Source organism: Parambassis ranga, chromosome 8 (assembly GCF_900634625.1).
Source record: "Parambassis ranga chromosome 8, fParRan2.1, whole genome shotgun sequence".
Lineage (NCBI taxonomy): Eukaryota > Metazoa > Chordata > Actinopteri > Ambassidae > Parambassis > Parambassis ranga.
In genome coordinates, this window is record NC_041029.1 from 3973294 (window position 1) to 4032091 (window position 58798).

General features: G+C 42.7%; 2 protein-coding genes and 4 pseudogenes across 2 annotated transcripts; 1 reads left to right on the forward strand and 5 right to left on the reverse strand.

The window, feature by feature from the left end:
• LOC114439900 (uncharacterized) overlaps positions 1-13095 on the reverse strand; it is a 19955-nt pseudogene extending 6860 nt beyond the window's left edge.
• A 16369-nt stretch (positions 13096-29464) lies between these two features.
• Positions 29465-31105, reverse strand: LOC114439901 (deleted in malignant brain tumors 1 protein-like). Its single transcript, XM_028412104.1, is given in 5 exon segments — positions 29465-29475; positions 29572-29922; positions 30054-30390; positions 30475-30487; positions 31089-31105. Coding segments are annotated over 5 exon segments (729 nt in total).
• Positions 31106-33054: 1949 nt separating this feature from the next.
• On the reverse strand, positions 33055-34794 carry LOC114439902 (deleted in malignant brain tumors 1 protein-like; annotated as a pseudogene).
• A 3184-nt stretch (positions 34795-37978) lies between these two features.
• LOC114439905 (deleted in malignant brain tumors 1 protein-like) lies at positions 37979-41782 on the reverse strand (annotated as a pseudogene).
• A 397-nt stretch (positions 41783-42179) lies between these two features.
• Positions 42180-46146, forward strand: LOC114439906 (uncharacterized; annotated as a pseudogene).
• A 7289-nt stretch (positions 46147-53435) lies between these two features.
• Positions 53436-58578, reverse strand: LOC114439907 (uncharacterized). The gene is made up of 7 exons (XM_028412107.1): positions 58541-58578; positions 55204-55247; positions 55007-55057; positions 54815-54914; positions 54203-54501; positions 53893-54036; positions 53436-53788 (listed from the first exon to the last, which is right to left on the reverse strand). The coding sequence occupies exons 5-7, from the start codon at positions 54495-54497 to the stop codon at positions 53436-53438; spliced, it is 792 nt and encodes a 263-aa protein (XP_028267908.1). The 5' UTR covers positions 54498-54501; positions 54815-54914; positions 55007-55057; positions 55204-55247; positions 58541-58578.
• Positions 58579-58798: the final 220 nt, after the last annotated feature.

The window sequence follows — 58798 nt, forward strand, 5'->3', positions numbered from 1 at the left end:
TGACTATTATACTCTGCTATTAGAAGCCAAAATGAAGGATAGGACATGTCCTCATGCTGTCCATATATGTCCACATCTTGTTTGTCTGAATAAGTTTACATTTTCATAGTCATTTAATCATCATTCCTCTACTGTGTTTATTTCTTGATTGGTTGTCAAGTTCTTAAAATCATATCACTGGCACCTTCCTCTTCCTCATCTACTCCACCTGCTTTCTCTTTGAGGTCATTCATGTCCACACAATCAACATTCACACTGTCCTCGTCATCGTCCTCATTGTCTTCATAAGGGTTTGTGACTCTGAAGGCCACTGAAACACAACAGAATAAAATTTAAAGAACAACTTGTTTAAAATTGCAAATTAAATGCTCTGATGTGTACAGACTTTGAGCTAGGACTCTGGCTACAGTCTCCGTGGCTCGCATTCTTCTCTTCCAGTTCAACAACAAGAATAGCAAGAACAGCAACAGGATTCCAGAAATGACTGAAGAGACCAGCGGCAACAGAGACACAGAAAGAGACAACATCTGATCAGTACATACTGCTAGTTTCAAGAACTGTCTCTTTACTAATAGTAATGTTTGCAAGAACATCACTTTCAGCAGAAGATTAATGTTTCCACCCAAAAGTTGAGTTGAAACTGAACAGTTGATTCTGATGTACTGACCCCAGGTAATCTTACTGGCAGGATTGATTGAGATGCTGGACAGTGGAAGACCTATTGTAAAAGCAGCACAACAATACTGGTTAGCTGTGTTGTTGATTTGCTGACTTTAATTACTTATGAAAGCCATGTTCACTCATGTTTTGCTTTCACTCCCAAGAAAAACACGATTTTCAGAACCCTCAAAAAATCATCATTAACACAAATTTGTAAATGTTGTATGTGTATCTTAATGTGTATGTACCTTAAATCGTACATGCATCGTGTCTTAATAATGAGGTTTTCCTACCTGAACAGATGACACCAGCGTCCTGATTGGTGTCCACAGTCGTGTTGTCCAAAACTTCTGTGTTGACATGCAGTTAGTGAATTTTCATTTCCTGAACAGTCCACATCATCAAGCCAGATTATTTCAGGTTCCTTGACCAAATAGGCTAAAGAAGGGGCACCGAGTGCTGTCCCCCACAGCCCAACTGTCTGCACACCACCTGAGCATCATTCAAGTCCCAGCCATCATCACAGACTGTTCCCCAGGAGCCACTGTGGAAGATTTCAACTCTTCCAGAGCACAGAGTAGATCCAGATCCAGCTAATCCGATTTCACCTTCCAGAACTACAAGGCATTCAACTACATTTTAATATTTTGCTTAAAACAAAAAAACTCATGTTTAACACATGAGAACACTCAAAAAGGACATGTTAGATTTAAAAAGCAGAAATATATTTGTATAAAATAAATGAATTGTGTTTACTATATGACAGATTTGTGTTCCTTGGACATGAATAAAAGCAAATTCAGGTTAATTAATGATGCTTATGTCCGTCCAATGAGAAGGAGATTTATTGATTCAATGACTTTTCCACCGTTTGTAACTGCGCCCACTGGATGCAGATAAGGTTTAGACTGACAATTATTTAATATTTAACATGAATTACATCAAGATTTGTGGGATTTACCTATATTTTGGCAAATAGCTTTTATCATTGGCAGGTCATTTATTTTGTCTTAATGTTTTTTTTCTCACCAGAAGGTACAAATTGCTACAGTTTGAAAAGGCTTAATTCATCTTTATATGTTAATTGTCCTTCTAGTGCTGATTATAGTACTGATTTCCTGTGAACTTTTAGTTGGATGGAACATCCTGGCTAAATTGGTGACTGTGAATATTATCAGAACGGGGTCTCTTCTTTCAGTTTGACAGACAACATACAAGACAAGCATGCATCCTGAAGTCTCTGAAAGAACACCTGGTCAGGTATTTGCATAAGGCGCCAGTTTTTACAAAGTTAATCAGTATTCCTTTCTTCCTGAAACTTTGTAGCATTGCCACTTCACCAGAAGGTTTTGAGGTTTTGAACCTGCTGGTGAGCTGGAGCCTTGCTATGTGGAGTTTCTCCCTGTGCCTGTGTGGGTTTTGGCTACTGGCCTCTTCCCTTACCTCTGATGTCCTAACACATCATTTATTGTATATTTTTACTCCAAAATACACAGACCCAGAGACCAAGACTGCCTTGGACCAAACAGCATGGAGTGCAACAGGGAGTGCATGTCAGACAGAAGGAGAGTGTAGAGCCCACAGATGACTGAGGTTGAAGGTGTGGTGGTACTTAATTTGTGGTGTACCCTGGTCACTTCTAGACGTTTATTTGGACTACACAGACTTACTGTTTGGACTGATATAGTCTTGAGTTTCCTACTACTTCTACTACTACTACTACTACTAATATGTGTATGTGTACCTTAACATGTGACTTCTCAAAGTTATACGTCTCTTTTCCATATTTATGATATCGTGTCCTCATAATGAAGTTTTTCATACCTGAACAGATGACCCGGTGTCCTCATTGTGTCCACAGTTTGTTTTCTCCAAACCTTTTGTGTTGACATGTAGTTAGTGAATTTTCATTTCCTGAACAGTCCACATCATCAAGCCAGATTATTCCAGTTCCTCGACCAAACACGGTTGAAGAAGGGGCACCGAGTGCTGTCCCACAGCCCAACTGTCTGCAGACCACCTGAGCATCATTCAAGTCCCAGCCATCATCACAGACTGTTCCCCAGGAGCCACTGTGGGAGATTTCAACTCTTCCAGAGCACCGAGTAGATCCAGATCCAGCTAATCTGATTTCACCTTCCAGACCTACAAGACATTCAACTATATTTTAATATTTGCTTGAAACAAAAAAACTCATGTTTAACAGATGAGAACACTCAATAAGGACACGTTAGATTTAAAAAGTAGAAATATATTTGTATAAAATAAATGAATTGTGTTTACTATATGACTGATTTGTGTTCCATTAATCAAAGTAAATTCAGCTTAATCAATGATGCTTATGTCCGTCCAATGAGAAGGAGATTTATTGATTCAACGACTTTTCCACTGTTTGTAACTGCGCCCACAGGATGCAGATAAGGTTTAGATGAACAATTATTTAATATTTAACATGAATTACATCAAGATTTGTGGGTTTTACCTATATTTTGGCCAATAGCTTTTATTATTGGCAGGTCATTTATTTTGTCTTTATTTTGTTTTTCTTACCAAATTGCTACAGTATGAAAAGGCTTAATTCATCTTTATATGTTAACTGTCCTTCTGGTGCTGATGATACTGATTTCCTGTGAACTTTGGTTGGATGGAACATCTTGGCTAAATTGGTGACTGTGAACATTATCAGAATGGGGTCTCTTCTTTCAGTTTGACAGACAACATACAAGACAAGCATGCATCCTGAAGTCTCTGAAAGAATACCTGGTCAGGTATTTGCATAAGGCGCCAGTTTTTACAAAGTTAATCAGTATTCCTTTCTTCCTGAAACTTTGTAGCATTGCCACTTCACCAGAAGGTTTTGAGGTTTTGAACCTGCTGGTGAGCTGGAGCCTTTCTGTGTGGAGTTTCTTCATGTGCCTGTGTGGTTTTTGGCTGCTGGCCTCTTCCCTTACCTCTGATCTCCTAACACATCATTTATTGTATATTTTTACTCCAAAATACACAGACCAAGAGACCAAGACTGCCCTGCCACAGATGACTGAGGTTGAAGGTGTGGTGGTACTTAATTTGTGGTGTACCCTGGTCACTTCTAGACTTTTATTTGGACTACACAGACTTACTGTTTGGACTGATATAGTCTTGAGTTTCCTACTACTTCTACTACTACTACTACTACTACTACTAAAATGTATATGTGTATCTTAACATGTGACTTCTCAAAGTTATACGTCACTTTGCCATATTTATGATATCGTTTTCTCATAATGAAGTTTTTCATACCTGAACAGATGACCCCAGCGTCCTCTTTGTGTCCACAGTCGTGTTCTCCAAAACTTTTGTGTTGACATGCAGTTAGTGAATTTTCATTTCCTGAACAGTCCACATCATCAAGCCAGATTATTCCAGTTCCTTGACCAAACACGGTTGAAGAAGGGGCACCGAGTGCTGTCCCACAGCCCAACTGTCTGCACACCACCTGAGCATCATTCAAGTCCCAGCCATCATCACAGACTGTTCCCCAGGAGCCACTGTGGAAGATTTCAAGTCTTCCAGAGCACTGAGTAGATCCAGATCCAGCTAATCTGATGTCACCTTCCAAACCTACAAAAATTCAAACTATATTTTAATATTTTCCTTAAAACAAAATACCATTTATGTTTAACCTGACTTACAGGAGTAATGAAATGTAAATGTTCCACAGGAATCTGTGGAACATGAGATATTGTATATTGTCATGAATGAAAATAATTGTATTTCAGATGACACTGTTCTTCTCTTTTGTTCAATGGCAGAAAATAGGGACTCAGGAACTCCACAGTCTTGCAAAGATCTTTTTGACACCTGCGGGGACTGTTCGGCTCTGTACCGAGAGGCGCAGAGTTTTCGCAGTTTTGTTTCGGTGACGAAGGCAGAGCTGTATGCAGCCGCTTCGCCATGCTTAAGCTGGATCCATACTCCACGAGAACAGAGAACCCGCTCCTCGCTGTCGATGTTCCCCCTACAAAATCACATCATTTTTCTCTCGGAGCGCCTGTTCTGCTGCTCTCTCGGACACATGGCCCAGGCAGAACTTTTTCTCTCAGTGGTGTGCGAGAACAATTGTGTGATTGGTCGGAATTTAGTGGGCGTGAAGAACATAGAGAAGTGCAAGAGCTTCTTCGGGTGCAGAACACACAGACAGAAGGAGGAAGTACAGAAAGGATGGACAGTTTAGATGAGCAGCTGGCAAACAGCTCCTGGAAGGAGAAACACGGCGCACAGAGGAGAGTGTCTGTCCAAAAGGTGGCGATAAAAATTAATCCCAGTATTGATCACGGCGTTACAGTGGCTCGACACGCACATTAAACATCAGGAGACGGGATGTATTATTGCAGACAGTCATCCACACGTTCACAGAATTACACTCACACAGACCAGAGGTCTGCTACAGTCAGCTACACTGATCTTCTATCTATTGTCATGCTATACGCCTTCTTCCCTGAGCACTATCAGCTCGTTAGGCCAGGTAACCACGACTGTGCGCACAATTTACAATACAATTGCATTGTCAAGCTTTTGTGTGTGATGTGTGCTGCGTGGGCGGGTCATATACACACACTTCTTGTGGAGTATGGTACCTCTGTGCCAAAACAAACTTTTTTTTAACTCTTGGAGCGAGGAGCATGGAACAAGCTTTACTGTGTTTTGAAAGGGGAGGGGCTCAGTCTGTCAAAGGGGCTTCTTGTGCCACCCGGATTAACTTCCCTCCATGCAGTTTTCCCTGGACATACTTTCCTCTTACACACGAAAACGGCGCTACAGTCAAATTATGTCATATTCCACATTAAAATGTAAATTCCGTTTTAATCAGCCAATTCTGTAATTCCGCAGGAAATCATAGGGCCCTACACCACTTCTTGATAACGTCTCACTCTTCTTAGATCAATGTGGCCATTCACCAACCATCCAGACCACCCAGTGTAGCATGGCATTCATCAGTAAACAGAACAGTTTGAAAATCAGTGTTCATGTACTTCTGAACCCACTCCAAACATGTCTGTTCAGTTCTGCTCAGTGGCTTATTAATATTTGCTCTTTTAATGCTACTAATTTGACAGACATTGCTCAATACACCTTTATAAGATTGAATTCCCCGCTCTGAATGACACACTAATTCTTTCACAGTATGATGATCTCTTCAGTTTCATATTAAATGGTTTTACACCTGGATCAAAAACATTTCACTATTTCATGTTATTTAGCCAGAAGGTCTTCCTTTCTCACACTTTGGCATTAGAAGTGTGACTTGCTTAATAATGTGGAACTACCTCCTCAAAGGTCGGGTAGGAGAATGTTAGTCAGTTATGTAAATTAAATTAGTAAATATGCACCATCAGTGAGAGGGCTTTTTTAGGTGTGTATATGTGTATGTGTTGACACCAAGACAATCAATAAATGGTCTACATGGTTGTGCTTCATTGCTAAAATAGGGGTGAGTTTCTTCGATTGAATGGAATCACTGGCACTTCCCATTTCAGTAACTAAAGGCGAAGAGTTCTGCGTTGCTGCAGAGGTATAATAGTTGACAATTCCATGTTCTTTTAACATGATGAGTTAAACTCAGCAGAAGGAAGTTTAAACAGCAAATACCAAATTGAGCTTACTTTAATTTTGAAGGCAGAAACTTAACTTAAATTTAAGTTAAACCACATGAACTACACTCAACAAAAATATAAACGCAACACTTTTGTTTTTTGCTCCCATGTTTCATGAGATGGACTTGAAGATCTAAACTTAAACCGAGATTCATCCGTGAAGAGAACACCTCTCCAACGTGCTAGACGCCATCGAATGTGAGCATTTGCCCACTCAAGTCTGTTACGGCGACGATCTGGAGTCAGGTTAAGACCCCGATGAGGACGACGAGCATGCAGTTGAGCGTCCCTGAGACGGTTTCTGACAGTTGTGCAGAATTGTTGGTTATGCAAACCAATTGTTTCAGCAGCTGTCTGAGTGGCTGGTCCTCAGACGATCTCGGAGGTGAACCTGCTGGATGTGGAGGTCCTGGGCTGGTGTGTGGTTACTCGTGGTCTGCGGTTGTGAGGCGGTTGGATGTACGGCCATATTCTCTGAAACGCCTTTGGAGACGGCTTATGGTGGAGAAATGAACATTCAATGCACGAGCAACAGATCTGGTTGACATTCCTGCTGTCAGCATGCCAATTGCACGCTCCCTCAATGCTTGTGGCATCTGTGGCATTTTGCTGTGAGACAAAACTGCACATTTCAGGGTGGCCTTTTTATTGTGGGCAGTTTGAGGTACACCTGTGCACTAATCATGATGTCAGATCAGCATCTTGATGTGGCACACCTGTGAGGTGGGATGGATTATCTCAGCAAAGCAGAAGTGCTCACTATCACACATTTAGACAGATTGTGATCATGTTTGAGAGGAATGGTAATATTGTGTATCTGGAATGAAGTTTAGATCTTCAAGTCCATCTCATGAAACATGGGAGCAAAAACAAAAGTGTTGCGTTTATATTTTTGTTGAGTGTATTTTTTACAGTGAGTTACCCTGCCAAAAAAAATGATTACCGCCCTTAAGTGTGGTCTCAACTTTACTGAAGTCATGCTTAACTGCAGTGGCAGCTGGTGGTAAAATTGATTGGGTGGTCTAAGTATTGGCCATAGAATGGCTAGTTAAACATTAAACATTCTCATTCACTGCTTCTCTCCCTTTGTCGCATGCACACGCTAACACACCCACACACACACACACTAACACACACACACCCCGTTTGACAAACTTTCCTGGTAGAGTGGAACTGAACTCTTATCATGCAGCTACACTGGACCCTCGAATTAAACAATGAACAACAGCACAACTGGCATTACAGAGGCCAGACAGGATGGCTGCTGTCCTTTAAACAGTTAATAAACTGGGGCCTACCTGTATTCAAAAGAAGCTCACTCCGGCAAAGATGTTAATGTCCGTGTCATTAAAGTCTGGTTGTTCTGATGAACTCCGGCTCGATAGAGAGCATACGTCACGGCGTTTAGTCCGCCCTGTCCCATTTTACTTCGTAGAACATGTAACTTTTCCTCATTCGTTTTAGCGCCCGCCATTTTTCCTCTCTTTCACCTTCCTTCAACCTTCTTCTTCTTGCGGTGTGGATTAATAAAAATCAGCCCGTGAAAGGACACCACTGTCAATCATTTGCCCCGGTGCCAGCCTGCTGCTGATTGGTCAGAACCAATCGGCCTATTGGCTAAATGAAGTTTGCACCAAACCGTCAGTAAATGGTGAGGGCGGGGGGATCATGACAACCCGTCATATCATTCACACCCGGAAAATAAGTAAGAGGAGATTTAATGTGCTCGAAATGCATTAATTAGCGAATCCTGTGTTATTCGTTAAACACTATTTGAGGCTGTTGCCACTTTAATGTTTAGTTTTAGTGAAACCTAAACTTATAACAATCTCTATATAATATTTAGGACAATGATTTTTTATCTTTAGCCCATTTACTCCAGCCGTCACTGCTTAACTGTTATATTTAAGACATTAAACTTCAACCAGTCTCTAGATACTTATCAAAACCCCTTTAAAGAACCAACGCACCTTAAAAATGTAATTTTTCAAATAGAATATATAGGTGGCATCATGAAATCAATGTTCATTAAAATAATTATTTTTAATAAATAAACTGACCTGCAGCAGGTGGAGATGAGGTCAAGAGAAGGCAGACTGCAGGAGATCAAACAGCGTTATTTAATAAGATTTTAAAAAACGTTTTCAAAAAAATATCTAATAATAGTTCAAAGACTTTTTATTCATGGTATGCTGACCTATTAACAACAGAGTAAAGAAAAAACAGTGAAATATCTCTCACCCAGAGTGAAAAACTGCAGGTTTCTCTCTTTTCTGCCAGCCATCACTGTCAGGACTGCTTTCATGAGAACAGACAGAAAAATGAACTAAAATCTTGAGGTTCAGAATCTCGCCCTCCTGAAACACTTCCTCTTTATGTGTCTGGTGGGTTCACCATGAACCAGCTCCTTAAACTGGGCAGGTCTGAGTGCAGATGCATCATGGGAGACAGACATCAGAAGAGACCATTTGGTCTATGATAAGTAGTATAAACTTCCGACCACAACTGCACATGCATTTTTTTTTACGTGAGACTTAAGCACCTAAAGCTTCACAGGACAATGAGATATATCAGCATCCAGCATGTGAACATACATCACAACAACATTACGCATTGTATGCATGACACAGGCAAGTGGACAGACCTGCAGCAAATGAGAAGAAGTCATGAAAGAGGTCAAAAAGGAGACAGTGGTGTCCTCCGAAAACATTTCATTTCTAGAATAGGCCAGATTTGTGCAGTTCCTTGACCAAAAGAGGCTCAATGAGAGGCACTGTCCCACAACACAACTGTCTGCAGACCACCTGAGCATCATTTATGTCCCGGTCATCATCACAGACCATTCCCAGGAGCCCCTGTGGAAGATTTCAACTCTTCCAGAGCGCCTTGTCAGATCCAACTAATCTGGTGTCACCTTCCAGACCTATTAGATAGACAAACTAATTTAATATTTTGCTTAAAACTAAATGGGAGGAGACACCGGGGAAAACCCAGGACGCGGTGGAGAGACTATGTCTCTCGGCTGGCCTGGGAACACCTCGGGATTCCAACGGAAGAGCTGGAAGAAGTGTCCAGCAAGAGGGAAGTCTGGGTGTCCCTGCTTAGACTGCTGCCCCCGCGACCCCGGATAAGCGGTGGAAGATGAACGGGATGGGCTTAAAACTAAATGAATTTATGTATCAAACATGGCAGTAAACTGACCTGCAGCAGGTGGAGATGAAGTCAACAGATAAAAGACTACAAGAGATGAAAACATGGCTGATTTAAGTTGAGTTTAAAAATGGTCATGTAATAGATACCTGTTCTTTCTATCTATGAATCCTGTACTATCCATATATAAAAACAACAACAAGATAAAAAATAAACAAAGAAAACATGTCATATCATGTAAATCCTCACACTGCTTCAATTTAACTGGTCAATCTGCTGTTAGATGTGAGGCTACATCCTGTGATGACATAAGGACTACCAACGTATCTGTGAGGTTACTGACAACCCCAACTACATTAAAACAGAACTGACTAATAAGAAAGAACAAGCCGTCTGAGCACCTTTCTTGATAAAGTTCTGCAGCTACATTCAACAACTACAGTCAGTCTGAAAAATGAGAAGTAGTTTCAGAAAGAAGTTCTGCACAAAAAGAAGCTCTGACATGATTTTTTTCAGAACACTGCTGCATCACTGTTGAGCACAACAAATGCAGAAATCATGTCTACGTCTGCTTATTTGTTTAGAGTAGAAATTCTGTGCATCATTTTATAACATCATTATTAGGCCTTTTTAGTGAGTTTAGAGTTAACATGTCAGTCTGAGGTAAACAGCAGGAAATGCAGAATACAACCACAAGCTCTCTGGTGAATTATGAATGCTCATCTTGAAACTCTTTCTCACCCTTATCACCCTAAAGCTGGGGACATGCTACACAATATTTCGACCAATTTACCCACGATTTCCTGTCAGACAAAGTCTGCACCAGTCTGCACTAGTTGAATGTAGCAATATATATATATATATATATATATATATATATATACAGCTATATATACACCTAAGCAGACGACACCAGCATCCTCGTCATGATTACAGTTGTGTTCTCCAAATCCTCTTTGCCCACACCTGGTTAAAGAACTCTCAGGTTCTAAGCAGGCCACATCATCAAACCAGATTGGGTCATGTCCTACACTAAAAGACGCTGAATGAGAGGCACCAAGAGCGTTGTTTAATTCCCAGTCATCATCACAGACTGTCTCTCAGGAGCCACTGGTTTGGATTTAAACTCTTCCAGAGCGCCTAGTAGACCCAAGTCCAGCTAATCTGATCTGACCTACTATGCACGTAAAAAGTATTTTAACATTACATATTGAGATTTCTATCACTGAAACGCGAAAATCTGACTTTTTATATTTTTTATTTATTTGATCTACAAACTTACAGAGTTTACAGTGCATCAGTATCCAACATGTTTCTTAACGAGGAGCTTTGATATACACATACACACAGTTTCTTTTGTTCACTGTCATTGCACAAGCTTTACCCATGAGTCTGTCTTGTGTAATCGGGATTTAACAGTACATAATATAGTACCTCTGCAGACAGAAAAGATCCATGCAGGTACAACTAAACCAATGTCATTAAAAAACAGCCATAAACAAAGCAGTTTAAGACATATTGCAAAATAAAATGACCAAACAAACATTATAGATGAAAAGTGTGCCGAGGAGGCGACCAACACTGAGAAGTATATGCTGCACGCAGGGCATTATGTGTCGCTCCGTTTAGGAGTTTACGATCATCTGGCCAGATTAGGATTGTTCGTTGACAAAATGGGAAAAATGGAGACACTTATTGAGTTAACTTTTGTTTTCTGTTTTCTTTTGTTTCTTTAGGTTTTGGTGAAACAAATCCATTTTGTAATTATCTGCTGTAATTAAGGTTCTAGCCTCATCTGCCTGATAGTATGTGTACACATTGATCTCATGACACTTAAAGACTTCCAACAAACTGATTGTGACCACCCTGCATGTCATTGGTAACACGTCCTCATGAAACCAACTCATGGAACATAACCATGTATTTCCATCATGTTATGTTGGTGCTGACCAATCGAGTGATCATGTTGGTGACTACAATGTGTGTTACATAATAAATTCTGTATGAGAGTTGAGAGACAAAAAAAAAAAATTAGAAAGGTCAACAAATTATAACCTAATCATTTTGATAAATATTCTCCTCTTCTCCATAGATATCCAGATCGTCGTCTGGATGCACTTCGGATGTATGTGCGTCAGTCTCCCTGAAACTACTGGTTGCTTCTTCTCTTGCAGCAGCGAGGTCAAACCTCCCTTCCTCTTCTGCTTCGATGTCCTCGACAGTAACATAAATGTGCTCGCTATTTTCTTCATTTCCCCCTTCTTCACAGCGCCGGTAATGATTCTCGTTTTCACACATTTCTTCTGTCAGACATTTTGACCGCTCTTGCCTCATCATGGTGCTCTTTCCGCTCAAAGTTTTCATACAGTTGCTACTCCTCCTCACTGTTGACTGCGTAAATGACATTCACTGCAACACAAAGACAATAATATCATGTATGAGCAATATGAAATACTTTCTTATACATCAATTGATTATTAAATTCATGTAGTCTCTGTCATTAAGCACAGACTTTAGTTTGGCCTTGGTTTTTGTTGAGAGCTTCAATCTCTTGGGCACGTCTTCTCCGGTGAACCAGACAGACCACAACCAAGGCTAGCAAAACCAGCAGCAGTAGAGGCGCAGTGATCAAAGAGATGAACCTCACCAGTGGAGCTAAAAGAAAGAAACAACTACTCAAGAAATATTCAACAAAAGGAGGACCTCAATGGGGAAATTGGAGAAGCTGAAATTTGAAGTAATTTAGGAAAAGCAGGCCTAATACAGCACTTCCATTAAAATATATGTATTTAATGTTATACTTGAAATTCTCTTCTTACCTTTAATGCTGAGACTCATCACTGCTGTCATATTAGAAGTGAATTTCCTTGAGGACAGGGTGACTTCATACACACAGCTGTAGCTGCCGTGGTGCTTATAATCAGCGACGGGGAAACTAAAGGAGGCCGAGTTGTTGACTGCTGGCTTGGTGTCTGAGATGTTGGAGTCAGAGTAGATGAGAGAGAAAACTCCTCCAGGATAATGGGAGGAAATGGAGCAGGTAAAGGTAAAGCTGTATCCCTCTGTGATATCTGCACCATCAGTACCCTGGACGAGCCCTTGGCTGGGAGTCATTTTCCTAGGTCATATTTGGGCAAAATATTTGGCAAACATAGTATAACAAGAAACATGTTCCTTTACCATCATAAAATATTGTAAATATTTACTATTTATTTAATTATTTTAGTATTTTAAGTAATGTATGGTAAAAAGAAAACCCACAGAAGATCAGAAGATTTCAAAGCAAAGATCTAGGCCCTGTGATGGACTGGCATCCTGTTCATTGATAGACTCCAGGAGATCTTCATCTGTGGTTGTATTTACCCATGAACACTCAGTATAACCAGATGATTCAGATGTTTTAAGATGGAGTTAAAAAAGGGAGGACTTACTTTTGAACAGGATTGTGTTGTTATTGTAGCTTCTCCTTGATTTCCTTGCAGCTTGTGCCCTTTGATGAACATGAATCCCTCTCCTCCATCTCTGCTGATGCTGTCATAGGACACAGAAAAACACACACACAAATAATTTATACCAAAAATGTAAAACACAGCTTGATACATTTAAATGAATTTGAATCTCACCTCATTCCTTGGTGTCACGTGGGGCCTGCAAGTGGTTTTTTAACTGTAATACCTGAAATGTAAGAGAGAAGACTCCTAAATATTAGCAATACCACGAGTTAATCTGGAAAAAACCTTAGTTAGTAGTATCTGAAGCTACTAAGGTTTAGTTAAGCTAGCTTCAGACAGTCACAGACAGTCGCATCTTGTTTTACTTACTCTCCACTTTTGGGCCCTTCTCTGGATTTATCAGGAAGAAGAACCTGTGTGGAAACAAGAATTCTTGTTCAACAATTGCAAATTGATTAGTTGTAAAGGAGAAGAAAGTGTTTGTTTACCTCTGAAGGAAAGGGGCACGTACAGCATTTCAGCTAACTAAGCTAAAAACAAAATGCCTCACAGGCGTCGCTACCATTATATCAGAGGGGGACATGCCCCCCCACATTTTAAAACGGCCCGTTTGGACCCCCCACATTTAGTGAGTAGTAAACTCCACCTAACGCTGTTTCGATTGCTCGTGAAAAACTCCGTTCCACTTGGTTCATAAGAGAATAACCTCACCGCTGAAATCCACTCCATGTTTTCCTGGTTACCACAGCGCTGCAATACCGTTACTATAGTAACAGACCTAACAAAGCCAGTGGTCTCTTCGAGCGAGCGTAAAACACCGTAAAGAGAACCGTCGGTGCTGGTTCGAAGCTGGTCGAAGCTGGAGGAGGTGACGTCAGTGTCATCCCACAAAGTCCAGCTCATGCTGAAGCCTGACTGTTTGTCACATGGCCCCAGGAGACGTTAGGTTGATGTTAAATCAACTTAGAAAACGTTGGGAGGAAGCTGCTGTTTACTGTCAGTTACAGTAGACGGTCTTATTTGTCTGACGACATGTTGTTGCTTTTCTGCTCCCTCCCCACACACAATGGACATGAGGAGATTCTAACAAAGACACGGAGAGTTAGAGTTGTTTTCAGCATTAACCCATGTTGTAATAAGGGCCAGGTTAGCTCCTGTTAGCCTGCTAGCTTCAGCCTCGCCGAGCCAGTGCACACAGCCACCTGCTCCTATTCTTATCAGCAAGAATAAAACACATGTGATGGACGTCAGGACACAGTGGAGCATTATATGAACAGGGACACACTGATGCAGCAGATGAGGCAGCGCATCATTATAAACACATCCACAACGGTTTGTTGTGAATTAAGTAGTTTATAAGCAAATAAAAATAAAGACATGCATTTATTTGTAAGTTAGTATTTTAGTGTTTCAGTATTATCTGCATTAAGCAGTTTGGTTCATTTTTCTATGGGATTTGCCAGTTTTTTGTCTCTGTAAATGAGAGAAGGCCTCAGATATGGAGGCTGTTAGTGTAGTAGCACCAGTATGTTTGACAAAACTGTTGTTTCACTTGGAATTAGTTTCTGTTTGTCACCGAGTTTTGTTGAATCTGTCTCTGAAATAGTCATGAAGTGTTTACTTCTGTAGGTAAAATAGTTTAACACCTGCTAAAATCCACAGGAAAACGCAACTACTTCATATTATTATATTATATTTCATAATATACTGATGTACTTTTTTTCACCACCCACCCACAGAAGGTGTCCCCCCCACATTTTTAATGCTTCCTACGCCACTGGCTAACGTGATGCTAACGTGATGCTAACGTGATGCTAACAGGCTCTTTCTGCATTTTGAAGCAGTTTTTCTTCCATTTACCGTTGATCTGATCTGACAAACTTGATGTGGATACAAAGACTTTGTTCTTGTCGATGGTCATTATCATTATGGGCGCTGCTAAACATGCTGCGTTGTCTCTCTGTTGTTGTAGCTGAGGACGAGCAGAGCAGCGTCGTCTGTCATAGACCTGCTGCTGTTGTCATTGTTCAGTTTACTGCTGCTCTCTTTATGTCTTGCTGTAATTACTGTACATTGTGTAATTGTGATATTCTCTCCACAGCTCTGTGATCTTATGACCAGACGCTGCACCAGACCAGTCTTCACCTGCCTGAGGACAGCACGTGATAATAATTGTTATCACTGTTTTTGTTCTATCCTGTATATGTAATGCATTTTATTCAAATCCAAATACAGTAAACTGTTGCCAGCATATCTGGGTTTCATTATTTGTGCAGCATTTTAAAATAACAAATGTAAGACATTGAATGTTTAATGCAACAGACCACACACACAGTTACAGTTTTTCAGTGAACAGATTATTCTCATGTATGATCAACAAAAACAAAAAAAGAACAGAAGCACCAAACATGTTAGAAGCTGAAGAAATAACAGGTCAGTTCCAGGTGTGGGACGCCTCCCTGCTACACAGGCAAAGCCAGTCTGGTTGGCCTGGTCCGCAGTGTCTAGCTGAAGAAGAGAAGTCAGCTCCTCATACGCCATGACGCCTCCTTCCGTTCTTTCTTTTCTTGCTTCTCTCTCTCCTTGCGATCCTTCTTTTCTTGCTTCTCTCTCTCCTTGCATCCTTCTTTTCTTGCTTCTCTCTCTCCTTGCAATCCTTCTTTTCTTGCTTCTCTCTCTCCTTGCAATCCTTCTTTTCCTTGCTTCTCTCTCTCCTTGCAATCCTTCTTTTCCTGCTTCTCTCTCTCCTCACGTTCTTTCTTTTCCTGCTTCTCTCTCTTCTTGCGATCCTTCTTTTCTTGTTTCTCTCCCTCTGCTCACGTTCTTTCTGCAGCTTCTTATCTGCCTTTTTTTGCTCCTTCTTGGAAATCTTAGGCTCGCTGAGTTCCTCTTCCAGGAGCCTCTTCTCCTCTCTAACCTCGTTAAGGAGCTGCTGCATGCTCTCAAGGCTTTCGTCTTTAACTGCGAGCACCTCTTCCAGGTGCAGCAGTCGTGTGTGCATCACCTCTGCGCTCTCCTTCAGTTGGCAGTCGAGAGCGTTTTTTTTACTGGTCATAGTGATGATGATGTCTTTATCCTCTTCTACGTGGGAGTGCAGAGTGCTAAGTTTACAGGTCATATCAACACACCTCCTGTCCAAAATTATAGACCATCTCATAGAAACAGCTTTGTAGACCTGCAGCTCTTCCACAGTGTGTCTGAGGCACCGATTTTTATCGTTGGCTTCTTTGAGCTGCACATCCATAAACTGTTGTTGTGAATACATGTCCTCATGCATGCCTGCCAATGCACGCTGTTTAATGGCCAGATCCTCCTTTAATGCTGCTGCCTGCTCCTCCCACTTTTGCTCCTTGTGGGCCATCTTCTTTTTTAGAGAAGCCAGGTCGGCACGCAGCTGATCGTTTTCTGCATGTAGCAGAGCAGCACTCTCGCTCCTGAACATATCTTTATCGTTGAAGAAATGATTGTGAATGCTGGAAATATTGTTCTGCTGTGTTCTAAGAAATAGTCCTCGCTCAATGGAAAATAATCCTGAATGCTTGAATCACTGTGTGCCAAAATGCTCTTGTTTGTGTACTAAGCTCCACGGCGACAACCTTTGATGATGTCATCAAAGGTTGTCGCCGTGGAGCTTAGTTCAGTGTTTTGTTTTGATTGTGGTGTGCCGTCTCCATGGTAACTTCACCCGGTTAGTACGGTAAAATAACACATGAGACGTTTCAGTATATTCACGGCATTCAGATTTGTGATTTTAACAACTAGCTAGCTAGTATGGTATCCAATGATACCAGATGTCGCCTTTCCCTTTAAGCCTCACCGCATGGGATGTCCTGTCCACCATCTGATTTGGTCCAGTCCACCTAGGCTCCGACCACTTCCTTTTTATCACCTTCAGGAGGGCCCACTCGGCTGTGTGTGGTGTGGCTCCGCCTGGACTCTCCGTCTCTCCTTTCACCTGTAATGCAAAAGCTGACACCAAAGCTTTAAATTCATTATATTATGGTTTCTATTAACACCATACTGCATACTCTTTCAGTCTCAGCGGGCCAGCTGGTCCGGGAAACTGTAGACCTGCAAGAAGCTCATAGGTTGTAAATCATATGGTTATTAACAGAACATCATACACACATCAAGTCAATAGAAAATATTTGAACCCATGTTAATTTGGTCTGTGCACAGATTTTAGCCCATTTTTTGTTTTAGGTTTTAGTTTCATCCTTTCCACTTTTCCCTGTGACTGTGGCTGATATACTGCACCATACCTATGTTTTAGGCCTAAAGCCTGCTCCACCTTGCAACCCCCCTGCAGAACCTGGGTCAAATACATTAATACCTGTCTCACCCTCTTTTTTTCTGGAACAGAACACCATTCACAACTCCACCTGTTTCAGAAACATCCAGATAAAATGGAGCTAAGTGATCTAGGTGAGCCAGATCGGTGGAAGTTGAGACAATGAAAGAGACAAGAGTACAGGAGGCACAAAACCTATATCAGTAAATGATGAAGACCGTATGCTGTGCGATAGTGTGGCTAACATCTCCTGAGCCTTATTATGCCTCTACTGTATGAATGGTAACCTAATAAGCTTTAAAGGATGAAGAATTCTAAACACCTATCCTCTGTGATGGCCTATTCATTAGAAATAGCTTTTCCTAACCATGGAGCCTAATTCTGTAATATTATGTGTGGAACAATGACTAAGCAAACAAGTGGCACACTATTATCTGCCATTTTGAGCCATTTAAACTATTCTGGTGTTAACTATACGTCAGCAGCTACTCCCTCCTCAGCCACAAACAAGACAGAAAACGAGTCCAGCAGATATCTTCACAAGACATCTGTATCGTAGTGGTTCTCATCAGCCACTGTCCAGTTACTCCAACACTCTGGGAGCATAAAAAGTCTGTCCAGTAACAAATGTCCCTATTAATCCATCTGGGGAGCACATAATGGAGGTTCCAGTCTCTGGGCATCAGATTCACTGGTGATGAGCTGGAGCGAATGAAACAATGACTGTGGTGCTGGCCTGCTGACACAGTTTTACAAGTTCTGTGAATGGCAGATGTTGCCAACCGACGGAATAATGTGAGATGCCACTTCCCTGGGGAGGATACCAGGGAGCTCCTTGTGGTCACTCACGGGGCTGCTTGTAGTGACAGTCTCTTTCCCAGTGGCCAGGTTTTCCACAGTAGAAGCAGTCACCCCCACTCATACCGCTGTATCCACCCCTTCCATGCCCCCCTCCCCCACGGCCACCCTCTTTTCCCCTCCAGTTACTTCCTCTATGATGTTGGCCCAAGGTGGCGTTAAATACATATCAGGATTACCCACAACTGGGGACTGTGGCTGGGGTGGGGGAGCAGGCTGAGGTACTCAGTTGTTTTCTATATGTAAATTCATATGGTGTACAACATGTCTCTCCCAATCAACAGAATCACTTCCTGGTAAATCAGGGTCATTTTTCAGGGCCTGCTGAAGCAACAGGGGAAGCCCCTCCTCTGTTTCCTGTCTATACCAGTGCTGCTGGGCACCAGGTTGACTAGAGTTCACTCCTGTCTGTCTGTCTGTTACTCGCCCCCTCCCATCAGGGACAGTCATGATGGGGTACATCCCAGCGGTGGGGTCTGAGGCGAGGCAGAAGCTACAGCAGAGGCGGGTGAATAGGGAGGCGGTATCTCAGCCCCCTGAGTTCTCTCGCTCTCTACTTCCTGTTTAATGTCAGTGGTACTACCGGACTCCTCACAATCATCATCTATGCAGCACAGATATGCCTGATATAGAATCTTACGTCTCTCCTCATCTGCCTTCACTGCCTTCTTCAACTCAGCTGTCTCTAACACTAATAATCTAATAATCTCCTCCTTTCTCTCGCTCTCTAGTCTAACTTTATTCTCCGCTGTTGCAATCACACTGGTTAGCGACTGTCCCCGTGACCGTGGGAATAAAACGCTCTATGAAAAGATTTATTCTCATGAATTTATCAGAGTTATCAGAAAAGGGTCCAGACAGAATCATCATTCCGTCTGGTTTCGGACCTCCATTTTGGTGATGTACAGAATCCACATTAGAGTTCTGTACAGGCTGTGTTAGTCAGAATAATCAGCAGTGTATGGTGTGCATGACTGAGGTGTGTGCATGCAGGACCCAAACAAACCAGGACCCTGAGACTTGGAGGAGGAAGAGTCTAGGTCCCAGCTAAACATGGGCCTAACAGCTACAGTAGTGTTGGAAAGCTTGTAAAGCTGTCTGTGTTTCTGCAGAAATATACAGTTTTGAAATAAATGGCCTCATCCATGGACCGGTCCAGGTCCAGGTCCAGGTCCAGGTCCAGCAGAGCGTGCAGTGTGATGCTGCTTTGTTCTTGAACACATGCAGATGTGTGAATAATGTGAGTGTGAGCTGTGACATGGAGAAGAGTCTTGGACAGTTAGAGACGTCCTCTTACCTCTGAGCTGTGGTCCGGCTCTCATGGTCCCCACACAGAGTCCTCTTAGAGGGAGGGACTCCCTCCTCTCTGTCCTCACACTGACTCATAGCACTCATAGCTCATCCACCTTCATGTGTGGAGCTTCATGTGTGAGCTTCGAGCGAGCGTAAAACACCGTAAAGAGAACCGTCGGTGCTGGTCGAAGCTGGTCGAAGCTGGAGGAGGTGACGTCAGTGTCATCCCACAAAGTCCAGCTCATGCTGAAGCCTGACTGTTTGTCACATGGCCCCAGGAGACGTTAGGTTGATGTTAAATCAACTTAGAAACGTTGGGAGGAAGCTGCTGTTTACTGTCAGTTACAGTAGACGGTCTTATTTGTCTGACGACATGTTGTTGCCTTTTCTGCTCCCTCCCCACACACAATGGACATGAGGAGATTCTAACAAAGACACGGAGAGTTAGAGTTGTTTTCAGCATTAACCCATGTTGTAATAAGGGCCAGGTTAGCTCCTGTTAGCCTGCTAGCTTCAGCCTCGCCGAGCCAGTGCACACAGCCACCTGCTCCTATTCTTATCAGCAAGAATAAAACACATGTGATGGACGTCAGGACACAGTGGAGCATTATATGAACAGGGACACACTGATGCAGCAGATGAGGCAGCGCATCATTATAAACACATCCACAACGTTTGTTGTGAATTAAGTAGTTTTATAAGCAAATAAAAATAAAGACATGCATTTATTTGTAAGTTAGTATTTTTAGTGTTTCAGTATTATCTGCATTAAGCAGTTTGGTTCATTTTTCTATGGGATTTGCCAGTTTTTTGTCTCTGTAAATGAGAGAAGGCCTCAGATATGGAGGCTGTTAGTGTAGTAGCACCAGTATGTTTGACAAAACTGTTGTTTCACTTGGAATTAGTTTCTGTTTGTCACCGAGTTTTTGTTGAATCTGTCTCTGAAATAGTCATGAAGTGTTTACTTCTGTAGGTAAAATAGTTTAACAACCTGCTAAAATCCACAGGAAAACGCAACTACTTCATATTATTATATTATATTTCATAATATACTGATGTACTTTTTTTCACCACCCACCCACAGAAGGTGTCCCCCCCACATTTTTAATGCTTCCTACGCCACTGGCTAACGTGATGCTAACGTGATGCTAACAGGCTCTTTCTGCATTTTGAAGCAGTTTTTCTTCCATTTACCGTTGATCTGATCTGACAAACTTGATGTGGATACAAAGACTTTGTTCTTGTCGATGGTCATTATCATTATGGGCGCTGCTAAACATGCTGCGTTGTCTCTCTGTTGTTGTAGCTGAGGACGAGCAGAGCAGCGTCGTCTGTCATAGACCTGCTGCTGTTGTCATTGTTCAGTTTACTGCTGCTCTCTTTATGTCTTGCTGTAATTACTGTACATTGTGTAATTGTGATATTCTCTCCACAGCTCTGTGATCTTATGACCAGACGCTGCACCAGACCAGTCTTCACCTGCCTGAGGACAGCACGTGATAATAATTGTTATCACTGTTTTTGTTCTATCCTGTATATGTAATGCATTTTATTCAAATCCAAATACAGTAAACTGTTGCCAGCATATCTGGGTTTCATTATTTGTGCAGCATTTTAAAATAACAAATGTAAGACATTGAATGTTTAATGCAACAGACCACACACACAGTTACAGTTTTTCAGTGAACAGATTATTCTCATGTATGATCAACAAAAACAAAAAAGAACAGAAGCACCAAACATGTTAGAAGCTGAAGAGATAACAGGTCAGTTCCAGGTGTGGGACGCCTCCCTGCTACACAGGCAAAGCCAGTCTGGTTGGCCTGGTCCGCAGTGTCTAGCTGAAGAAGAGAAGTCAGCTCCTCATACGCCATGACGCCTCCTTCCGTCTTCTTTCTTGCTTCTCTCTCTTCTTGCAATCCTTCTTTTCTTGCTTCTCTCTCTCCTTGCAATCCTTCTTTTCTTGCTTCTCTCTCTCCTTGCAATCCTTCTTTTCTTGCTTCTCTCTCTCCTTGCAATCCTTCTTTTCTTGCTTCTCTCTCTCCTTTCACTCCTTCTTTTCTTGCTTCTCTCTCTCCTTGCAATCCTTCTTTTCCTGCTTCTCTCTCCTCACGTTCTTTCTTTCCTGCTTCTCTCTCTTCTTGCGATCCTTCTTTTCTTGTTTCTCCCTCTGCTCACGTTCTTTCTGCAGCTTCTTATCTGCCTTTTTTTGCTCCTTCTTGGAAATCTTAGGCTCGCTGAGTTCCTCTTCCAGGAGCCTCTTCTCCTCTCTAACCTCGTTAAGGAGCTGCTGCATGCTCTCAAGGCTTTCGTCTTTAACTGCGAGCACCTCTTCCAGGTGCAGCAGTCGTGTGTGCATCACCTCTGCGCTCTCCTTCAGTTGGCAGTCGAGAGCGTTTTTTTTACTGGTCATAGTGATGATGATGTCTTTATCCTCTTCTACGTGGGAGTGCAGAGTGCTAAGTTTACAGGTCATATCAACACACCTCCTGTCCAAAATTATAGACCATCTCATAGAAACAGCTTTGTAGACCTGCAGCTCTTCCACAGTGTGTCTGAGGCACCGATTTTTATCGTTGGCTTCTTTGAGCTGCACATCCATAAACTGTTGTTGTGAATACATGTCCTCATGCATGCCTGCCAATGCACGCTGTTTAATGGCCAGATCCTCCTTTAATGCTGCTGCCTGCTCCTCCCACTTTTGCTCCTTGTGGGCCATCTTCTTTTTTAGAGAAGCCAGGTCGGCACGCAGCTGATCGTTTTCTGCACGTAGCAGAGCAGCACTCTCGCTCCTGAACATATCTTTAGTTGAAGAAATAGTCCTCGCTCAATGGAAAATAATCCTGAATGCTTGAATCCATGTGCCAAAATGCTCTTGTTTGTGTACTAAGCTCCACGGCGACAACCTTTGATGATGTCATCAAAGGTTGTCGCCGTGGAGCTTAGTTCAGTGTTTTGTTTTGATTGTGGTGTGCCGTCTCCATGGTAACTTCACCCGGTTAGTACGGTAAAATAACACATGAGACGTTTCAGTATATTCACGGCATTCAGATTTGTGATTTTAACAACTAGCTAGCTAGTATGGTATCCAATGATACCAGATGTCGCCTTTCCCTTTAAGCCTCACCGCATGGGATGTCCTGTCCACCATCTGATTTGGTCCAGTCCACCTAGGCTCCGACCACTTCCTTTTTATCACCTTCAGGAGGACCCACTCGGCTGTGTGTGGTGTGGCTCCGCCTGGACTCTCCGTCTCTCCTTTCACCTGTAATGCAAAAGCTGACACCAAAGCTTTAAATTCATTATATTATGGTTTCTATTAACACCATACTGCATACTCTTTCAGTCTCAGCGGGCCAGCTGGTCCGGGAAACTGTAGACCTGCAAGAAGCTCATAGGTTGTAAATCATATGGTTATTAACAGAACATCATACACACATCAAGTCAATAGAAAATATTTGAACCCATGTTAATTTGGTCTGTGCACAGATTTTAGCCCATTTTTTGTTTTAGGTTTTAGTTTCATCCTTTCCACTTTTCCCTGTGACTGTGGCTGATATACTGCACCATACCTATGTTTTAGGCCTAAAGCCTGCTCCACCTTGCAACCCCCCTGCAGAACCTGGGTCAAATACATTAATACCTGTCTCACCCTCTTTTTTTCTGGAACAGAACACCATTCACAACTCCACCTGTTTCAGAAACATCCAGATAAAATGGAGCTAAGTGATCTAGGTGAGCCAGATCGGTGGAAGTTGAGACAATGAAAGAGACAAGAGTACAGGAGGCACAAAACCTACATCAGTAAATGATGAAGACCGTATGCTGTGTGATAGTGTGGCTAACATCTCCTGAGCCTTATTATGCCTCTACTGTATGAATGGTAACCTAATAAGCTTTAAAGGATGAAGAATTCTAAACACCTATCCTCTGTGATGGCCTATTCATTAGAAATAGCTTTTCCTAACCATGGAGCCTAATTCTGTAATATTATGTGTGGAACAATGACTAAGCAAACAAGTGGCACACTATTATCTGCCATTTTGAGCCATTTAAACTATTCTGGTGTTAACTATACGTCAGCAGCTACTCCCTCCTCAGCCACAAACAAGACAGAAAACGAGGTCCAGCAGATATCTTCACAAGACATCTGTATCGTAGTGGTTCTCATCAGCCACTGTCCAGTTACTCCAACACTCTGGGAGCATAAAAAGTCTGTCCAGTAACAAATGTCCCTATTAATCCATCTGGGGAGCACATAATGGAGGTTCCAGTCTCTGGGCATCAGATTCACTGGTGATGAGCTGGAGCGAATGAAACAATGACTGTGGTGCTGGCCTGCTGACACAGTTTTACAAGTTCTGTGAATGGCAGATGTTGCCAACCGACGGAATAATGTGAGATGCCACTTCCCTGGGGAGGATACCAGGGAGCCCCTTGTGGTCACTCACGGGACTGCTTGTAGTGACAGTCTCTTTCCCAGTGGCCAGGTTTTCCACAGTAGAAGCAGTCACCCCCACTCATACCGCTGTATCCACCCCTTCCATGCCCCCTCCCCCACGGCCACCCTCTTTTCCCCTCCAGTTACTTCCTCTATGATGTTGGCCCAAGGTGGCGTTAAATACATATCAGGATTACCCACAACTGGGGACTGTGGCTGGGGTGGGGGAGCAGGCTGAGGTACTCAGTTGTTTTCTATATGTAAATTCATATGGTGTACAACATGTCTCTCCCAATCAACAGAATCACTTCCTGGTAAATCAGGGTCATTTTTCAGGGCCTGCTGAAGCAACCGGGGAAGCCCCTCCTCTGTTGCCTGTCTATACCAGTGCTGCTGGGCACCAGGTTGACTAGAGTTCACTCCTGTCTGTCTGTCTGTTACTCGCCCCCTCCCATCAGGGACAGTCATGATGGGGTACATCCCAGCGGTGGGGTCTGAGGCGAGGCAGAAGCTACAGCAGAGGCGGGTGAATAGGGAGGCGGTATCTCAGCCCCCTGAGTTCCCTCGCTCTCTACTTCCTGTTAATGTCAGTGGTACTACCGGACTCCTCACAATCATCATCTATGCAGCACAGATATGCCTGATATAGAATCTTACGTCTCTCCTCATCTGCCTTCACTGCCTTCTTCAACTCACTGTCTCTAACACTAATAATCTAATAATCTCCTCCTTTCTCTCGCTCTCTAGTCTAACTTTATTCTCCGCTGTTGCAATCACACTGGTTAGCGACTGTCCCCGTGACCGTGGGAATAAAACGCTCTATGAAAAGATTTATTCTCATGAATTTATCAGAGTTATCAGAAAAGGGTCCAGACAGAATCATCATTCCGTCTGGTTTCGGACCTCCATTTTGGTGATGTACAGAATCCACATTAGAGTTCTGTACAGGCTGTGTTAGTCAGAATAATCAGCAGTGTATGGTGTGCATGACTGAGGTGTGTGCATGCAGGACCCAAACAAACCAGGACCCTGAGACTTGGAGGAGGAAGAGTCTAGGTCCCAGCTAAACATGGGCCTAACAGCTACAGTAGTGTTGGAAAGCTTGTAAAGCTGTCTGTGTTTCTGCAGAAATATACAGTTTTGAAATAAATGGCCTCATCCATGGTCCAGGTCCAGGTCCAGGTCCAGGTCCAGCAGAGTGTGCAGTGTGCTGCTGCTTTGTTCTTGAACACATGCAGATGTGTGAATAATGTGAGTGTGAGCTGTGACATGGGAAGAGTCTTGGACAGTTAGAGACGTCCTCTTACCTCTGAGCTGTGGTCCGGCTCTCATGGTCCCCACACAGAGTCCTCTTAGAGGGAGGGACTCCCTCCTCTCTGTCCTCACACTGACTCATAGCACTCATAGCTCATCCACCTTCATGTGTGGAGCTGCTGGTTCTGCTGCAGTCTGTCTGACAGGAAATGAACAATGAACAGAAACCACGCCTTGAACACAGCACACCTGACACAACACTGACATGAAGGGGTTAACAGTGGATAGAACAGGTCTGAGTGCAGAGTCACCCAGCTGTCAGACCGGTTCAGTCGTCCTTTATATAGAAGCCCTTTATGCCTCTGGCTGTAAATCAGTCCACAGACACTCCCTCCTCAGCTCTTGTCAACAGCACCTCACCATCACAGAGAAAAACAACTGTTTGCTTTTGATGCAGGAAATTTCCAAACAGAGAGAAATCTGCATCTTGCTCACCTGTTTCATCTCCATGGTGACAGCTGATCCAAAAGAAGAGAGTAGATAAAATGACATCTTCAATAAAACAGTCACACATGAAAAGCTTTGTGGACTAACCTGCCCAGTAAGAAGAAGGGAACAGTGCAGGTCCATCAACAGACACACCGTGGAGAAGCTTGTGAATTCTGACCAGATATAGAGTCTTCATCCTCCCCATCCTCTTCCTCTTTGGACCAGGCTGCTTCAACACTGCAGTCAGACATGGAGGATGTGAAGTTGCTGCAGCTGAGTCTTTGTCTGAGGAGTGTTGTGTCACAGATGTAGCCTCTTTGTGGAGCTGACTGGCTGAGGAGAGATTTAGGAGACTTTACATTTGGAGTTTGACGATATGAAGGAGGAAATATGAAGAGAGTGGAGGTAAGATGGCTGACCCTGCATGTCTTCTAGCTGTTGGATGTATCTGGCTGCCTCTCTACTGTTGATGTGGAAGCGGTGACTGTCACTCAGGTGTCTTAGGACATGTTTAGAGTGGAAGGCTGAATGAGTGTAGTACACCATCGTAGGGAGGCACAGAGAGCCCACTGCAGGTAGGCTGGCAGCTTTCACCAAGCTAAGTGCTAACGTCATAGGCGTCGCTACCATTATATCAGAGGGGGACATGCCCCCCCACATTTTAAAACGGCCCGTTTGGACCCCCCCACATTTAGTGAGTAGTAAACTCCACCTAACGCTGTTTCGATTGCTCGTGAAAAACTCCGTTCCACTTGGTTCATAAGAGAATAACCTCACCGCTGAAATCCACTCCATGTTTTCCTGGTTACCACAGCGCTGCAATACCGTTACTATAGTAACAGACCTAACAAAGCCAGTGGTCTCTTCGAGCGAGCGTAAAACACCGTAAAGAGAACCGTCGGTGCTGGTCGAAGCTGGTCGAAGCTGGAGGAGGTGACGTCAGTGTCATCCCACAAAGTCCAGCTCATGCTGAAGCCTGACTGTTTGTCACATGGCCCCAGGAGACGTTAGGTTGATGTTAAATCAACTTAGAAAAGTTGGGAGGAAGCTGCTGTTTAGACGGTCTTATTTGTCTGACGACATGTTGTTGCCTTTTTCTGCTCCCTCCCCCACACACAATGGACATGAGGAGATTCTAACAAAGACACGGAGAGTTAGAGTTGTTTTCAGCATTAAACCCATGTTGTAATAAGGCCAGGTTAGCTCCTGTTAGCCTGCTAGCTTCAGCCTCGCCGAGCCAGTGCACACAGCCACCTGCTCCTATTCTTATCAGCAAGAATAAACACATGTGATGGACGTCAGGACACAGTGGAGCATTATATGAACAGGGACACACTGATGCAGCAGATGAGGCAGCGCATCATTATAAACACATCCACAACGTTTGTTGTGAATTAAGTAGTTTTAAAAGCAAATAAAATAAGACATGCATTTATTTGTAAGTTAGTATTTTTAGTGTTTCAGTATTATCTGCATTAAGCAGTTTGGTTCATTTTTCTATGGGATTTGCCAGTTTTTTGTCTCTGTAAATGAGAGAAGGCCTCAGATATGGAGGCTGTTAGTGTAGTAGCACCAGTATGTTTGACAAAAACTGTTGTTTCACTTGGAATTAGTTTAGTTTGTCACCGAGTTTTTTGTTGAATCTGTCTCTGAAATAGTCATGAAGTGTTTACTTCTGTAGGTAAAATAGTTTAACAACCTGCTAAAATCCACAGGAAAACGCAACTACTTCATATTATTATATTATATTTCATAATATACGGATGTACTTTTTTTCACCACCCACCCACAGAAGGTGCCCCCCCCACATTTTTAATGCTTCCTACGCCACTGGTTCACAGGGATGGGTACTCGCTGCGACCGCAGCCAGAAAGGATGACTGCATGACAGCAGCTGTTTTTTTATTTAAAAGGTGTTTAATGTTAATAAATGCTGGTAAAAACAAAATATCTCAGTCATATCAAAGGGGAGAAAATAAAAGATTGTGTGAATACCTAGCGTGTTATTAAACCACCTAGCTCAGTCTGGTTATTATACATGTAACTGGACAATACAAGGTATTAGGGACACACATGGTCCTTATGACCACATTTGACCATTTACCATCAAATTGTAATTCAAATTTATAAGTGAACATTTGTACCAAACTTGTGGAAATTTAATTGAGCTGATTTTAACATTCTATAGGAACTGAATCTATGTAATCTATGCTCGTCCTCGCTCACTGGCTACACATAATCATTGCCGCCTTCTACTCCCCATGCTTCCTCTTTGAGGTTCTTCATATTACATACAAACTTAACATTCACATATTCCTCGTAATCGTCCTCATCTTCTTCATAAGAGTTCATGACTCTGAAGCCCACTGAAAAACAACAGAATACATTTTAAATACATCTTGTTTTAAATTGCAAAATTCATGTTCTGATGTGTACAGACTTTGAACAGGGACAATGGTTCCACTCTGAATGGCTCGTCGCCTTCTCCAACAGACCAAACAGAGCAACAACAAGACCAGCAGGAGCAGCAACAGGATTCCAGCAACGACTGAAGAGACCAGCGGTAACAGTGACACTAAAAGAGACAACATTTGATCGAGTACAGTGCTGCCGGTCTGGTTTCAAGAACTGTTTCGTCACTGAAACCGATGCTTGCAAGAACCAGTTACCACTTCTCATCTTGGTAAACCTCTTGCTGCACTTTGACACTGTATACATTTTTCTTTTGACCTAATCTGAACTACTGGTATCTCTGATGCTTTTCTAGTCAGCAGTCAAACCTGGAAAAGAGACTAGGCAGTCAGTCACGGGGTACCACAGAGCTCTGTGTTTGGTCCCCTTCTCTTCTTCGCAAATGCCACAATCTCCTGAAGCCTTTGTAGATTACATACGTACCACCTCATCTTATTAGTCACAATAACTCCATTTGTTGTTGATCTGTCTGAATTTTTAAAATTGAAATTTGCAGACGATGTTTCCATATTGCAGACCTGAAAGGATTATGTTATCAGAACAGCATACAATTGCATAGCTGAGACTTCTTACTGGTCATCACTCATGCAACCACACTAAAATGCAAACCTCATCAGTTTCTGTTCCTGTGTCGTTTTATATTATTCTTATTACCTCTTGTCTGTCGTCTGCTTTTGGTTTTCTGTCTAGTCTCAATAACACACTAAAAATATTCTCTGTCTTTGCTGTTACTCATAAAAAAAATTAAATACTCACATTTAATGGCGACTATAAATTGGTGCTGTCTCAGCAGAAGTGAAGTTCCTTGAAGACACTGTGACTTCATACACACAGCTGTAGTTCCCCTGGTGTTCATACTCAGCTACAGGAAAGCTGAAGGAGGCTGAGTTATTGACTGCTGGTTTGGTGTTGATGGTGTTGGAGCCAGAGAAGAAGAGAGAGAAATGGCCACCAGAATATCTGGTGTTGATTGAGCAGGTGAAGACAAAGCTGTAACCTCTGGTGACCTCTGCACCATTAGGAGAAGCCAGGGTGACGCTGGGTTTTGGCAGTCTCACTGGGTATTTAACGGACAAAGAAATATAAGTGTTGTAAATTCTCAAACCTACTCAGAAATCAGTTTTATTTTCTTACCTGTAACAACCAGACTGACTGAGTCACTGGGGGAGGAGCTGAACGTCTGACGTGAAATATTCTATTTTAATATTTCTTATACTGACACTGGTACAATCCTTCATGTTCAAAGTCCACTTCAGTAATGTTGAAGATACCAGAACTGGATTGTGCCACAAATGAGTCTTTCTTTCTGAAGATGAATGTTCCACCCAAATGTTCAGCTGAAACTAAACAGTTGATACTGACGACCTGACCCCAGGCGACCTCACCGGCAGGACTGATTGAGATGCTGGGCTTTGGGAGACTTGCTGAAAAAGCAGCACAATTGTATCAGTTAGTCGTGTTGTTAATGACCTTTAGAAAAAACCTAAATACACAAATGTATACATATTGTATGTGTGTCACAGTTATCATGAGTCAGTTTGAGATATTTATGAAATTGTGTCCTTTAGGTTTTTCTTACCTGCACAGACGACACCAGCATCCTCAGTATGATCGCAGTCGTGTTTTCCGAACCCATTGTGTCGACACCCAGTTAAAGAATTTTCACTTCCTGAACAGGCCACACCATCAAGCCAGATTTGTCCAATTCCTTCACCAAAAGAGGCTGAACGAGGGGCACCGAGTGCTGTCCCACAGCCCAGCTGTCTGCAGACCACCTCAGCATCATTCAAGTCCCAGTTATCATCACAGACTGTTCCCCACCTTGTGCTGTAGAAGACCTCAACTCTTCCAGAGCATCGAGTCGACCCAGCTAATCGGATCTGAGACCCTACAGTCACACACATAAGCTGTTAGTAAATAGAGCAGATTTCTTCAGTGTGGTTTATTTATTTTGTCATTTTTTTTCATTACAGAAATAATTAAAAAAGACAAATCTGGCAAACGTTGTGACTAACATGAAATGAAAACCATTATAATGCTCAATTAAAAATGTTTTCCTACCTGAACAGAAGACAACAGCATCCTCCCTGTGTCCACAGTTGTGTTTTCCAAACCCACTGTGTCGACACCCAAGTAAAGAACGTTCATTTCCTGAACAGTCCACATCATCAAGCCAGATTTGTCCGATTCCTTCACCAAAGACAGATGAATCAGGGGCATCTAATGCTGTCCCACAGCCCAACTGTCTGCAGACCACCTGAGCATCATTCAAGTCCCAGTTATCATCACAGACTGTTCCCCAGGAGCCACTGTGGAAGATTTCAACTCTTCCAGAGCAGCGAGTAGATCCAGATCCAGCTAATCTGATGTCACCTTCCAGAGATACAAGGCAGACAAACTAGTATTATTATTATTTTATTATTATTATTATTATTATTTTGCTTAAAATTAAATTATGCATAAAACATGAAAATAAACTGACCTGCAGCAGGGGGCTGTGAGGCAAAGAAAAAAGAGACTGCAGAAAATGAAAACAAGACATAAAATAAAAAAAAAGAATAACAATGTAAAAGATACATAGACTTTCTATTTATAGATGTTGTTTTATATATATAAGTAGCAAAGGAAAAAATACAGAAATATGTCTTACCCAGGGTGAGAAGCTGTAGGGTTATCTCCTTTCTGCCAGCCATGGCTGTCAAATGCTCTAATAAGACACACAACTGAACTAAAAGCTTCAGGTTCAGAAAACGCTTAACACAGCAGTTCCTCTTCATGTTTCTGGTTTTTTTTTATATGAATCAGTACCTTAAACCGGGAAGTTCTGGGCAGACAGTGAAACCTGTGCTTGCTGCAATTAAAACACAGAATCATGTAGTCGTTTCCTGTCGAAGCCTCTGTTGATGCTACCTGTGTGTTTGTGAAGTTACTGATAATCTCAACTAAATTAAAGCTGTTTTTTGTTACAGATGCATCTTGTGCTGTCACCCAAGATTCATCTGTAACAAAACAGCCACAGTGTGAGGCTTCAACAGGAAACGACTACCGGTAAATGATTCTGTGTTTTAACTGCAGCAAGCACAGGTTTTATGTCACCAGACATTGTTGTCCATGATATAAACTTTCTGACCACAGCTACACATTCATCTTCTTTATCTAGGTATTTAGATATTTATTATATATTTCTATTTCATATTTTTAATTATCTTTGATTTCAATTTGTCTGTAACAAAAAAGAATTTCCCCTCAGGGATACATAAAGTAATTCTGATTCTGATTACTTTATGACCAAAAACAGGCGACAGATATTGAAATGTTGAAAATGATTACCTTAAACATTTTTTTAACAGTTAACTGTTTGCAAACAAATTGTGAAGTAATATTCATTTTTAAAATTTGCCTCCAGCTTTTTATTTATATGAGCAAGAAGCTCAAAGCTATTTTTCAGAACACTCCTTGCACCAGCCACTAGAGGGCACCACAAATACAAAAATATTTCTTATGTCAGTGCCGATTTATTTACTATAGATACGTTGGCAAAAAATCAAAATCTTAATAATTATGAAATGCAGAAAAACAAACCCTACCTGCTAAATTATTTAACTGAGGATCTTGGACACTTGAGGGTGACTCCAAGTACACATCTCTACATCTATCTATACATTATTAAAATTCTTATATAGGAAAGCATTTAGGTTATGCCCAAAAACAGACAGCAAATTGGGTATATGTATAGTACATACATCAAATATGTGGTTAAACCCTCCTTTAAACATCCACTGCAGAGATATGTGTGGTCTGAGGAGACTTTGATGTTCTTCAAAGTAACACATAAAACACACATTTGGACCATATATATATATATATATATATATATATATATATATATATATATATATATATAATATATTGTTTGCACCAATTTTATTTTCTTGGGGTGTTTTTAACAAACTACTGCCACCAAATTGTTTTTAAATGTGGGTAAGAAATATTGTTACATTACAGTAACTGTAACACTGCTATGCCCCCTCAAACACAACAATATCCAGGTTATACTAAACCTTCTGAATATCCTCCGATGTGACTGACTTCTGCCCTCTTGAGTCTCAAGTAAGAAATGAAAGCTCACAAAACCAAGTTACATGGAAACAAATATGTCTACATTTGGTACATGGCAAAAACAGAAAAGAAGACATGGGGCATGCACACCAATCTTGTGCAATGTAAACGGATAACATAGATCTAAAGCATGAGGCTTATCCTGTTCTCCATATATATCCCCCTGCTCACTGTGTTCGTAGAGGAGCAGAAGATTTTGCTGTAAAAGCAATAACAAGTTGTTGTTGTCAGAGTGAGCGTATACAGGTTAAGGAGAGAGGTGGCACTTTGGCATCATCGTTTCAGAAAAGTTGTGTATTGGGCATAACCATGGAAACATGGATACGGCATGTTGACATCTATCCACTCTGGGACCCAGTTTCAAATGTTAATCTGGCTCCCAAATGGGTGGATGCAGATGAAACGCCAATACGATAAAACCTTAGCAGATACGCCTGCGCTGGTCTCCGTGTAGACAGGAAGTTACCCCTTGTGTTTTTGATGAAGACTGTCACAATGGAGTTGACCTTCAGGTCTGTTAGACATTTGTCCTATAAGACACTGCATGACACTTTTTGTCATGATTCTTATGACCCCCTTGACCTTTGACCTTAGAAAGCTTCACTTCAAGTGAACATTTATACCAAACTTGGAAGTAATGTCACTGAGATGGTCTTAACATTCTACAGGAACTAAATATATGTACAAAAAGTCACCAAGTGAAACAGATCCATAGACACTGGTTATCAGATCAGATCTGCTAGAAGCCAAAATGAAGGATAGGACATCCTCATGCTGTCCATAAATGTCCACAACTTGTTGTCTGAATAAGTTTACATTTTCATAGTCATTTTAATCATCATTCCTCTACTGTGTTATTTCTTGATTTGTATGTCAGATTCTTAAATCATAATCACCGGCACCTTCCTCTTCCTCATCTACTCCACCTGTTTTCTCTTTGAGGTCATTCATGTCCACCAATCACATTCACACAGTCCTCGTCATCGTCCTCATTGTCTTCATAAGGGTTTGTGACTCTGAAGGCCACTGAAACACACAGAATAAAATTTAAAGACACTTGTTTTAAAATTGCAAATTAAATGCTCTGATGTGTACAGACTTTGAGCTAGGACTCTTGGCTACAGTCTCCGTGGCTCGCATTCTTCTCTTCCAGTTCAACAACAAGACAAGCAGGAACAGCAACAGGATTCCAGAAATGACTGAAGAGACCAGCGGCAACAGAGACACAGAAAGAGACAACATCTGATCAGTACATACTGCTAGTTTCAAGAACTGTCTCTTTACTAATAGTAATGTTTGCCAAGACATCACTTTCAGCAGAAGATTATGTTTCCACCCAAAGGTTCAGCTGAAACTGAACAGTTGATTCTGATGTACTGACCCCAGGTAATCTTACTGGCAGGACTGATTGAGACGCTGGACAGTGGACCTATTGTAAAAACAGCACAACAATACTGGTTAGCTGTGTTTGTGATTGCTGACTTTAATTACTTATCAAAGCCATGTTCACTCATGTTTTGCTTTCACTTGATTTTCAAAACCCTCAAAAAAATCATCATTAAACACAAATTTATAAATGTTGTATGTTATCTTAATATATATGTACCTTAAATCATATGTACATGTCATTTTGACATATTTATGATATTGTGTCCTCATGATGATGTTTTTCTACCTGACAGATGACACCAGCATCCTCATAGTGTCCACAGTTTTGTTCTCTAAGTCTTTTGTGTATACAATATATATACATGTGGTTTGTGTCTTAACATGTCAGTTCCCAAAATCATGATCAGATATTATGAAATTGTGACTTTAAGATAAGGTTTTTCCTACCTGAACAAATGACACCAGCGTCCTCACTGTGATCACAGTCGTGTTTCCAAACCAACTGTGTCGACACTCAGTTAAAGAACTTTCATTTCCTGAACAGTCCACATCATCAAGCCAGATTTGTCCAATTCCTTGACCAAAAGAGGCTGAACGAGGGGCACCGAGTGCTGTCCCACAGCCCAGCTGTCTGCAGACCACCTCAGCATCATTCACGTCCCAGTTATCATCACAGACTGTTCCCCACCTTGTGCTGTAGAAGACCTCAACTCTTCCAGAGCATCGAGTCGACCCAGCTAATCGGATCTGAGACCCTACAGTCACACACATAAGCTGTTAGTAAATAGAGCAGATTTCTTCAGTGTGGTTTATTTATTTTGTCATTTTTTCATTACAGAAATAATATAAAAAAGACAAATCTGGCAAACGTTGTGACTAACATGAAATGAAAACCATTATAATGCTCAATTAAAAATGTTTTCCTACCTGAACAAATGACACCAGCGTCCTCACTTGTGTCCCCAGTTGTGTTCTCCAAACCAACTGTGTCGACACCCAAGTAAAGAACGTTCATTTCCTGAACAGTCCACATCATCAGCCAGATTATTCCAGTTCCTTGACCAAACATGTGTGAAGAAGGGGTACGGAGTGCTGTCCCACAGCCCAACTGTCTGCAGACCACCTGAGCATCATTCAAGTCCCAGCCATAATCACAGACTGTTCCCCAGGAGCCATTGTGGAAGATTTCAACTCTTCCAGAGCACCGAGTAGATCCAGGTCCAGCTAATCTGATAGACTCTACAAAACAAAAAAAACTGTTGGCAAACAAAGCAGGTTTCTTACTTTTGCTCATTTACTTTGTTGTTTGGTCACAACAAAAAACAATTTATAAGACACATTTGGCAAAAGTTGTGACTACAATGTTAGGACATACCTAATTAAATTAATTACAGCATCAAGATTTGTGGGTTTTACCTATATTTGGCCAATAGCTTTATCATTAGTAGTACATTTATTTTGTCTTCATTTTTTTCCCCTCACCAGAAGGTACAAATTGCTACAGTATGAAAAGGCTTAATTCATCTTTACATGTTAATTGTCCTGGTGCTGACGATGATACTGATTTCCTGTGAACCTTTGGTTGGATTGAACATCCTTGCTGAATTGGTGATTGTGAATATTATCTTGTAATCACTTAGAAATGTTTTCTTACCTGAACAGCTGACACCAGCATCTTTACTGTGTCCACAGTTGTGTTCTCCAAATGTTTTGTGTTGACATGCAGTTAGTAAATTTTCATTTCCTGAACAGTCCACATCATCAAGCCAGATTATTTCAGTTCCTTGACCAAAAGAGGCTGAATGAGGGGCACCGAGTGCTGTCCCACAGCCCAACTGTCTGCAGACCACCTGAGCATCATTCAAGTCCCAGTTATCATCACAGACTGTTCCCCAGGAGCCATTGTGGAAGATTTCAAGTCTTCCAGAGCAGCGAGTAGATCTAAATCCAGCTAATCTGATGTCACCTTCCAAAGCTACAAGACAATCAAACTATATTTTAATATTTTGCTTAAAACAAAAAAAAAACTTGTGTTTAACAGATAGAAACACTCAAAAAGGGTACATTTGATTTAAAAGTAAAAATATATTTGTATAAAATAAATAAATTGTGTTTACTATATGACTGATTTGTGTTTCTTGGACATGAATCAAAGTAAATTCAGGTTAATTAATGATGCTTATTTTGTTTTTTGTTTTCTTTTCTTTCCCCTTACCAGAAGGTGAAAATTGCTACAGTATGAAGAGGCTTAATTAATCTTTACATCTTAATTGTCCTTCTGGTGCTGATGATGATTTTGGTTTCGTGTGAACTTTTGGTTGGACTGAACATCCTGGCTGAATTTGACTGTGAATATTATCAGAATGGGGTCTCTTTTTTCAGTTCGACAGACAACATACAAGACAAGCATGCATCCTGAAGTCTCTGAAAGAATACCTGGTCAGGTATTTGCATAATTCAGCAGTTTTTACAAAGTTAATCAGTATTCCTTTCTTCCTGAAACTTTGTAGCATTGCCACTTCACCAGAAGGTTTTGAGGTTTTGAACCTGCTGGTGAGCTGGAGCCTTTCTGTGTGGAGTTTCTCCCTGTGCCTGTGTGGGTTTTGGCTGCTGGCCTCTTCCCTTACCTCTGATGTCCTAACGCATCATTTATTGTATATTTTTACTCCAAAATACACAGACCCAGAGACCAAGACTGCCTTGGACCAAACAGCATGGAGTGCAACAGGGAGTGCATGTCAGACAGAAGGAGAGTGTAGAGCCCACAGATGACTGAGGTTGAAGGTGTGGAGCTACTTAATTTGTGGTGTACCCTGGTCACTTCTGGACTTTTATTTGGACTACACAGACTTACTGTTTGGACTGATATAGTCTTGAGTTTCCTACTACTTCTACTACTTCTACTACTAAAGTGTGTATGTGTACCTTAACATCTGACTTCTCAAAGTTATACATCACTTTGCCATATTTATGATATCGTGTCCTCATAATGAAGTTTTTCATACCTGAACAGATGACACCAGCGTCCTGATGGTGTCCACAGTTGTGTTCTCCAAAACCTTTGTGTTGACATGCAGTTAGTGAATTTTCATTTCCTGAACAGTCCACATCATCAAGCCAGATTATTTCAGTTCCTTGACCAAACACGGCTGAATGAGGGGTACTGAGTGCTGTCCCACAGTCCAACTGTCTGCAGACCACCTGAGCATCATTCAAGTCCCAGCCATCATCACAGACTGTTCCCCAGGAGCCATTGTGTAAGATTTCAAGTCTTCCAGAGCAGCGAGTAGATCCAGATCCAGCTAATCTGATGTCACCTTCCAGACCTACAAGACAATCAAACTACATTTTAATATTTTGCCTAAAACAAAAAAAACCCTCATGTTTAACAGATGAAAACACTCAAATAGGACATGTTTGATTTAAAACGTAGAAATATATTTGTATAACATAAAGTGTGTTTATTATATGACAGATTTGTGTTCCTTAGAAGTAAATTCAGGTTAATAATGCTTATGTCCGTCCAATGAGAAGGAGATTCATAATTCAATGACTTTTCCACTGTTTGTAACTGCGCCCACAGGATGCAGATAAGGTTTAGATGAACAATTATTTAATATTTAACATGAATTACAGCATCAAGGATTTTGTGGTTTTTAGCTATATTTGGCCAATGGATTTTATCATTGGTAGAACATTTATTTTGTCTTCATTTTGTTTTCCTCACCAGAAGGTACCAATTGCTACAGTATGAAGAGGCTTAATTCATCTTTATATGTTATTTGTCCTTCTGGTGCTGACGATAGTACTGATTTCCTGTGAACCTTTGGTGGGATGGAACATCCTGGCTGAATTAGTGACTGCGAATATTATCAGAATGGGGTCTCTTTGTTCAGGATGACAGACAACATACAAGACAAGCATGCATCCTGAAGTCTCTGAAAGAATACCTGGTCAGGTATTTGCATAAGGTGCCAGTTTTTACAAAGTTAATCAGTATTCCTTTCTTCCTGAAACTTTGTAGCATTGCCACTTCACCAGAAGGTTTTGAGGTTTTGAACCTGCTGGTGAGCTGGAGCCTTTCTGTGTGGAGTTTCTCCCTGTCTCTGTGTGGGTTTTGGCTGCTGGCCTCTTCCCTTACCTCTGATGTCCTAACACATCATTTATTGTATATTTTTACTCCAAAGTACACAGACCTTGAGACCAAGACTGCCTTGGACCAAACAGCATGGAGTGCAACAGGGAGTGCATGTCAGACAGAAGGAGAGTGTAGAGCCCACAGATGACTGAGGTTGAAGGTGTGGAGCTACTTAATTTGTGGTGTACCCTGGTCACTTCAGGACTTGTATTTCGACTACTCAGACTTACTGTTTGGACTGATATAGTCTTGAGCTTCCTACTACTAAAATGTGTATGTGTACCTTAACATGTGACTTCTCAAAGTTATACATCACTTATATATTTATGATATCGTGTCCTCATAATGAAGTTTTCATACCTGAACAGATGACACCAGCGTCCTCATTGTGTCCACAGTTGTGTTCTCCAAACTTCTGTGTTGACATGCAGTTAGTGGATTTTCATTTCCTGAACAGTCCACATCATCAAGCCAGATTATTTCAGTTCCTTCACCAAAATAGGCTGAATGAGGGGCACCGAGTGCTGTCCCACAGCCCAACTGTCTGCACACCACCTGAGCATCATTCAAGTCCCAGCCATCATCACAGACTGTTCCCCAGGAGCCACTGTGGAAGATTTCAACTCTTCCAGAGCACCGAGTAGATCCAGATCCAGCTAATCTGATGTCACCTTCCAGACCTACAAGACATTCAAACTATATTTTCATATTTTGCTTAAAACAAAAAAAACTCATGTTTAACACATGAGAACACTCAAAACTGAGATGTTTGAATTAAAAAGTAGAAATATATTTGTATAAAATAAATGAATTGTGTTTAGTATATGACTGATTTGTGTTCCTTGGACATGAATCAAAGTAAATTCAGGTTAATTAATGATGCTTATGTCCGTCCAATGAGAAGGAGATTTATCGATTCAACGACTTTTCCACTGTTTGTAACTGCGCCCACAGGATGCAGATAAGTTTTAAATGAACAATTATTTAATATTTAACATGAATTACAGCATCAAGATTTGTGGGTTTTACCTATATTTTGGCCAAGAGCTTCCATGGCAGTATATTTATTTTGTGTTTATTTTCAGGTTTTTTTTCCCCTCACCAGAAGGTACAAATTGCTACAGTATGAGAAGGCTTAATTCATCTTTACATGTTAATTGTCCTTCTGGTGCTGATGATGGTACTGATTTCCTGTGAACTTTTGGTTGGATGGAACATCTTGGCTAAATTGGTGACTGTGAATATTATCAGAATGGGGTCTCTTTGTTCAGTTCGACAGACAACATACAAGACAAGCATGCATCCTGATGTCTCTGAAAGAATACCTTGTAACACTCGACCATCATTTTACAGTCAACGTTACCACGAAAAAAACAAACTAGGGACATTACCAATTTCAATTGTTTAATAAAAAGAAAAGACCAACTTGGATAACTTAAATTTCATTGTGAACCACAGTGTCCTGTTAAAGGGCTTGCCCCGCAAAACAATTCACTCCCATAAGGAAACAAAGGTTTTTTCCTATTTAAGTATTTCTCACCCAACCAAAATTCCACCCCTTTCCCGCAAAACTTTCACCACAACAGGCAGTCCAAGAAGAGGCCGAAGGCACATCCTACTAAGAGAGAAGAAAAGAAAAAAAAATGTCAGCTTTCTTATCCTGTGGGTGGCAATGTCCATTCCATATGAAAGGTCCCATAAATCCCAAAGTCTTTCAAAAGGTAACAAAAATAAAGTCCAAAATACAAGTTGTAGCAAAACACGAATTAGAAGCTTCTCCCTCACTCACCCTGGACACCAGGGGTTTCCATCCAGGCTTTGTGGTGAGGTGATTCTCTTCCCAGTCTTTATTCTCACTTAAGGCTTGGTGTTTAGCCCCCTTCTCAGACATTCAGCGTCCCTTCTTGTGTATTTCGCTGGGGTCCCCTTTTCACAGAAACCCCCCCGTGGGCCCTGAAGAAACACAGACTCCTTTCCTTCCTCGTTCTGGGTACTATCTCTCCCCCCCTCTCAAACTTTTCTCACTAGCCCTTTTTCAAATCTAAGCCACACCCAGCTAACCTGCATGACACAGGAAACACTTCTCCCTAAACAGGAAGGAAACATACATATACACATGCACATACATTTTTTTTTGTGGTGGTGCCACAACCTGGTCAGGTATTTGCATAAGGTGCCATTTTTTACAAAGTTAATCAGTATTCCTTTCTTCCTGAAACTTTGTAGCATTGCCACTTCACCAGAAGGTTTTGAAGTTTTGAACCTGCTGGTGAGCTGGAGCCTTTCTGTGTGGAGGTTCTCCCTGTGTCTGTGTGGGTTTTGGCTACTGGTCTCTTCCCTTACCTCTGATGTCCTAACACATTTATTGTATATTTTTACTCCAAAATACACAGACCCAGAGACCAAGACTGCCTTGGACCAAACAGCATGGAGTGCAACAGGGAGTGCATGTCAGACAGAAGGAGAGTGTAGAACCCACAGATGACTGAGGTTGAAGGTGTGGAGCTACTTAATTTGTGGTGTACCCTGGTCACTTCTGGACTTTTATTTGGACTACACAGACTTACTGTTTGGACTGATATAGTCTTGAGTTTCCTACTACTTCTACTACTACTACTAAAATGTGTATGTGTACCTTAACATGTTTCATACCTGAACAGATGACACCAGCGTCCTCATTGTGTCCACAGTCGTGTTCTCCAAAACTTCTGTGTTGACATGCAGTTAGTGAATTTTCATTTCCTGAACAGTCCACATCATCAAGCCAGATTATTTCAGTTCCTTGACCAAACATGTCTGAAGAAGGGGTACGGAGTGCTGTCCCACAGCCTAGCTGTCTGCAGACCACCTGGGCATCATTCAAGTCCCAGCCATCATCACAGACTGTTCCCCAGGAGCCATTGTGGAAGATTTCAAGTCTTCCAGAGCAGCGAGTAGATCCAGATCCAGCTAATCTGATGTCACCTTCCAGACCTACAAGACATTCAAACTATATTTTAATATTTTGCTCAAAACAAAAAAACTCATGTTTAACAGATGAGAACACTCAAATAGGACATGTTTGATTTAAAAAGTAGAAATATATTTGTATAAAATAAAGTGTGTTTATTATATGACAGATTTGTGTTCCTTGTAGGGCTGGGTGATATTACTTAAAATCAATATCACGATTAATTGAAGCTTTTTCCTCGTGTTATGTGAGTGGCCCATGTCCCTTTAAGAGGACTAGGCGGTGTGTGTGCGTACCTGTGACGGTGTGGATGAGCGAGTGGCACGCGAGAGAGAACGTGTGTATGGGGAACGAGAGAAGGAGGAAGGGGAAAAGGTTATTGACTGATGAGAAGAGTGCTTTCTAAACAAAGTACATGTACAGTGTGGAAGGAAAGGAAAATAAAGCTGCCGCCCTGCAAAAGGAGAAGAGTGTTGCGGTTTTTTTGATCCAGCTGTGTGACGGTGGGGAGTTAACTACGAGCGTAGCTCGTCCCTGGAGCTGTCCATCGCTCCTCTGCGCTTCTCGACTATGGTCGGGAGCTTCAAACAGGAAAAGGTTAACATTGGCGACCACGAAGGGACTCTTGCACATCTACAAACACAGGACTGGTGAGATAAAGAAGCCCAGAAAATATCAGAGTGGTTAAGCTAGCCAAAAATATTGTTTACAACGTCATGCGGACCAAGATGGCGGCGCCCAGCAGATACTCGGCTGCAGACATGTGCGAGCAAGCTACAACCTATTCCAACCCATTTATGTCGCCAGCCACAGTAAACATGAGTCAAATACAGGGACACACGGACAATGTGAGCGAAATATATGAACGGCATGGACATCATAATCCTTTTCTCTGTGACCATGAGCCTGCTCGGCTGGGGCAGATAACGAGTGAAACACCTGAGGTGCTCCGACCCCAGTTAGCATCCACTAACCCTTTCGCTAATGCTATGGGGGAGAGTCTTTGTTTCCATGGAAGTGTACTGAACAGCAGCCCCCCTCTGGATGTGTATAATCATCGGAATCCTGCCCAATCATTAAAGTACCCATACGCAGCTGTTGCGACTCCTCACTCAAACCCCTTTTCTCCTGCCCACCAAAACAGTTATATGCAAAGCACACCAGCTTCTTGCCACCACCATCCATGTGCCCCATGTTCCAAAGTACACGTATGTTTTGTGATGACTCATCCAGAGACATTAATTATGGACATTCCCCTGACCAAGTGTGTTGTCCGACAGCACATGTGCAGGCATCTCCAGTCAGATGTAAACAAACCAAACCATGTGTATGCTCCTGATGCGTCTGATCAGCCATCATCTGAGGGCGAGGAGGACTATGACCAACAAGAAAGAGTCCCCACCTTGCGTCCTGGGCAGTATGATGGCACCACCCCCTGGAAAGAGTTCCTGTGCAGGTTTGAAAGCTGTGCCAAAGCTAACCATTGGTCTAGGAAGACCAGTTGAAGTTCTGCTTGGTAGGAGCTGCAGGAACTATTGTCCACAGGAACCCCCGATCCATACAGTGGGGTTATGCCCGCCTGGTGGAAGAGATGGAGACCGCATATGGCCCCTCCTCCGAGCATGCTGCAGCGGTGGCTGTTGAACTAAGGCAGCGTGTTCGTAACATGGGTGAACCCCTTCATGTTTTAAGAGATGACATATATGAAAAAGTGTCAGTGGCCTACAGTGACAGGACTGAACAGGACGCCATTGGCGTTGAAGTTTTCACTAATGCTGTAGGTGATGCAGAAATTGTCCAGAAACTGTTGGAGCAACGGCCCCGCAGTCTCTCTCAAGCGTTTGAAATAGCCCGTCGCCATGAAACTACCAGGCGGGCTGCATCATATGTGACTAGCCTCATGCAGTTAGGAGCACGTAGCACAGCGGAACGGAGGCCCAGAGCAGCTGTCATCAGAGAGGGAACGGAGATGGGGGAACCCCAGCCTGCTGCTGCCGCTACTCCCCTGCAGTCTGCCGCTTCAATTCCAGTCATGTTAAGCCAGAAATTTCATCTTCATGAGCCCACCCATACAGCACAGAGATGGAGGGGTCCTAAAAACAACTGGGAAGAGGTACGCTGTCACAACTGTTCTGGTGTGGGGCACATGAAAAGGGACTGCCCTTCTACACGCAGAAACACCAGAGGCACGGTTTCAGCACCACCACCGGGAAACCCAGACCCCGCTGTACGCAACATTAAACCTCAGACCCGAGAGATGAGCATCCTTATGCTGGTGAATGGAATGGAGGTGTGCGCTGTCCTGGACAGTGGGGCAACGAGAAGTGTGCTACCATTGTGTCACTACAATGCCATCCACCCAGAGGCTCGCCCTCCATTGCAGCCTTCTGTTGTAAAGACTGTACAGGGTGTTGGACCTGGTGGTGTGCCTGTTCTGGGTGAAGCTCACATTCCTGTTCAGATCAACAACCAGCAGGTGGGCGTGAATTTCCTTGTTGCTGATATAGCGGGTGCTGAAGCCCTGCTGGGCCATCCATTCCTGACTCATGCCCGGGCTCGCCTTGATTTTGGGAAGGGCCAGATTATGTTGTTTGGGGAAGAGGTGCCATACTTTCAGCCAAGAAATAAAACGAAGGCAAGCACAGCGAGATTTGCCCGGACTGTTGTGCTGGAGGCTGGTGAGGAGTATGTTGTGCGAGGAAACGTCCATATGAGAGGACCACTCAAAGGGGAGGTTATGCTAAGTCCCACCAGAGGCTTTGTTGAAAAACACAAATTGCTGGCTGAAACTTGGCAAGTTGAACTGACCCCCCGAGCACGCAAAGCAGCAGCCTTTTGCACCACAAATGGGCTGTTCGAGTGGAATGTCATTCCGTTCGGGCTGTGCAATGCTCCGGCGACATTCCAGCGTCTGATGGACCGAGTGATAGCTGGCCTGCAGTGGGAGACCTGCCTGGTCTATCTAGACGACATCATTGTGCTGGGTCGGAATGTGTCAGAGATGCTGAAACGGCTGGACCAGGTCTTTAGTAGACTCCATCAGGCCAATCTCAAGCTGAAACCAAGTAAATGCTGCCTCTTCCGCCACCAAGTGACTTACCTGGGCCACGTCGTGTCAGGAGAGGGTGTGGCCACTGACCCCGACAAAGTTCAGAAGGTGCAGGAGTGGCCGACGCCCACAACACTGCAGGAAGTCAGGAGATTCGTCGGCCTTGCATCCTACTACCGGCGGTTTGTGAGAGATTTTGCCTCCATAGCGGAGCCCCTCCATGCCCTGACAAAGAAGCATGCTCATTTCCGATGGACTGTGGAATGCCAGGCAGCTTTTGATGAACTGAAACACTGGCTAACTACCACTCCAGTCCACCCCCTTGACGAGGGCAACATGATACTGGACACAGATGCCAGTGATGTGGGCATAGGTGCTGTGCAGCGAGGAGCGGGTGTTGGCCTATGGCAGTCAAAAGCTATCCAGGACTGAACAAAACTACTGTACCACCCGAAGGGAGTTGCTCGCTGTAGTGCGGTTCACATCCCACTTTCGTCAGTACCTGTTGGGGCGGCCTTTCATTGTTCATACTGACCACAGCAGCCTGCGGTGGTTGACAAAGATGAAGGAGCCTGAAGGCCAGCTGGCTAGGTGGCTCGAGAGGCTGGGAGAGTATAATTTTGTGATTGTCCACCGACCTGGGCAGTTGCACAGCAATGCTGACAGCCTCTCCCGGAGGCCCTGCCGTCAGTCCTGCCCATGCAAGCTGCCAAGTCCCCTCCCTCAACTGGTGAATGTCAGTCATCAGGCGGTGCAGTGCGACTTGGACTCTGACATCAACCCGGTAGTGCCGAGTCCAGTGGGGGTAGCAGAAGCTGTGGCCGCTGACACTGACCACTTACAGCACCCAGAGAGAATCTACATGACCAAGACCAAAGAACCTGAGCTCTTTTGTGGCTGGTCCCTAGGAGAGTTGCAGCAGGCACAGGAGGTTGACCCAGACATTGCACCTATCCGGAAGTGGATTTTAGCTAACCAAGAGCGCCCTCTATGGGAGGCAGTCTCGCCCTGCAGCCCAGCCACAAAGACATACTGGAGCCAGTGGAAACGGCTCTACATCCGGGAAGGATTAGTGGTGAGACGTTTCTACTGTTTGGATGATACCCAATTTTACCCCCAAATTGTGTTACCCCGTGCTTTCAGATCTGATGTCATGAGGCAGATGCATGAGAGACAGGTGGGAGGACACTTTGGGGTGGAGCGTACAGTAGCCCGGTTGCAAACCCGGTACTTCTGGTATCGGATGAGGGAGGATGTGGCCCTCTGGTGTGCCACCTGTACCAGCTGTGCGTCCAAAGCCAGACCACATAAGACTCCACAAGCCCCCATGGGCTCCGTTCGAGTAGGGGCACCAATGGAACGTGTTGCTCTGGATATCATGGGGCCACTAAATGAGACGGAACGAAGAAATAAATATGTACTTGTGATACAGGACTATTTTACTAAATGGGTGGAAGCCTTTCCTTTACTAAATGATAAGGCAGTGACTGTGGCTGAGGTACTCACTGCAGAGTGGGCGTGTCGTTATGGGGCACCACAAACATTGCACAGTGACCAGGGCCGGAACTTTGAGTCTGAGGTGTTCCAGAAAATGTGTGCATTGTTTGGGATTGAGAAAACACACACCACACCTTTCCGACCCCAGTCAGACAGTCAGGTGGAGTGCTTCAATGCAACTCTCCAGAAGATTTTGGCCACAACAGCAGAGCGCTGCCACTGGGATTGGGACATCATGATTCCCTATGCTGTCATGGCATACAGGGCCTCCAGGCACAGCGCAACTGGTCTCACTCCCAACTTCATGTTATTTGGAAGGGAAGTCAGTGAGCCAGTGGACTTGGTTGCTGGACTGCCCCCAGAACCAGAAGTAAGTCCTTCAGCCCCTGAATATGTCCAGCATCTGAGAGAGCGCCTGGAGCTAGCACATCAGATTGCCAGGGAAGTTCTTGGTGAGTCTGTAAAACGAGCAAAAAGACAGCATGACAAGAACTCTTGTCGCACACAGTACAAGATTGCCGATGCTGTGTGGTACCTGATAGAAGGCACAAAGACTTTCAAAAACAGAGTGAAGAAGTTTCTTCCATCTTATCTTGTCCTTGGGCAGCTGGATGACCTGGTCTACCGTATCCAGAAGGGGGCCAAGACGAAAGCAAGAGTGGTGCATCATGACCAGCTTAAGCCGTATCGCTGCCGTGACCCCTTGGACAACTCCTGGGCAATTCAGCACGCTCAGAGCTGGACGCCAGTAGAGGTGTCACCCCCAGCTCTGGACAGTGACATTTCCGATCTGGGTCTGTCCCAGTTGTTCTCCAGCATCAACATGGAAGCAGGGTGTGCCCCTTCAGATGGAGTGAGTGATGCTGCAGCTGTACACCCTCCTGCCTCTCCTCATCAGGACTCTTCTGCTGTGTGGGGCCCTCAGGACAGTGGGGGTGGTGCAGCAAGAGGGGAGCAGTCACGCTGTCCTCCCCAGAGCCAAGGGCGCCAGACAGGTTTGGGGAGTGGCTGACTCACTAAGAGTGTTGAAGGACAGTTAAGAAAATTTGGAGACTGCTGTTGCAGGCTAGTTACGTTGTTCAAGATCAAGCTAATTTTGTTTTCTAAGTTTAGTCCTTCACTTAAAAAAAAACCTTGAGGAGCAGCAGCAAACTGTTTATTTGTATTCCACTGTACTGATGATTGTTTCTTGCTAATGATTTTGGTTTTGATATGTTAAAGTTCAATATATATGTTACCATTAGGTGAAGAATATTAATGTTCTTTATTTTGACTGATTTTGCTTTATGATGTGCACACAGTTCAGAGGGATAGAAAAACAAGGACTGCTCCATGTCTTCGTTAGACTGCACTTTCACTAGGGCCTACCTGTACTGGACTCAGTCAAATCTACTGGTTGTGCTGTGATTCCCCTAAGAAACGCAAAGAGGGTTGTGAATTTCAAGTGTAACCTTATGGATGTGTGTGTGCCTGTATGTGGCTATGCTGGATTGTATTTAGGGTATGATGTCAATCCAGAGTGGGGGTAGTGTTATGTGAGTGGCCCATGTCCCTTTAAGAGGACTAGGCGGTGTGTGTGCGTACCTGTGACGGTGTGGATGAGCGAGTGGCGCGCGAGAGAGAATGTGTGTATGGGGAACGAGAGAAGGAGGAAGGGGAAAAAGTTATTGACTGATGAGAAGAGTGCTTTCTAAACAAAGTACATGTACAGTGTGGAAGGAAAGGAAAATAAAGCTGCCGCCCTGCAAAAGGAGAAGAGTGTTGCGGTTTTTTTGATCCAGCTGTGTGACGGTGGGGAGTTAACTACGAGCGTAGCTCGTCCCTGGAGCTGTCCATCGCTCCTCTGCGCTTCTCGACTATGGTCGGGAGCTTCAAACAGGAAAAGGTTAACACTCGATTAACGGTTAATAAACGATAGTTACTTTTTTGGGGGAGGGTAGTTATTATGCTCAACGTCAGCTTCGCTCATGGCTTCGCCTTGAGTGAACGCAAACTTGATAAAAGTTACGTGACTTAAACTTGTTGTTTAATACGTTTCATAACTCACGAGAAACGTGTGTGTGTGTGTGTGTGTGTGTGTGTGTGTCCTCCCACTGCAGCGCACAGACACACACAGGTTTTGACGTTACATTGCTGAATGGCAGAAGCAGCAGTTTAGGTGAACATGTTTAGCGAAGGAGCAAGATGTTGCTACTATTTGGTATTTCTCGGTTTTGCTTGTTTTCCAAATATCTCTGCTTCAAACATTCACCTAAACTGCTGCTTCTGCCGACGTTCAGCAGCGGAACGTCTTCAGAACCTGTATGCGTGTGTGTGCGCATGATTTGCGCTGCACGCTGCAGCGGGAGAGCCGTGTGAGGACTACACACGTTTCCCGTGATGTATAAGTTTGTTATGGTTCTTGCCACCTCTGGAACACAAACAGATTTCTCTGTTCTCTGGGTATGTAACAAGCTCTACAAAGCACTTTAATTTTATTTTCACAGCAAGGGAACAGCACAGAAACGTAATAACCGAATTAATCGTCACAAGTAAAATTACGTGGGTTAGAGGGTCTAAATGTCGGTTTTGATATATTTCTGGTTAATTGCCCAGCCCTAGTTCATTGGACATGAATCAAAGTAAATTCAGGTTAATTAATGATGCTTATGTCCGTCCAATGAGAAGGAGATTTATTGATTCAATGACTTTTCCACCGTTTCTAATGGCACCCACGGAATGCGGACAAGGTTTAGACTGACAATTATTTATATTTAACATGAATTACAGCACCAATAATTTTGTGGGTTTTACCTATATTTGGCCAATACCTTTTATCATTACCAGTACATTTATTTTGTCTTTATTTCCGTTTTTTTTCTCACCAGAAGGTACAAATGTGGATGTGTACCATAACATGTGACTTCCCAACGTTATGTCACTTTGATATGTTTATGATATCGTGTCCTCATAATGAAGTTTTTCATACCTAAACAGATGACACCAGCGTCCTCATTGTGTCCACAGTTGTGTTCTCCAAAACCTTTGTGTTGACATGTAGTTAGTGAATTTTCATTTCCTGAACAGTCCACATCATCAAGCCAGATTGTTTCAGTTCCTTGACCAAAATGGGCTGAATGAGGGGCACTGAGTGCTGTCCCACAGCCCAACTGTCTGCAGACCACCTGAGCATCATTCAAGTCCCAGCCATCATCACAGACTGTTCCCCAGGAGCCACTGTGGAAGATTTCAACTCTTCCAGAGCACCGAGTAGATCCAGATCCAGCTAATCTGATGTCACCTTCCAGACCTACAAGACATTCAAACTGTATTTTAATATTTTGCTTAAAACAAAATACATTAATGATGCTTATGTCTGTCCAATAAGATTGAGATTCATTGACTATTTGCAGCTGCACCCACTGGATGCGGACAAGGTTTAGACCTTGACAATTATTTAATAATTATTAACCTGACCTTACAGGAGTAATAAAGGAATCTGTGGAACATGAGATGGTATATTGTCATGAATGGAAATCATTTTTCAGATGACACGGTTCTTCTTTTTTGTTCAATGGCAGGAAATAGGAGTCAGGAACTCCACATATCTTGCAAAGATCATTTTGACACCTGCGGGGACTATAAATGGATCTACTCTCACTTCCCATTATTCCAGTCCAAAACATCACTCCACCACTTCTTGATGACGTTTCACTCTTCTTAGATCAATGTGGCCATTTACCAGCCATCCAGACCTTGATCCATCTGGACCACCCAGTGTAGCATGGCATTCATCAGTAAACAGAACTCTTTGAAAATCAGTGTTCATGTATTTCTGAACACACTCCAGACATTTCTTTGTGAGATTCGGTTAGGTGTGAAATACAGCTTTGTGCACAACAGGAAGCTTTTGTAGGATCTTGCTCTGAGAGGTTCTTGGGACTCCAGAAACACCTACGGCTTCAAATGTCCGTTTAGTTCTGCTTAGTGGCTTATTAATATTTGCTCATTTAATGCTACTAATTTGACAGACATTGCTCAATACACCTTTATAAGATTGAATTCCCCGCTCTGAATGACACACCAATTCTTTCACAGTATGATGATCTCTTCAGTTTCATATTAAATGGTTTTACACCTGGTTCAAAGACATTTCACTATTTCACGTTATTTAGCCTCTAGAAGGTCTTCCTTTCTCACACTTTGGCATGAGAAGTGTGACTTGCATAATAATGTGGATCCACCTCCTTAACTAGAGTTTAGTTTAATTAAGATCACCCCGCTCTGATCAACAAACATAGCTGAGATTGATCCCAGTTATTTAAAATGTCAGTGGTAAAATTCATTTTACCACTGACAGTTTTGACTATTTTGCAAAGATGTCATCATGAAAGAGTGTGGTTGTGTTGGTACTTAGTTGCATTCTCTGTTTGTATCAGTTATCAGTTAGTCAGTTATTGATTTGCACCGTCAGTGAGAGGGTTTTTTTGGGTGTGTATATATGTGTATGTGTTGACACCAAGACAATCAATAAATGGTCTGGGTGGTTGTGTTAATCCCTGTTAAATCGACAGTAGGGCTGCAACGATTAGTCAAGTACTTGAGTAATATTCAAGGGCAAAATGCATATAATTTAGACAGTATTGTGAACCCTTCAAACTTCTGCGTCGCTCCACTGCAGCGGTTCTCTTGCCACAGTGCTTCATTGCTAATAGGGGTGAGTTTCTTTTAATTTCCGTATTGTCCATAATCACAGTCAACACAGACCTTTAAAAGTTGCATCTTGTCTGAAATAGCGGAAATAAGCTTAACAATCACAGCAAAATCACAACAAAATTGTATTTTTCAAATAGAATATATAGGTGGCATCATGAAATCAATGTTCATCCAAAGAATTATTTTTAATAAATAAACTGACCTGCAGCAGGTGGAGATGAGGTCAAGAGAAGGCAGACTGCAGGAGATCAAAACAGCGTTATTTAATAAGATTTTAAAAACGTTTTCAAAAAAATAATCTAATAATAGTTCAAAGACTTTTTATTCATGGATGCTGACCTATTAACAACAGAGTAAAAGAAAAACAGTGAAAATATCTCTCACCCAGAGTGAAAAACTGCAGGTTTCTCTCTTTTCTGCCAGCCATCACTGTCAGACTGCTTTCATGAGAACAGACAGAAAAATGAACTAAAATCTTGAGGTTCAGAATCTCGCCCTCCTGAAACACTTCCTCTTTATGTGTCTGGTGGGTTTCACATGAACCAGCTCCTTAAACTGGGCAGGTCTGAGTGCAGATGCATCATGGGAGACAGACATCAGAAGAGACATTTGGTTTATGATAAGTATGTATAAACTTCCGACCACAACTGCACATGCATTTTTTTTACCGTGAGACTTAAGCACCTACAAGCTTCACAGGACCAATGAGCTATATCAGCATCCAGCATGTGAACATACATCACAACAACATTACGCATTGTATGCATGACACAGGAAAGTGCACAGACCTGCAGCAAATGAAGAAGTCATGAAAGAGGTCAAAAAGGAGACAGTGGTGTCCTCCGAAAACATTTCATTTCTAGAATAGGCCAGATTTGTGCAGTTCCTTGACCAAAAGAGGCTCAATGAGAGGCACTGTCCCACAACACAACTGTCTGCAGACCACCTGAGCATCATTTCAATCATGAGACTCAGCGAACTGAATGAGAAAGATTTATTAAGTACAAAGTTTGAATGTGCATTGGCGTCCTAGACCCCATCGTGAAAAACTACATCCGGAAAGGGGGGAAAACGCAAGAGGAGAGGCTGCTGGATCATAAGATCCCCCCCGGGGTCTAGACCTGGTGGTGGTGGAGAGCTGGAGGGCAGGAAATAGGAGGCCTTACTGGGGTGGATCTGGTGGTGCTTGGGGTGGAGGAGGGTTGCCGGGTTCGATCAGAAGACAGCTGGAGAAGAGACGAAGACTTTTAAATTTCGTGCTAAGCTGTGATTGGTCAGGAGAGGGATGGAAAGCGACAGCTGATTGGTGAGGGAGGTGCTTTCTATTAAGCACCTGACTAAGAGAGCGGAAGAGAGGGGGAGCAGAGGAGTGAGGGATAGAGGGAGAAAGATTAGGAAGCAGATAGGGATAAATGGTGAATGATGGGAAACAGAGTCTTCCTGATTGAACTTACGCTGAGAGCTACATTTATGTCCCGGTCATCGTCACAGACCGTTTCCCAGGAGCCCCTGTGGAAGATTTCAACTCTTCCAGAGCGCCTTTTGCTTAAAACTAAATGGGAGGAGACACCGGGGAAGACCCAGGATGCGGTGGAGAGACCATGTCTCTCGGCTGGCCTGGGAACACCTTGAATTCCAACGGAAGAGCTGGAAGAAGTGTCCAGTGAGAGGGAAGTCTGGGTGTCCCTGCTTAGACTGCTGCCCCTGCGACCCAGCCCCGGATAAGTGGTTGAAGATGGATGGATGGGCTTAAAACTAAATGAATTTATGTATCAAACATGGCAGTAAACTGACCTGCAGCAGGTGGAGATGAAGTCAACAGATAAGAGACTACAAGAGATGAAAACATGGCTGATTTAAGTTGAGTTTAAAAATGGTCATGTAATAGATACCTGTTCTTTCTATCTATGAATCCTGTACTATCCATATATAAAAACAACAACAAGATAAAAATAAACAAAGAAAACATGTCATATCATGTAAATCCTCACACTGCTTCAGTTTAACTGGTCAATCTGCTGTTAGATGTGAGGCTACATCCTGTGATGACATAAGGACTACCAACGTGTCTGTGAGGTTACTGACAACCCCAACTACATTAAAACAGACGTTGATAAAGTTCTGCAGCTACATTCAACAACTACAGTCAGACTGAAATAAAAGAATTTGCCCTCAGACATTTTCAAGTAGTTTCAGAAAGAAGTACTGCACAAAAAGAAGCTCTGACATGATTTTTTTCAGAACACTGCTGCATCACTGTTGGGCACAACAAATGCAGAAATCATGTCTACGTCTGCTTATTTGTTTAGAGTAGAAATTCTGTGCATCATTTTATAACATCATTATTAAGCCTTTTTAGCGAGTTTAGAGATAACATGTCAGTCTGAGGTAAACAGCAGGAAATGCAGAATACAACCACAAGCTCTCTGGTGAATTATGAATGCTCATCTTGAAACTCTCTCACCCTTTCACCGTAAAGCTGGGGACATGCTACACAATATTTCGCCCGATTTTACCCACGATTTCCTGTCAGACAAAGTCTGCACCAGTCTGCACTAGTTGGATGTAGACAGACACACGCACGCACGCACGCACGCACGCACGCACGGTTACAGTTGTGTTCTCCAAATCCTCTGTGCCCACACCTGGTTAAAGAACTCTCAGGTTCTAAGCAGGCCACATCATCAAACCAGATTGGGTCATGTCCTACACTAAAAGAGGCTGAATGAGAGGCACCAAGAGCGTTGTTTAATTCCCAGTCATCATCACAGACTGTCTCTCAGGAGCCACTGGTTTGGATTTAAACTCTTCCTGTTATGTGCGGTGTGGGGTTTGAATAGGACCCAGGCGCAGACCAAAATAATGTTCAACAAAAGGAGCTTTATTCAAAGCTAAATAACAAAAACAGTCCAGAGGAGCAGGTAAACGAAAGGAGGGCTACTGGAAACAGTGCCAGTCAAAAGGTAAAAAGTACAAATAAACACAAAAGAATAAACTAAACCAAACCTGAGGATGATCGGGGAAACATGAGGAAACACGGAGGAAGAAGAAGGACGAAGAGATGGTTCACAAGGAATCACAAGGGGTTCACACGGGGAAGAACTGACAAAGACAAAGGGAAGGCACAGGGCTTAAAAAGAGGAGAGACGACACAGGTGAACACAATTAGGGAGGAGCTGATAATCAGGGAGGAGGCTAGAGGAGGAGAGAGGGAAGGACTGAGGAGGAGCAGAAAAGAGGACAAACACTGAAAACTAAATAACAAAATAAACAATATAACAACAAAACAAGGAGCCAAAACCCTGGCTCATGACACTTCCAGAGCGCCTAGTAGACCCAAGTCCAGCTAATCTGATCTGACCTACTATGCACGTAAAAAGTATTTTAACATTACATATTGAGATTTCTGCCTTTATCTATCACTGAAACGAGAAAATCTGACTTTTTATATTTTTTATTTATTTGATCTACAAACTTACAGAGTTTACAGTGCATCAGTATCCAACATGTTTCTTAACGAGGAGCTTTGATATACACATACACATAATAAATTCTGTATGAGAGTTGAGAGACAGATTAAAATTAGAAAGGTCAACAAATTATAACCTAATCATTTTGATAAATATTCTCCTCTTCTCCATAGATATCCAGATCGTCGTCTGGATGCACTTTGGATGTATGTGCGTAAGTCTCCCTGAAACTACTGGTTGCTTCTTCTCTTGCAGCAGCGAGGTCAAACCTCCCTTCCTCTTCTGCTTCGATGTCCTCGACAGTAACATAAATGCGCTCGCTATTTTCTTCATTTCCCCCTTCTTCACAGCACCGGTAATGATTCTCGTTTTCACACATTTCTTCTGTCAGACATTTTGACCGCTCTTGCCTCATCATGGTGCTCTTCCGCTCAAAGTTTTCATACAGTTGCTCCTCCTCCTCACTGTTGACTGCGTAAATGACAATCACTGCAACACAAAGACAATAATATCATGTATGAGCAATATGAAATACTTTCTTATACATCAATTGATTATTAAATTCAATGTAGTCTCTGTCATTAAGCACAGACTTTGAGTTTGGCCTTGGTTTTTGTTGAGAGCTTCAATCTCTTGGGCTCGTCTTCTCCGGTGAACCAGACAGACCACAACCAAGGCTAGCAAAACCAGCAGCAGTAGAGGCGCAGTGATCAAAGAGATGAACCTCACCAGTGGAGCTAAAAGAAAGAAACAACTACTCAAGAAATATTCAACAAAAGGAGGACCTCAATGGGGAAATTGGAGAAGCTGAAATTTGAAGTAATAGTTAGGAAAAGCAGGCCTAATACAGCACTTCCATTAAAATATATGTATTTAATGTTATACTTGAAATTCTCTTCTTACCTTTAATGCTGAGACTCATCACTGCTGTCATATTAGAAGTGAATTTCCTTGAGGACAGGGTGACTTCATACACACAGCTGTAGCTGCCGTGGTGCTTATAATCAGCGACGGGGAAACTAAAGGAGGCCGAGTTGTTGACTGCTGGCTTGGTGTCTGAGATGTTGGAGTCAGAGTAGATGAGAGAGAAAACTCCTCCAGGATAATGGGAGGAAATGGAGCAGGTAAAGGTAAAGCTGTATCCCTCTGTGACATCTGCACCATCAGTACCCTGGACGAGCCCTTGGCTGGGAGTCATTTTCCTAGGTCATATTTGGGCAAAATATTTGGCAAACATAGTATAACAAGAAACATGTTCCTTTACCATCATAAAATATTGTAAATATTTACTATTTATTTAATTATTTTAGTATTTTAAGTAATGTATGGTAAAAAGAAAACCCACAGAAGATCAGAAGATTTCAAAGCAAAGATCTAGGCCCTGTGATGGACTGGCATCCTGTTCATTGATAGACTCCAGGAGATCTTCATCTGTGGTTGTATTTACCCATGAACACTCAGTATAACCAGATGATTCAGATGTTTTAAGATGGAGTTAAAAAAGGGAGGACTTACTTTTGAACAGGATTGTGTTGTTATTGTAGCTTCTCCTTGATTTCCTTGCAGCTTGTGCCCTTTGATGAACATGAATCCCTCTCCTCCATCTCTGCTGATGCTGTCATAGGACACAGAAAAACACACACACAAATAATTTATACCAAAAATGTAAAACACAGCTTGATACATTTAAATGAATTTGAATCTCACCTCATTCCTTGGTGTCACGTGGGGCCTGCAAGTGGTTTTTAACTGTAATACCTGAAATGTAAGAGAGAAGACTCCTAAATATTAGCAATACCACGAGTTAATCTGGAAAAAACCTTAGTTAGTAGTATCTGAAGCTACTAAGGTTTAGTTAAGCTAGCTTCAGACAGTCACAGACAGTCGCATCTTGTTTTACTTACTCTCCACTTTTGGGCCCTTCTCTGGATTTATCAGGAAGAAGAACCTGTGTGGAAACAAGAATTCTTGTTCAACAATTGCAAATTGATTAGTTGTAAAGGAGAAGAAAGTGTTTGTTTACCTCTGAAGGAAAGGGGCACGTACAGCATTTCAGCTAACTAAGCTAAAAACAAAATGCCTCACAGGCGTCGCTACCATTATGTCAGAGGGGGACATGCCCCCCCCACATTTTAAAACGGCCCGTTTGGACCCCCCCACATTTAGTGAGTAGGAAACTCCACCTAACGCTGTTTCGATTGCTCGTGAAAAACTCTGTTCCACTTGGTTCATAAGAGAATAACCTCACCGCTGAAATCCACTCCATGTTTTCCTGGTTACCACAGCGCTGCAATACCGTTACTATAGTAACAGACCTAACAAAGCCAGTGGTCTCTTCGAGCGAGCGTAAAACACCGTAAAGAGAACCGTCGGTGCTGGTCGAAGCTGGTCGAAGCTGGAGGAGGTGACGTCAGTGTCATCCCACAAAGTCCAGCTCATGCTGAAGCCTGACTGTTTGTCACATGGCCCCAGGAGACGTTAGGTTGATGTTAAATCAACTTAGAAAAGTTGGGAGGAAGCTGCTGTTTACTGTCAGTTACAGTAGACGGTCTTATTTGTCTGATGACATGTTGTTGCCTTTTCTGCTCCCTCCCCACACACAATGGACATGAGGAGATTCTAACAAAGACACGGAGAGTTAGAGTTGTTTTCAGCATTAACCCATGTTGTAATAAGGCCAGGTTAGCTCCTGTTAGCCTGCTAGCTTCAGCCTCGCCGAGCCAGTGCACACAGCCACCTGCTCCTATTCTTATCAGCAAGAATAAAACACATGTGATGGACGTCAGGACACAGTGGAGCATTATATGAACAGGGACACACTGATGCAGCAGATGAGGCAGCGCATCATTATAAACACATCCACAACGTTTGTTGTGAATTAAGTAGTTTTATAAGCAAATAAAAATAAAGACATGCATTTATTTGTAAGTTAGTATTTTTAGTGTTTCAGTATTATCTGCATTAAGCAGTTTGGTTCATTTTTCTATGGGATTTGCCAGTTTTTTGTCTCTGTAAATGAGAGAAGGCCTCAGATATGGAGGCTGTTAGTGTAGTAGCACCAGTATGTTTGACAAAACTGTTGTTTCACTTGGAATTAGTTTCTGTTTGTCACCGAGTTTTTGTTGAATCTGTCTCTGAAATAGTCATGAAGTGTTTACTTCTGTAGGTAAAATAGTTTAACAACCTGCTAAAATCCACAGGAAAACGCAACTACTTCATATTATTATATTATATTTCATAATATACTGATGTACTTTTTTTCACCACCCACCCACAGAAGGTGTCCCCCCCACAGTTTTAATGCTTCCTACGCCACTGGCTAACGTGATGCTAACGTGATGCTAACGTGATGCTAACAGGCTCTTTCTGCATTTTGAAGCAGTTTTTCTTCCATTTACCGTTGATCTGATCTGACAAACTTGATGTGGATACAAAGACTTTGTTCTTGTCGATGGTCATTATCATTATGGGCGCTGCTAAACATGCTGCGTTGTCTCTCTGTTGTTGTAGCTGAGGACGAGCAGAGCAGCGTCGTCTGTCATAGACCTGCTGCTGTTGTCATTGTTCAGTTTACTGCTGCTCTCTTTATGTCTTGCTGTAATTACTGTACATTGTGTAATTGTGATATTCTCTCCACAGCTCTGTGATCTTATGACCAGACGCTGCACCAGACCAGTCTTCACCTGCCTGAGGACAGCACGTGATAATAATTGTTATCACTGTTTTTGTTCTATCCTGTATATGTAATGCATTTTATTCAAATCCAAATACAGTAAACTGTTGCCAGCATATCTGGGTTTCATTATTTGTGCAGCATTTTAAAATAACAAATGTAAGACATTGAATGTTTAATGCAACAGACCACACACACAGTTACAGTTTTTCAGTGAACAGATTATTCTCATGTATGATCAACAAAAACAAAAAAAGAACAGAAGCACCAAACATGTTAGAAGCTGAAGAAATAACAGGTCAGTTCCAGGTGTGGGACGCCTCCCTGCTACACAGGCAAAGCCAGTCTGGTTGGCCTGGTCCGCAGTGTCTAGCTGAAGAAGAGAAGTCAGCTCCTCATACGCCATGACGCCTCCTTCCGTTCTTTCTTTTCTTGCTTCTCTCTCTCCTTGCGATCCTTCTTTTCTTGCTTCTCTCTCTTCTTGCAATCCTTCTTTTCTTGCTTCTCTCTCTCCTTGCAATCCTTCTTTTCCTGCTTCTCTCTCTCCTCACGTTCTTTCTTTTCCTGCTTCTCTCTCTTCTTGCGATCCTTCTTTTCTTGTTTCTCCCTCTGCTCACGTTCTTTCTGCAGCTTCTTATCTGCCTTTTTTTGCTCCTTCTTGGAAATCTTCGGCTCGCTGAGTTCCTCTTCCAGGAGCCTCTTCTCCTCTCTAACCTCGTTAAGGAGCTGCTGCATGCTCTCAAGGCTTTCGTCTTTAACTGCGAGCACCTCTTCCAGGTGCAGCAGTCGTGTGTGCATCACCTCTGCGCTCTCCTTCAGTTGGCAGTCGAGAGCGCTTTTTTTACTGGTCATAGTGATGATGATGTCTTTATCCTCTTCTACGTGGGAGTGCAGAGTGCTAAGTTTACAGGTCATATCAACACACCTCCTGTCCAAAATTATAGACCATCTCATAGAAACAGCTTTGTAGACCTGCAGCTCTTCCACAGTGTCTCTGAGGCACCGATTTTCATCGTTGGCTTCTTTGAGCTGCACATCCATAAACTGTTGTTGTGAATACATGTCCTCATGCATGCCTGCCAATGCACGCTGTTTAATGGCCAGATCCTCCTTTAATGCTGCTGCCTGCTCCTCCCACTTTTGCTCCTTGTGGGCCATCTTCTTTTTTAGAGAAGCCAGGTCGGCACGCAGCTGATCGTTTTCTGCACGTAGCAGAGCAGCACTCTCGCTCCTGAACATATCTTTAGTTGAAGAAATAGTCCTCGCTCAATGGAAAATAATCCTGAATGCTTGAATCACTGTGTGCCAAAATGCTCTTGTTTGTGTACTAAGCTCCACGGCAACAACCTTTGATGATGTCATCAAAGGTTGTCGCCGTGGAGCTTAGTTCAGTGTTTTGTTTTGATTGTGGTGTGCCGTCTCCATGGTAACTTCACCCGGTTAGTACGGTAAAATAACACATGAGACGTTTCAGTATATTCACGGCATTCAGATTTGTGATTTTAACAACTAGCTAGCTAGTATGGTATCCAATGATACCAGATGTCGCCTTTCCCTTTAAGCCTCACCGCATGGGATGTCCTGTCCACCATCTGATTTGGTCCAGTCCACCTAGGCTCCGACCACTTCCTTTTTATCACCTTCAGGAGGACCCACTCGGCTGTGTGTGGTGTGGCTCCGCCTGGACTCTCCGTCTCTCCTTTCACCTGTAATGCAAAAGCTGACACCAAAGCTTTAAATTCATTATATTATGGTTTCTATTAACACCATACTGCATACTCTTTCAGTCTCAGCGGGCCAGCTGGTCCGGGAAACTGTAGACCTGC

Excerpts from the sequence above, each read along its gene's own strand:
- LOC114439907 (XM_028412107.1), bottom strand. The coding sequence starts at position 54,497 with ATGACTCCCAGCCAAGGGCTCGTCCAGGGTACTGATGGTGCAGATGTC. Across the intron at positions 54,037-54,202 it reads GATGAGTCTCAGCATTAAAG|CTCCACTGGTGAGGTTCATC; the intron begins GTAAGAAGAGAA and ends TCTTTCTTTTAG. Across the intron at positions 53,789-53,892 it reads AAACCAAGGCCAAACTCAAA|TGATTGTCATTTACGCAGTC; the intron begins GTCTGTGCTTAA and ends TTTGTGTTGCAG.